The 71115-nt window shown below is 44.2% G+C and overlaps 2 protein-coding genes across 10 annotated transcripts in view; both read right to left on the bottom strand.

The window, feature by feature from the left end:
• The window catches only part of Ergic3 (ERGIC and golgi 3), a 13806-nt gene extending 8944 nt beyond the window's left edge, over nt 1-4862 (bottom strand). The window contains exons 1-7 of the mRNA XM_076851748.1: nt 4710-4862; nt 4503-4573; nt 4296-4383; nt 3966-4085; nt 1536-1629; nt 271-436; nt 71-128 (exon numbers count right to left, since the gene is read on the bottom strand). Of these exons, the coding sequence (XP_076707863.1) occupies nt 71-128; nt 271-436; nt 1536-1629; nt 3966-4085; nt 4296-4383; nt 4503-4573; nt 4710-4797 (685 nt within the window). The 5' untranslated portion in view covers nt 4798-4862. The remainder of the gene's footprint in view (nt 1-70; nt 129-270; nt 437-1535; nt 1630-3965; nt 4086-4295; nt 4384-4502; nt 4574-4709) is intronic.
• An 11877-nt stretch (nt 4863-16739) lies between these two features.
• Cep250 (centrosomal protein 250) lies at nt 16740-66779 on the bottom strand. 9 transcript variants are annotated; one of them, XM_076851750.1, is made up of 35 exons: nt 66693-66779; nt 66419-66573; nt 65930-66025; nt 57160-57467; nt 55967-56023; nt 54963-55045; nt 54597-54762; nt 53785-53891; nt 53316-53567; nt 51244-51340; nt 48830-48937; nt 48157-48318; nt 47448-47626; nt 46969-47151; nt 45037-45181; nt 44084-44230; nt 42759-42989; nt 41631-41824; nt 41281-41408; nt 40900-41069; nt 39844-40011; nt 39318-39452; nt 36330-36473; nt 33988-34121; nt 32500-32638; nt 31259-31601; nt 30651-30772; nt 29619-29739; nt 28467-28588; nt 25470-28067; nt 22245-22358; nt 21907-22062; nt 21302-21403; nt 20378-20440; nt 16740-18968 (listed from the first exon to the last, which is right to left on the bottom strand). In XM_076851750.1, the coding sequence occupies exons 4-35, from the start codon at nt 57343-57345 to the stop codon at nt 18705-18707; spliced, it is 7320 nt and encodes a 2439-aa protein (XP_076707865.1). In that variant the 5' UTR covers nt 57346-57467; nt 65930-66025; nt 66419-66573; nt 66693-66779; the 3' UTR covers nt 16740-18704. The 9 variants fall into 9 exon arrangements, with proteins under 9 accessions (XP_076707865.1, XP_076707864.1, XP_076707870.1 ...); XM_076851749.1 differs by having other exon boundaries at nt 57160-57449; XM_076851755.1 differs by having other exon boundaries at nt 48836-48937; nt 57160-57449.
• Nucleotides 66780-71115: the final 4336 nt, after the last annotated feature.

Here is a 71115-nt window from a genome sequence, read left to right as displayed (position 1 = left end):
GCACTTCCAACACACCAAAAGGGTGTCCAGGGTCTAAAGCCTCCCCAGCCGGTGATGTAAGATCACTCACCATGTACATGGGACTGCTGGAAGCTCTTCCCAGGGGCAAAGTGGAAGTTTCCGGCAACCTGTAGGGGATATTTTCTCTCATTCTCCAGTTGTGTTCTCCCTTTGCCTGCTGAGGACCTGCATGGGCCCCTGCTTCATGGAGCAACTTTCCCAGCACAGCTAAGCCCAGCTACCCTGCCGTGTCTTGATCCCTCCTGGTACCTTATTGACTTCTAAGAAGCCATACACCTGGCAGCCTTCATTCTTCTGCTCCTGCATCTTCTGGCTGAAGCCCTCTCGTCGGCACTGCTCAATAGTGTCTGGGTTCTTAAAGGCCCAGCCTCGACGTCTATATGCCTCCCGCACATCTTCACAGGTGTTACAGCACCTATAGGAGATAGGGCGTAGGGTGAAGAACGTGACCAGTGCTGGCCCCTAAGCAGGTCTGCCTGCTGTGAAGCTTTTGCTAGCCTCAACGCTGGTCACTGAACATCCTCCAATGTTTCCTCACTGGCAACAGGTGTTAAAAATACATGCTCCTATTCTGTTTGGGATGATGAACTGTTGTGGAACGAATGGATGGTGGTGAGGGCTGCACAACACTGTGAATGTTCTCAAGAGCAATGAGCTATACACTTAGAAATGGTTAAAATGGCAAATTTTGTGTCACATGTATTTTACCACAATGGGTAAAAAAATGTTGTAGTGCTGTAGACTGAATTCAAGGGCCTCGTGCATGCAAGGCACTGAGCTATATCCACAGTCTCCCACTGAAAATAACTTTGAAGTACACATTCCAAGATGGGTGCAGTGGTACATGCCTGTGATTTCAGCAACTTGGAAGGCTGATATAGGAGGATCACAAGTTCCAAGCCAGCTTCAGCAATTTAGTGAGGCCCTAAACAACTTAGTGAGACTCTGCCTCAAAATAAAAATAAAAATGGATGGGGTACGTAGCTCAGTTGTAGAGCACCTCTGGGTTCAATCCTCAGTACCAAAAAAAAAAGCCATATATTTCTAGGTTTCACCCTAGAATAGCTGAGTCAGTCTTTCCAGGGTCAGGACCTGGGAAGCCCCACAGCAGTTCCCATATACTGAGGTCTTCTACCTCAATGCTTTATATACAATATATACTTAATCTTTAACACCCTCTTATCAGGAGGGTGTTATTATTATCCTTCTTTACATAGAAAGGTGACATGGTTTAGCCAGAGGCCACAGGGATGGAAGCCAGGTAGCTGGCTTCAAGAGAACACCTATGAACTACTTCTCTAAGCTGAGAAGTAGTTCTCTTCAGCTTCATCTCTAGGTCTGCAGTTTCCAGGGAGGGCCTGCTAACAGAGCATTAGTTACTTGAGGAATGCACCCCGTCTCCTTCTAGACTCTTGGTTCGACCACCCACCTGCTACAGTCTGACCATGGCTGAGACTGATTAACAGACAGCACCTGATGGGAAGCCTGTTCTCCACCCCCAGAGTCCTGCTCACTTGATGTCTTCTGACTCAGCACCATAGCAGCTCTCACAGCGATCGGGGTCCAGGGAATCCGGGTCAAACACCATCATCTCAACTTTCCCGAGCTCTATGGGGAGGGCAGAGGCAGAAGCATCAGCTGAAGGAAAACAAGGTGACATCTATAGCCCTAGTTCCTGCATGGGTCCTTTGGCTAGAGGGATGATAATAATTCAAGTTAAAAAAGGATCTAAGGGCCAGGGCTGTAGCACAGTGGCAGAGTGCTTGTCTAGCATGTGTGAAACACCGGGTTTGATCCTAAGCACTACAAAAAAATAAACAAATAAAATAAAGGCATGCTGTCCATCTACAACTACAAATTTTTTTTTTTGGAAAGGATCTGATATTTACATAGTACAGACATTTGGATCAGACATTAAACATTTCTTTTTTAAAATATTTATTTTTCATTGTAGTTGGACATAATACCTTTAATTTACTTATATATTTATTTATTTATTTATTTTTATGTGATGCTGAGGATCAAACCCAGGGCCTCACATGTGCTAGATGAGCACTCTACCACTGAGCTACAACCCCAGCCTCAACATTAAACATTTCTATACACATATTAAGTCTTTTAATAAAAATAATAAATAGTAAGAACATGAGGTAGGCACAGTGGCTGACACTTGTAATCCCAGCGGCTTGGGAGGCTGAAGCAGGAGGATCATGAGTTCAAAGCCAGCCGTAGCAACTGAGGCCCTAAGCAACTCAGTGAGACCCTGTCTCTAAATAAAATACAAAAAAGGACTGGGGGGCTGGGGTTGTGGCTCAGTGGTATAGTGCCTAGCATATGTGAGGCCCTGGGTTCAATCCTCAGCACCACATAAAAATAAATAAACAAAATAAAGGCATTGTGTCCATCTACAACTTAAAAAAAAAAAAAGAAAAAAAAAAAAAGGACTGGGGATGTGGCTCAGTGGTTAAGTGCTCCCAGGTTCAATCCCCTGTACTAAAAAGAAAACATTAAAAGTAAATACTAGGGCTGGGGATGTGGCTCAAGCGGTAGCGCGCTCGCCTGGCATGCGTGCGGCCCGGGTTCGATCCTCAGCACCACATACAAACAAAGATGTTGTGTCCGCCGAAAACTAAAAAATAAATATTAAAAAATTCTCTCTCTCTCTCTCTAAAAAAAAAAAAAAAAGTAAATACTAAAAGGTAACTGCGTACAGGGTCACTGCACTTTACATACATTATCTCATTTCATTCCCATAATGATTCTATGAAGATGGAACTGAGGCTGGCCAACAACACTTATTTAGGGAGGCCTCTTTGATAAAGGAAAGGAAGCTAAAAGTGAGCACCTATTCTGTATAAGGCATTTTACACATATTATAGGTGTCCCTTATGTACGATGGCGTTATGATTCAATATACTGTTATAAGTTGAAAACATGGTAACTTGAAAATGCATTTCGATATCTGATGTTCTACAGCACATCAAAGCTTAGCCTAGCCTACATAAAACATGCTCAGAATGCTTATATTAGCCTACAGTTCGGCAAAATCATCTAATGCAATGTCTTTTTTGTAATAAAGTATTAACTATCTCAAGTTAATTCACTGAATGCTGTACTGAAAATGAAAAACAGAATGTTTGCATGGGGACACTTTTGTACCACCAGAAAGTCAAAAAAAATCTTAAGTTGAACTATCACAAGTTGGGAACCAACTGTACTTTATTTGATCTTTTAATTCCATGTGATGGGTACTACTTTTTATCACCACTTTGTAACTGAGGCTTACATTCTTCAAGAAACAAGTTAGATCTAAACCCAGCAATATGACTGAAAAACCTAAACTCTTTTTTGTTTTCATTGTTTTGGGTACTGGGGATTGCATCCAGGGGCACTCTACCACTGAGCTACATCCTCAGTCCTTTTAATTTTTGGGACAAAGTCTTGCAAAATTACTGAGATTGGCCTTAAACTTGAACTTGCAATCTTCCTGCCTCAGCCTTCTGAATCACTGGGATTACAGGTCTGAACCCCCATGACCACACCCAGGCAGAACCTAGACTCCTAACCAAGCCACAGGCATTCCAAAGAGGGAAGAACATTAAGGACTGAATTCAGCTAATGGGATAGGGAAGCAAACACTCAAGAGAAGCTCAGGTTTATCTAAAGGAGTTCCACCATGACAACTGTATATAACACCCATCCTCAAGCGTCTGTTACTCAAACTACAATAAGCAGAGAATGATAGCCAGGTAAATTACCCTACTCAACTAGCTAGAGGTTAGAAGCCTGGATTTCAATTCACTGACTCTTAATAGCTAAGGGACCTTAAGCCAGCCAGTTGACTTCTCCAGATATTAGTTGTTTAATATGTCACTGCCTGCCATATTTTTGGGGCTTGGGTATGTCTAGTACTGGGATCTGAGACCCAGTACCCCCCTGGTTACCATGCCGCTCAGCCTCTGAGCTCACGGGAATGCCATCCTTGTCTAGTCTTTGCTTGAAGAGGTTGTGCTCCACATCTAGCTGCTGTTCCCCAGCCACATCCATGGCATCGATGCTCAAATCTGAAAACAGATAGTCAAATTAAGGTACTAAGACCTCAATGGAGTGGAGGTCTGGGTTTGGGGGAAAACAGCCTGTCTTAGGGCAGAAATGGATTAGGAGAAGGAGGCTGTCCTGGGGTCCAGTACAAAATTAAGGCTGGAAGTGTGAATCTGGAAGCCCACCCTGAAAGCCCTGGGACTTGCAACCCTCACCTATGGTGAGATACTTACAGGCACAAGGCATGTGTGGGAAAAGTACATCGATGTTGATCTTCAGTTTATCTCCCCGTGACTTGTCCACGTAGAGCTCAGGATGCACCTGGGGCAAGCGCTATCTCAGTTAGATTTGGCCCCACGACTTTCCTTCCTCACGCCCACCTATAGAGGTCCGACCCCTCGGAAGCAAAGCCCCGCCCACTATTAGGCCCCGCCCATTACCTCAGTGGTGAGGTAATACTGCAGCTCCGACAGGAATAGTAGCAGCATGAGAAGGCCACTGACGATGGTCACTGCAGGGCGAGGAGTGAGGGTCAGAACGGCCTCTGTGCCACTCCCTCAGACTCAAGCAGGCCGGTCTGAGTCCAGGAGCCAAGGCCAAGCTCCAGGACACCCCCTCCCCGCAACCTTGGCCCTGCTGCCGCCTACCCGTGGCGCCCCCGCAGGTCTTGACCCGGAAGTCCTCCAGAGTCTTGGGGTAGGCATCGAACTGCTTCAGCTTCCCCAGCGCCTCCATGGGGACCGGTCGGAAAGGGGACGCCAGCCGGCCCGCCTCTGCAGCCTCCTGCTTCCGGCCCGGAGCCGGAGCCACGCCTCCTCGCTTCCTTACGCAGGCGCAGCAAATGTTCATGCTGACCCCACCCCTCGCCCGCGTTCTGACAGATCGTCCCTCCCACTTATGCCGCCACGCCCCCTCGCGCCGGAGCAGCGATGGAGAGACCACGTGTAGGGTCCGAGAGGGACTAGGAGGAGTTGTCTGCGGGCTAGAAACAGCACTTGCCGCCCTAACTTGCCTTGTGCCGAAATGCGCCGAGTGTTTCCCCTCGAGTGGTGTGGCGCTCAACTCCCGCTTCCTATTGCAGCTCGTACAGTAATACCGCCTTAATGACTAATGCGTAAAATGCGCCTCGCTTTTTCTTAGGTCAAACTACTTTTTTTTTTTCCCCCTTATGTGATTCTGGGGATTAAACCGAGGCACTTACGGACGCTAGGCAAGCGCTGTACCATTGAACTACTTCCCAGCCCTCGTAGTTTTTTTGTTTTTGTTTTTTCGGTACCAGGGATTGAACCCATGGGGCGTTTAACCACAGAGCCACTTCCCCAGTCCTTTTTGTTTTATATTGTTTTGAGGCAGGGTCTCGCTAAGTTGCTGAGTTTGGCTTTGAATTTGGGATCTTCCCGCTTCAGCCTCCCGGAGTCACCGGGATTACTGGCATGTGCCACTATCCCTGGCTGTTGTTTTTGACACAGGGTATCACTGTGGCCCAGGTTGGCTTGGAATTCCTGGACTCAAGCAATTCTCCTGGCTCAGTAATTGGGTGTCTTGGTTCATTTTCTGTTGCTATAATAAAATACCTGGATAATTTATAAAGGAAAGAGGTTTTTTTCGGCTCATGGTTCTAAGAGAAGGGAAGTCAAAGATTATGCAGTTGCATCCAGTGAAGGTCTTGTGTTGTTTCATAGCATGGTAGAAGTTGGAATAGAGAAGGCATGTGCACAAGAGAAAATAAGGGATTGAACTCCCACAATAACTAACCCATTCCTGTTCCTGAGAGAAAAGCACTATTCCATTCATGAGGGCTGTGTTCCCGTGGCCCAAACACCTCCCATTAGGTTCACCATCCAACACTGTAGCACTGAGGAATTAAGGTTCCAACACATATGGAGGATATGGTGGGACCATTCATTGAGATAGGGACATTTTGGGAATGGATTGGTTTATAGGGAAAATCTCGAGTTTGGCCTCAGACTTGTTCAGGTGAGATGATTTTGAGACATCTAAGTGGAAGTCCACTGAAAGAAGAGACATTACTGGATGTGGTGGTGCACACCTGTAATCCCAGTGACAGGAGGTTGAGGCAGGAGGATCATAAGGTTGACAAGTTTGGTAACTTAACGAGACCCTGTCTTAAAACAAAAAATAAAAAGGACTGGGGATGTAGCTCTGTGATAAAGCATTCCTGAGTTCAATCCCCCATGCCAAAAAACAAAGAAAAAGAAAAGAAGAGACACATGGGCTGAAGGTATGACTCAGTGGTAGAACACTTGCACTTGCCTAGCCCTGAGTTCAATCCCCAGCACCATCAAAGAGAGAGAGAGAGAGAGAGAGAGAGAGAGACATGGTCATTTCTCTCCCTGTGTGTCTTATACTCAATGTAATATGCATTAGAGAGAAGATAGGGTGGTAACTTTTTCTAGGCAGGTTATAGGAAGGAGGTCACAATGTGTACTTTGACGACACTGAGAGATAATCCTTCCTTCTGTGTGATGCATTTGGGACACCAACTTATGCTATTTCTCTGTTCTGGCATTTTCCATCTCAGGTCCCATCGGAGTTCTCTTTGGGGTGAGCAAATGGATGGGGAGGTAGGACATGAGCGGTTGGAAAGAGGTGGAGGATGGAGGGCCGGGGAATTGTGGTGGCCAACAGGTCAGAGAAATGCAAGTGCTATCTGTAGTCTCAGTTCCACATCCCTCCAGGTGACAGAAGCCAGTCTACTGCTTGCCATGTGAGCCATTTCCTGGGCCAGACATGAAGCACTGTTGGAAGATTTTTGTCCTGTGGGTCTTCTGGGTGTTCATCTTGTGGCTGGTGATCTCCTACCTGGATCTGACAGCTGAATCATCATCCCAGGAGAAACGGATGTACCTGATACCATGGCATTGCAACTGCTCTTGGTTTAAATTCAGGAAGTGTGGCTGCCTATTTGGGAACCTCAGCTGCTCCTCCTGTCACCACACAGTCAGAGAATGGAACTGGTTTGAAGCATGTCATGAAAAGACCACAGGGTATCTGACAAAGACAAAAGTTCTCTGATGGCTATTAGTGGTCGGCACTGGGTCCTGACTTATCCCCTTTCCTTCCAGGCCTAGCTTATCTCTTTCTGGCCCAAACCCCTGCCCTCAGCCTGATTTAATGCATTTCCCTCCTTTCAGCCTCAATCCCTGATTTCTGGCTGCAGGTCTCACCTACTCAAGCCTGTTTCCTTCCATGATATCTGGCCCAGGCTGATACCAATTTCCTCCTTCTGCTATTATCAGGGCATAATCTCAGTGAGCAAGCTTGGAAAAGTATGAAAGATGCTATAGAAAGTGATTCCCAGACCCTTGTTTACATTTTGATTTCTGTTGGATCTGTGCTTTGTGGAGGACTCACAGATCCCACTGGGCTCTGGTCTCAGCAACACTGACCAACACTGCATGGTCTTCAGATGGGTGCTGAGGAAAGGGCAGCAAGCAGGGTGACAGGTCTATCCTAGGTTCTGTCAGTTTACACTTTCTTTCCCAGGATGAACCAGGCTCCTGTGCAGGACCTTGAGGCAGATATGGGGAACCAAATCATAGGACCTTTCATCTGTCCCAGCAATGCCAGTGACCAGGGTTCCTGGAAGCAGCTGCTGTAACTTTCTGAACTATCTGGGACTTCAAATGCTGTGACCAACAAGGTATACAGATAGTCTGTGTGGTGGTGAAGAGAAGTCACTTCAGGGGAAGGCAGAAGGATTCTGGAGAAAGTCTCTTCTGGCTTACTGTGGGCACCTGCAGGACTTTCCCAAGTCTCAGGAGCTTTCTGAAACTACCACCTCCATTTTGGAAGATGGTCTGGTTCCCTAGGGGAGTGGGAGATAATTGAAGTAAAGAGACAGGGAATCAGAAGGTTGTGGCTATGGGTTGCTCAGGCCAGCCCTCACCCTTCTCTCTCAGATAAAAGAGGGCAACTGGCTGGAAAACCAGTCAGTATCCAATGCTGGAGGCTCATGGCTCTGTTCTGGCCTTGTGTACCTGTGCCTAGACATGAAATTCTTATACTTTTCTCACCTAAAATTTCCGTTCCCCATTCCCTTCAGCATAGAGTCTAAAGTTTTCTGTCTGATATTCAAGGTTCTGCATAGTCTACCTACCTCCTTGTCTCTTTTCTCCCACATTGGGCTTCTTGGGTTCCCCCAAATACAGTAGCTACCTAGGCTACCCCATAGGCTGTTCCTTCTGCCTGAAATTTGAATCCTCTCGTCCTCCAGTGTCCTGGGAAGCAGCTAAGCTAGTTGATGGTCTATTTGGGGCTTCAGGGTGATTTTTTTTTTTTTTTAATACCTGCTAGATTTGTTTTTCTCTTAGTTGTCCATAGACTTTTATTTATTTATATGCAGTGCTGAAAATTGAACCCAGTGCCTCACACATGCTAGACAAGAATTCTACCACTGAGCCACAACCCCAGCCCCCAGGGGGCCTTTTTTTTTTTTTTTTTTTTTTTTTAAAGAGAGTGAGAGGGGGGGGAGAGAGAGAGAGAGAGAGAGAGAGAGAGAGAGAATTTTTTTTTTTTAATATTTATTTTTTAGTTATCGGCAGACACAACATCTTTGTACGTGGTGCTGAGAAACGAACCTGGGCCGCACGCATGCCAGGCGAGCACACTACCACTTGAGTCACATCCCCAGCCCCCAGGGGGACTTTTTGATATTGTTTATTTTACATGTCTAGAATCTATCTTCCCTGGAGTAAGTGAGCTTCATTCTCCTTCCTGTTCTCCAAAGATCCTGCACTCTATATGTTGAATGAGGGGAGGTGGGGTAAGGACAGAATCTGGCTGCTGACACATACATCCCTATCTTATCCATCAGCCCTCCCTGTTTGGATTTGAATCAGAACAGCAAAGAAAGCCATCCTGTTGCTGAAAGAATAACAAGCAGACCAGTGGCCCCCAAGAGATCCCATCTATGCAGAGTACAGAAGCAGAAATGGAAGTTGCCAGCCAGAAAGGGTGTGCTATACAAGCTCACCATTCATATGTGGCTCCCAGCTGAGACCACACAGGTCCTATTCCTTTGGAACTGAATGCTGGGGAGTCTTTAGATTGCAGCAGCAGCATCAAGACTGCAGAAACTTACAGGGGGTAAAGAACAAGAGGAAATTGTATGGAGATCAGTCTGGTACTGAATAAAATTCTAGCCTGATTCTGTTTCTGGCAGCACAGTGCCTGGGAAGGAAGAACCAGATCTCAGGGGCCATGTTTATGGTAATTGCTCAGTCTGATCCACTGGATTGTACAGGAGGTGTAAATTTAGACCCAACTCCATGCAGAGTGTGTGAGGAATGCTCTTTCATCATTAGGTTAAACAGGCCAGCCTCCTTGCTTCACCCATGTGAGGGGGCAAGGTATTTTTCTAGCCCAGCTTTTTAGTGAAGGTTCAGAATTTTGAGGTTCTCAGTTCATTTAGGGGTCTCAGTTCCAATTCTCTGTCTTCCCTGGACTTAAGACCCTCTGCCCACATAAACATTGTTTTAGTCAGCTTTTTTTTCATCACTGTGACCAAAAGACCTGACACAAATGATTTCGAGAAGGAAAAGTTTATTTTGGCTATGGTTTCAGAGGTTCAGTCCAGTTCAGCCAACTCCATAACTCTGGGCCTGAGGAGAGGCAGAATATCATGGCAGAAAGGCAGGGAGGAGGGAAGCAGCTCAGAACATATCAACCGAGAAGCAGAGAAAGAGCTCCACTCACCAAAGACAAGATATAAACCCCCAAAGGCATACCCTATCTGCCTACAGTTACCACCCAGCTAATCCATAACAGTGGATTAATCCACCAATTAGGTTACACCTGTCATGATCTATGTGTATCACCTCTGAAAACTCTTGCATGAGTTTTTGGGGGGCACTTAATATCTAAACCATAACAAGCATTAAAAATTCTAAACTATTGGGCTGTATTTCTGTTCTCTGAAGTTCTTGTACTTTCCTTACTTGAAATTTCTGTTCCCCAATGCCTTCAGCACAGCATCTAAAGTTTTCTGCCTGGAAGTCGCCTGTCAGCTAGGTATGCAGGCAAGCTCACTGTCTACACATGATGCTCAGTTAATGCTCTACAGGTCCTAATCCTTTGGGCCCAAATGCTGGGGAGTTTTAAGATTGCAGCAAATCTTTTCTCAAAATGATCAAACACATTGAATTAATCAGTTTCATTATTTTCAGAGGAGGAGATTATTTCCTACTGGAACTGAAAAAAAAATACCCATATGGAAAAGATGAAATTGGTCCCTACCACATATCACATACAAAAATTTAACCCCAAATGGATTAAGGACTTAACTGTCAAAGAAAAAAAAGAAAAATAGCCAGGCAATGGTGGTAATTCCAGTTACTCAGGAGGTTGAGTCAGGAGAATCTCAAGGGAAAAAAACCTTGGAAACTAGTAGAAAATATAGGTAAATATCTTATAGATCTTGGGGTAAGAAAAGATTGATTAAACATGAGACAAAAAGGATTGACTATAAAATAAAAGACTGATAAATTTGACTAAATTAAATGTACAAACTTTTGTTCATCCAGACCTCTGAAAGTTTAAAAAAAGCCCTAAAAACTCAGAAAAGAGAGTACTGGGATTGTCGCTCAGTGGCAGCGTACTTGCCTGGCATGTGTGAAGCACTGGGTTCGAATCTCAACACCACACATAAATAAATAAAGGTTTATCAACAACTAAAGAAAGAAAAATAAAGGTTTAAAAAAATTCAGAAAAGATAATCATTGTACATATAACTGAGAAGTCAGTATCAATACTATTTGACAAATTCGTAAATAAGGACAAAAGCAGGGGCTGGGGTTGTGTCTCAGCGGTAGAGCACTCACCTAACATGTGCGAGGTGCTGGGTTCGAGCCTCAGCACCACATAAAAATAAATAAATAAAAATAAAGGTATGGGCTGGGGATGTGGCTCAAGTGGCAGTGCGCTCGCCTGGCATGCGTGCAGCCTGGGTTCGGATCCTCAGCACCACATACAAACAAAGATGTTGTATAAGCCAAAAACTAAAAAATATTAAAAAATTCTCTCTCTCTCTCTCACTCTTTCTTTAAAAAATAAATAAATAAAGGTATGTGACCAACTATAACAAAAAAAAAATTTATAACAAAACAAAAACAATCATTAAAGAATGAGCAAAAGACAAACTGACATGTGACATCTTGAGAGAGGAAAAAACACATGGCCAATAAACATTTGATCACCAACATTTTTGGTGGTCAGGGAAATTAATATCAAGACTACAAATTAGATACCATTTTTCATTTTAATTTTCAATAGTTAAAATATTTAAAAGTCTAACTATATTAAATAAGGTAGAAAATGTTATTCATTGATAAAATGGTAAAAAAAAACAACTAAAAAAAGTGACTATTAAAAAGAAATTCTATTTCTTGCTAACTTACATTTTTATAACAAGACATACATTAGAATGCTCTTTGCAACACTCTACAGTAACAAAAAAACCTCCCAGGGTTGACTTTTTATTTTCTTTTTGAGAGCTATGTAAACACATGCAAAAAATCTGTTTTAATTGCATCATTCAGAAAGACTATTTTTGCTGATTTTTCAAAAAGTTTTTATTTATTTTTTAAATATATTATTTAGTTGAGAATGTATACAATGCCTGTATTTTTATGTGGTGCTGAGGATTAACTCAGTGCTAGGCCAGCGCTCTACCACTGAGCCACAACCATAGGCCCAAAAAGGTTTTTTTTTTTTTAATTTATGTATAATAATTGTACATATTTATAGAATACAATGTGATATTTTGATACATATATAGTATAATGATCAAATCAGGATAATAAGCATATTCATCATCTCTAATGTTTATTATTTCTTTGTGGTGAGAACATTAAAAAATTCTCTCAGGCTGGGGTTGTAGCTCAGTTGGAAGAGTGCTTGCCTCACATACACAAGAACCTGGATTCAGGGCTGGGGATGTGGCTCAAGTGGTAGCGCGCTTGCCTGGCATGTGCGGGGTGCTGGGTTCGATCCTCAGTACCACATAAAATAAAATAAAGATGTTGTATCCAAAAAAAAATTTTAAAAAAAACCTGGATTCAATCCTCAGTACCACCAAAAAAAAAAAAAAAAAAAAAAAAAAAAAAAAATCCTCTCTTCCAGTTACTTCGAAGATACACAATTTCTTTTTCTTTTGTTTTGTTTTCTTTTTTTTTTTTTGGTAGCAGGGATTGAATCCAGGGGCACTTAACCACTGAGATATATCGTCAGCCCTTTTTATTTTATATTTTGAAAAATTTGAGACAGGATCTCACTAAGTTGCTCAGGGCCTCTCTATTTTGCTGAGGCTGGCTTGGAACCTGCAATCCTCCTTCCTCAGCCTCCAGAGCCACTGAGATTACAGGTGCAATTAAAATTAAATTCCTTGTCCTTCGGGCTTTGAGCTGAAGGCCAAAGTAAAGTAGGAGGATTTGATCATGATCCTACATAGAAGAGGTCACAATGCATTCTCTGTGATGAGGTCCCTAATATTGCTGGGCTGGCAGGGAAGACCCCCTTGAGCATCAATATCCTCAGGGAGGCCACAAGACATAGAAATGTCATGTCTCTCTCATTCTCTCATTCATGCTCTGGTAGCTCTCTTTAGTGATTAGCAGGTGGGTAGGGAAGCCAAAATCAAGTGTTGGGTGGTGTGATATGGAAGATTTGGCAATGGGATGAAACTATCAGCATGAATGACACCAGGGATGTCTTTGGCCCCAGGCCCTCCTCTTTTCCTGTGCCAGGTATCAGAGCCAATCTGTTGTCTGCTAGGGACTACCATTGGAACCAGAAATGAAGGTTCGATACTGGACTCTGTGTCTGACAGCTCTCTTTATGCTTTCATTGTGGATGATGGCTTCCTTCCTGAACCAGAAGGTCAGCCTAGATGTTATGGACAACTTACATTTAAGGATCTGCCGCTGTTCCAGAAATATTTCCAGAAAGTGCAGCTGCTTATCTAAAGTCCGTGAGTGCTCTGCCTGCCTCTACATACCTGGAGAGTCTGACTGGTTTGACAGACACTTTGAAAAGGGAATAGAGCCCCTGATGTCAGAAAATTTCATGTCCTATGATGCTCTGGGATTGTGGCTGGTCAGTGCATACTCTTGGTCTCTTTCACATCCGCCCCGCAACTGGGGCTCTGGTCATCTGTGCCTCATGGCATAGACTCATAACTTTTTTCTACAGGTAGCTGGAGCCTGGACTAAGCCCCTAAATTCCCCCTTTCTATGCTCTAGGGACTTCAGAGAGTCAGGTCACAGAAGAATGTTAAGAGTATGCAGTTAACTAATGTTTTTCCTGCACATTCCTTGGACCATTTGAAGTCTGGATGCCAGACCTGTGCAGTGGTAGGAAACTCAAGGTCCTTAATAGGTTCTGGTCTTGGCTTCAGGATTAACCAACATGATGTGGTACTCAGGTAGGTACAGGGTAAGAGGTGGAAACCTGAAAGGCTAAGCCAAACCCTCTTCCTTCTCCAAATAACCATCCTGCCCCTTTTTTCCAGGATGAACAAAGCCCCTGTCCAAGGCTTTGAGACGGATGTGGGGAATACCACCACCTTGCGTATTATGCAGCCTGAGATTGCCAGCGCTGAGAGCCCCGAACCCCAGCTGCTGCTTCCATTGAATTCATCTGGTCTGAGATGGATGATGACTGTGCTACGTGACTATAAACACTCCTGGAAGCCAAGAAACCCTGGGTATGTCAGAAGGGATGGCCATTGTATTGTAGTGACGGGAACTTCAAAAAGATCCTTGTTGAATGTTGGGGTCCCCCAAGGCCTACTTGATCTTGGGGGCTGCTGTGTCAAATGACTGACCTAATCCTTTTTTAGATTTCGGATAGTCCATTTCACTGATGTAACCAAAGACAAGGTGAGCGACCCAGGAAGGAAAAGGGAGAGAAGGAGGAACATGGGTGGCCATTGACAGACTTCAGGTCAGCACTCTCTTCTACCTTCCTCAGGTTCTGATTATCAGCATCTCCTTCCTTAAGTATATCCAGGAAAATTGGCTGGAAAACTATGGTCAGTATCCATCGTTGGGGTTTGTGGCTCTGATGTATGCCTTGCATACCTGTGACCAGGTAAGACATCTTCTGGAACTAAGATCTTCATTCCTCTGTTTAACCTTAAGTTTTCTGCCTGGTTTTCAAGAAAGACCATGCATGATCTGACCTATGGCTTCCTCTGTCCCAAACTCCCACACTGGGCTTTTTGGGGTCCCCTAATGACACCACCTGCATTATGCCTTCTCACATGCCTGGAATGTCCTTCTGTATCTGGAGGGAATCCTCTCTTTCCTCAACATGTTGGGAAAAAGCTAGCTGATACTTACTCTTTTCTGGGCTCCAGGGTTACTCTGAGTATTCAGAGTTTATCCTCCTGGATGAGTGAACTCCTTCCTCCTCCCAGCCCCAAGAGGTGGCCGCACACTGGGTGTTGAGTGTGTTTGCTGAAGGAGTGGCAAGTGTGCATGGGGGAAGGACAGGATCCAGCCTGTTACCCATGGGCATCTCCTGTTTTATCCCATCTCCCAGGTGTCCTTGTTTGGCTTTGGAGTAGACCATCACAATAGATGGACCCACTACTGGGATGATAAATATCTGTGCTATGACATCATGAGAAAGTTCCCCAAAGAAAACGATGTCATCATTAAGTTGCAGTGTGAGGGGAAGGTTGCTGTCTACAGATGAGATGGCTCTGCTGAAGCCCCAGGAAGCAGACAGGTAGCCAAAGAGACCTTGGAGTGTCAGAGAGGGACTTAACTTCAAGTGGATACAATGGAGATCACTCTGCTACTCAATAAAACCCTAGTTTATTTCTCTCACTGAATTCCTAGTGTCATTAAAGGGGTATGTTCTATAACTGATTCTCAACAGCAAATGTATCATCATGTGACTCATACTATATATTATCAAAAACCAAAATCAATGAAAACCAGATAAATCTGAAAACAAATCAATAGAATCTAACTGTGTATCAAATTGATAAAATAACCACCAGAAAAAGGACTATTTCAAGTTCCCTTACAGGGCATCCTTTACAGGATATTAAAGGATAAAAAGAACTATAAAAAAATTATTGCTTTGCTATCTGCCATGTGATAATGTAATGAGACAGGCACCTTCAAACAAGGACTGTCACCAGACACCTGATACATAGACACCTTGATCTCAGATTTCCCAGTCTCTAGAATTAAAAGATCTAGTCAGATGAAGTGGAATACACCTGTAATCCCAGAGCCTGGGGAGACTGAGACAGGAAGATTGTTAAGTTTAAAGCCAGCCTCAGCAAATAGAATATAAAAAGTCTGGGGATGTGACTCAGTGGTTAAGTGCTCTTGGGTTCAATCCCCAGTACAGAAACAAAAAACAATAAACAAACAAAAACCCCCAAAACTAACCCCCTTAGGTTTTACTCAAGTATCTGTGAGTAAAATCATGTGCTATAGGAACTTAAATATCTGAGGCAATTCTATGGTCAGTCAAAAGTTGAGAAGTTGTACTTTGGTAGGACTCTCTAGAAATTTCTCTAAGATCCAGATAAAAACTAGGGAACAAAGGGGAATTTTGGAATGTTGTCACTGTCCTCTTCATGACCTACCCTCTCCATTGAGGGTGTTAATTTACTTCTCTTATAGAAAACTTAGCTATACTTCAAAACAAAACAAAACAAAACAAAACACCTTAAACTTCACTCAAAATTTAATATATCATTGGTATTATTTTTTGAAACCATAGAATAAATGTCATAAGTTAAATAAATATAACTAGGAACCAAATACAGAACCAGTTAGGTAAAATAAAAACCCTATGACGTTAAATTCAAACTGGAAATATCATTAGGAACTCAATTTCTAGATTAATTAATTAACTTATTTATATATTTATTTTTAATGCTGGGATTGAGCCCAAGGCTTATATGCTCTACCACTGAGCTGTATCCCCAATCCTTTTATTTTTTATTCTAAGACTTTTCTCTCCCCCTGTCCACCTCCTGCTTGACAATCCTCAATGGGAATTGATGGTGGCCTTCTCAGAAAGATGTACATACCAGCTTCAGTTCCTGTTCTTGCCCTTTCTTATTGCTGTCCCCATCACACTTGGCTGCCAAGCCCTCTTTCCTAAACTGGGCCTTTGGTGAATGTCAAGGTGAAGAGTCTTAGGACAAAACAGATATGCAAGAACTCACATGTGATTTGGGTGATGAGCCCCTGATATAACTGGGCTAGCATGAAGGACTCTATTGGGCATCAACCCAGGGCAGACACAGGATACGTTAAATGCCACCTCACCCATCTCTCCTTAGTCTCCAGGCAAAGCACCCTTCAGGACTTAACAGGTGGACAGACAGGCAAGAGGTAGTGTTGGAAGGAGGTGTTTGTGGAAGGCTGAGGAGAGATGAAGGCCAACAGTGCAGTGGGATGTGGAACTCTGTGACCACAGCTCCCCGCTGTTCCCAGTGCCTGCCACTTACTATTTGCTTTGTCCAAAGAGAAAAAAAGAATGCGGTCTTTAATGAGGGTTTTGAGGTTTGGTAGATACCTCGGTGCTTACCCCGTGGCTGATGTTAAAAAAAAAAAAAAATTTTTTTTTAGTTGGACACAATACCTTTATTATTTTTAAAAATATTTTTTAGTTGTTGATGGACCTTTATTTTTTATGTGGTGCTAAGAATTGAACCCAGTACGTCACACATGCTAGGCAAGCATGCTACTACTGAGCCACAACCCCAGCCTAATACCTTTATTTTATTTATTTTTATGTAGTGCTGAGGATCAAACCTAGGGCCTTGCACGTGCTAGGTGAGTGCTCTACCACTGAGCCACAATTCCAGCCCCTCCCCGCCCCATAATCCTGCTTAAGAAAAAAAAAATACTTTTTTAGTTATAAGTGGACAACAATATCTTTATTTTTAATTTTATGTGCTGCTGCTCAACATGGCAGGCTTGGTCAGCACTTCAGATGGGTCCTAAAGCCTCTGAGGAATTGGAGGCCACCTTGTCTCCAGAGGCTGGTGAAGGGTCTTCAGTCCTGGACTCTGGGCTGCACCCTCTCCTTGACCTCTTTCTCTTTTGGGTCTCCCTCTCCAATGGGGTACAGTACATTCTATATTGGGACCTTGGGATGAGTGGTCAGTAATTTGTGCTCTTCTCCACAGGTATCAAACTTGATTTCAGAAAAGAAAGAACTATCCTAGTGGATCCCTAGGCCACAGCCAGACCCTGACACCCTTCTAAGCCAATCCTGTGCTGTGGTGGGAACGTGAGGATCTCAAGTATTTGGGATAACCAAGGATGAAGGGGCAGGAAGGTGAATGTGGGGAGCTGTGCTTGGCTATGTCCTGTCTCTGCAGAAGGAACCAGGTGTCCCACTTCTGGACTGTGTGAATGATGTAGGCAACTGAACCTTCCTGCACTTAATGCAGTTGCCAACAATAGGTCTTGTGCCTGTGAGCTGGGTTTAGTCTAGGCTGTGTCCATCAGGCTCAGTCCATGTGACAAGTTCTGCCATAGTCCATCCTCTGAACTGGCTTGATGCATAGTTAGAGGAAGGGGACCAGAGTCAGTTCCAGTTGATATGCCCAGGAAGGTACACCTCACAGCCATTCATGCAGATAACCATGTGTCATGGGGAACAAGGCCAGATGGAGCTTCTCAGCTCTAGAGAATCTGACTGTAGCCACATATCAACCCAGTGTTTTTGAAACCCAGAACTTATTTTATATTAAAAACATTTGGTGGTTCCTCATTGCCCAAGAGTTGGAAGTGGAAGCCCTCTATAATCTACCCTCCTGCAACCTTGGCCCCCACCCCCTGCTATAGCTAGATCAGTCTTCTCACTGATGAACTTAGCAGCACCCCATCTCCTGATCTTTCCTGAAGGGCCAGTTCATGCCTCCCTCCCTCAGTCCCCATGTACTTCTAGTCAGTACATAGAGCTGCCTCTGACTTGTTTCAAGTATTAGTCTGTTCTCATCAATTGGACTCCAGGCTCTGTGTGGACAGGGACTTTGTCTTGTGTATATAACCCTGATCAGAGAGCATGACATGCAGGAAGTTCATGTTACTTGCAGGAATTAGCAAATTCTTCCCAAATTCCCTTGATGTGCAGCTGCTGCCCAGTTACACAAGTGGAGATAGCAGCAGAGGACTAATGCAGAGCCTGGGTTTATTGTTGAAGGGAAAGGCAAGAGAGAAGGTGAGGTGTTGGGAAAATAAATTGCAGACAACAGGGAAACAAAACCTCCCTGAAGTTAATGCACAGAATGCTCACAACATGGACAAGAACACCCACACACTGTCGTCATTGTTGAAGACCTAATGTGGGCTATTCTGGTTTCTTCTGGCTGTAAGCCAGTAGCTGCCCCTTGGCCAGGACAAGGCACTCCTTGGGTGAGTCTAAGTTATCAGGCAAATGTGATCTGCCTCATTCCCACATAAGCTGGGGCCCTCTCCAGCCTTGTGGTTCTCTGTCTTCTTCCTGGGAATGCCAGGTAATCTGGGACAGCCAGGCTGGATAACAGAGAAGACCTTTCCTTTGGCAAACCTATAGCCACTATGGTCATCTGTCCATATGCCATCAAGCTGGCCTGTATCCTGCTCTAGCTGTGGCTGCTACCTGGGGGTGGTGTGGGTAGTGCTGGGGCTGGGGTATAGCAGGACTGGCCCTGGAGATGTCAGACTTTGGGTCAGGGACTCATCCAGCTTGCGGGTCTCAGCCTCTAGGACAGTAGCTTCAGGGGCCTGTGCCACAGCAAGAAGAGAGTGGGACAAGCTGTGGTGTAGGCCTGCTAGCTCACGGCTGGTCTGCACAGAGCGGGCGATGTAGTCCTGCCTCTGCTTCCGTTCCAAAGCCAGCTGGGCTCGTAGCACGGCCACCTGGTGGGCAGGAAAACCAAGAGGGAGAGCAGTTGAGGGCCCCGCAGTTGTCCACCTTGTCTGCTCTGAGCTCTTGTGGCTCTTGGCCTAGCATTCATTTACACACATGAACCTCAGAATCAGGCTTTAGGGTGTCTGGGACAAGGACTCAGAGAATTCACTAATTCACAACCCTGACTGCCCCAATGATGCAAATAGGGAGCTTCAAAACAACAAAACTGTTCACCAGCTTTACTGAATTTAAATCAGCTTTACTGACTTTAAATGTATATTTTGATGAGTCTGATAATGACATACCTATATGTAACTACTATCCAAAGACACAAAACATTTTCACACTGCAGAATGTCCCATTGTGTCCCTTTGGAAGGTTTTCTTTTCCTTTTTTGGTACTGGGGTTGATCTCATGGGCACTTTACCACTGAGCTATACATCCCCCAGCCCTTTTTATTTATTTTTTAAAATTTTTATTTATTTATTTTGCAATCCTCCGGCCTAAGCCTCTTGAGTTGCTGGGATTATAGGTGTGCACCAGGCCTTTTGGAATATTTTTAAAAATATTCTGACTTAATTAGATTGGATGGGGCCAGGTATTGGTAATTTTTCAAAGCTCCCCAGGTGATCCTAATGTGCAGCCATGGTTGAGAATCACTGGCTAATCCTTTCATTTTTTCAGATGGGTCTAATGAGACAAGCAAGGAGGTGAAGCTACAGGGATCTCAGGGTGGTACAGGACTAGGGTGAGACCTAGGGTGCAAATCTAAAGAGGTGCTCCAGGTCAAAAGTGAGTGCCCCCTTAAATACTACAACCCAGAAGTACCTCCTATCTCACTCTGCCAGGGCCCTGTCTCAGTATTGCTTTGTATAAGTTCAACAGAATTCCAAGAAACAGCTGGAGTCTAGCTACAGAGTCAGGCCCTACCAGTAGTAACTACTGATTTCTGATACAGGCCAGAAATCAAAATTCCATACTTCTTATTACTCCTCGGCATTGAGAGAAAGTGAGCCTTGGCTTGACCTATGCACAAGGTTCCTCTTCCTGGAGTGCTGGCAATAGTCCAGCCTGTAAGGGTGCAGCTAAGGTACAGGGGGCCAGCCTAGTTTTCCACACTCTATGCTGTTTTAGAATCTTTGCTCCTCAGGCCTCTTTTTTTCCCTCTTTCTTTCCAAATATGAAAATGGAGATTGGTCTGGAACATGCTCTTTGTTCTATTCCCACCCTAAGTACATGGCAGGTGGAGTTGGGGCAGGGCTTCTCTTGCCTCCCAGGGAGACTGAAGTTCTCTGAAGGCTGGAACTACTTCCCCTCTCCCTGTTGGAGGTACTCAAAAGGCCAAGCACACAGTAGACACTGATACCTATTGTCATTTAAGTGTGTGACTTACAAAACGGATTCTTCTAGAACATACCTCTTTCTGCAGGTCAGCTATATACTTGGCATCTGAGGAACTGCTCTGTCCTCTTCTTCCATCCTAAGGAAACACACCAATCTGGTTGGAATGGACCTTTCCACTCTGGGGTTTCTACAGGTATTCTTTGGCTACCTCATCACAGTCTTGGGACATGAGCAAGGGCTGTGGGCCAGAAGTGCCTAAACCTAACCCTAGAACTCTATGGGGTACCATATCCCAGGGCAAGGAGAGGCCCAGGCAGGCCCACAGCAGCATAAGGGACAATGCTCACAGAGACCTGATGTTAGAAAGGCTTGGAACTTTTATTTAATAAAAGTATGCCAAACATCTGCTCTGTGCCCAGACCTTTGCTGTGAACTAAGGATGAAAAGGAGACAGACATAGTGCCCAGAGCTGGGAGAGCTAGAGATGCTCACCAGAAACAGTCCCTCCTTGCCAGGCTGCAATACCTCAACTAAAGAGTGATAATTTAGGGAGAATCTTTTCCAAATACCTTATCCAAAAAAGTGACTCTGTTCCTAGTAAATACCATGGATCTTAACCTTGTACTGCAAGGAGGTCTAAGAGAGCTGTGTTCAAGCATCCAGGCACATTGGGGGTTGGGAAATACCATACAACATCCTGTGCCAGTGTGACTATAGCCCTGCTCCCACTGAGCCTGGGGTACTGGTCTGGGAGTAGGCATATCTGAGGCTCCTCAGAATTCAGGATCACTACACTTGCCTCCCCCAACCTACTGGTGTTGGGCCTCCTTCTAAGGCAAGGAGAGCCTGAGCTGTGCCAAGTTCGGCAGAACCCGTCAGGAGGGGCTCTCTGAATTGGCTGGAGTGGCCACCTTCCCACCTGAGGGTGCCTGGGATATGCAATGTAGAGGGCCAAGTTTGTGGTGGCTGAGGGTGCAGGTGAAGAAAATAGGTGCACCTTCTGTGTGGGTGATGAGACTGCGGCGTCACTGATCTCCAGGGCCCCTGCCCGAGATGTGCGCATGGAATCCCTTTTCAGCTTCCTCCGTTCTCGCTCCACCTGCCAAGATGTGAATGTCAGACCAGGTCTTGGCTTGGGGCCAGAGTATGTGCAGGGGCCCATAGCAGCATAAAGGACAATGCTCACAGAGACCTGATGTCCTGATGAGTGTAAAAGGACAGCAACCATGGGTAGTGAGACTCCTGAGCTGGGAAAAGCATGTGCTAGGGCAGCCCTGAGTGCAAAGAAGTGCTCCTGAGGCAGAAGGAGGAGGCTACTTCTCAGGCCTTTGGCTCAAAGGTCAGCAAACTTTTTCTGTGGCAAGTATTTTAGGCTTTGTGGGCCGTTCTACTTCTGTCACAACTATTCAGCTCCTCTGATGTAGTGGACAAGGCCACAAACAATGCATGGCTGTGTCCCAATAAAACTATTTCAGAAGCAGGTGGTTGGCTGGGTTGGGCTCACAGGGTTTACCAACCCTTGCTTTGGGAGCTGCATGAGAAGTAGAGATGCATGTGTACCCAACCACAGAGGAGGAGCTGAGGACGGCAGAAGTCCCTGACCTGCTCCAAGGTGGTCCGCAGCTGGACGTTGTGGCGCTGCAGCCTGCTCCGATCAATTTCCAGTCGGGCCACCGCTTGCTGAAGGTTTTCAAGCCTTTGTCTCCATGACTGTTGCTGCTCCATTCCAGAATTAGGCTCAGCCTCCATTCCTGAGGCCTGTGGGGAAGGCTTGTGAATCTCACCTGGGCAGCCCCACAAATAGTTGGGGGAACAGACTGAGAGCAAATGTACCAATTAAGCAGGTCTGGGCTTAAAGAGACCCAATTTGTAAGGAAGAGGAACAAGCCTGACAGAAGCTCCCTCTTTTGACCATTAGTTCCCACCAGCCCTCAGCTTACCTCTCCGGGCTGTTCACTCTGCTCTGCTCTGCACTCCTGCTCCACTCTGCTGGTTGAGTGTGGGCTGTGTAGTCGCTCCTCCTCCAGAGCCTGTCTGGTAAGGTCCAGCTCTGCCTGGGATATGGAGGTATAAGATAAAAATCACACCACGCTTATCTCATATCCAGACTCACCACAGTCTCTATCTTCATAAAACCCGTTTGACTTCTTCACCAGGGTATAGTTTTAGTTTTCCTGGAGCCTCTGAGTGATTCTAGTCTAGACTCCTCATTTTCCAGATGAAGAAACAGAGTGAAGAAGGATCTTCCCAAGGATTCCTGGAGAGCCTGCACGTGAGCTAGGACCAGAGCTGCCATCTTATTTCAGGTCTCCCATGAAACTAAGCAACAACTTGGGGCACTGATGTGTTCTAGAAACAGCAAGGACTCCTGGAGTCATATAGAGCTGGATGTGATGTCACTAGTTCTTGGTTGTATGACTCAGGTCAAGATTTGAGATCATTCCAAGCCCAAATTCCTCATATATAAAATGACTATATGCTCTATAAAACAAGGATCACACCCTTGAGGTTAAATCCCTTTGGATGAATGGGGAAACTGGAAACCTAATACTAGATAGTTTCTCAGCACCTGGTGTTTCATAAAAAACAGTCAAGAAAAAAGATTCATAAGAGGGAATGAGCATACATGCGTGGTGGCACAGGCTGTAAGTGAGAGAGGAAGAGCTGACCCTGATGTCAATAACCTCAGCACTAAGAGTCAGACTGTCAGATCTAACCCCCTTTGGCCAGTTACCAGTCGTATGACTTTGGACAAGTTAGCTACCATTTCTCAACTCTAAAAAGAGCTAAAAGTTCCACCTTTTCAGGGTAGTGAAAGAGATACAGTGCACTATTGCTGGGCATGGTGATGTGTAATCCCAATGACTTAGGAGGCTGAGGCAAGATAACTGCCAAGTTCTAGGCCAGCTTCAGCAACTTGGCAAGATCTTGCTTCCAAATAAAAAGGGCCAGGGTGTAGCTCAGTGGTAGAGCATCCTTGGGTTCAAACCTCAATATAAAAGGAAGGAAGGGGGCTGGGGTTGTGGCTCAGTGGTAGAGCACCTGCCGAGCACGTGTGAGGAACTGGGTTTGATCCTTAGCACCACATAAAAATAAATAGAGGGCTGGGGATGTGGCTCAAGTGGTAGCACGCTCGCCTGGCATGCGTGCGGCCTGGGTTCGATTCTCAGCACCATGTACAAAGATGTTGTGTCTGCCGATAACTAAAAAAATAAATATTTAAAAAAAAATAATAAAAATAAATAGATAAAAGTAGTCCGTCCATCTACAACTAAAAAAATATAATTAAAAAAAAAAGGAAGGAAGTGTTATATATTTCAACGAAGTGTTATATCTAAAAATGTCTTTGAGTGTTTAGAAGGGGGATAGATAAAAGTACCTTGACCTAAGTAATGCACTAAGTGAATAATACTCAGTATCCCAAGAGCATGGCTAGCAAGTACCCTCAGGCCCAGTTACGTGCTGGGCCTGTGAGAATGGACCTGCAAATAGGAAAGAAGTTTTACTGAGTTTTTTCTTCCCAAGCACTCGGTAGGTATTGTCTTACTCCATACTATCATTCCTTATTTATTTATTTTTTTAAAATTCCCTATCTTGTTAATAAGAAATCCCAGAGTCAGGGAAGTGAAGACACTTACCCAGGGCCACACAGTCAATGAATTTGAGCAGTATTTCACCTATATTGCAGGAACTTGACTCCAAAGTTCATAAATATAATTCCCTATATATTGCCCTTTTACAAGAACAGAATTTTGTGAGTTCCCAGAAGGCAAGTTCTTGTGGGACTGTGTGTTTGAGATGAGTAAGGGGGATCCTATGGGGATTAGTTAAGGAATGAAGATGTAGACTCAATTTCCATGAAAAAAATGGACTGAATTTCTCTTGACAAAAGCAACAATGTTCCTCTGTAGTCAGCTGTCAACCTAGCTTTCCTGAAAAACTGTTCACTCTGTGCAGGTTTTGTGCTCAGTGTTAGGGGTATAAAGATGACTTAAAGCATGACATTTAAACCTGAGGTTAAGTGTTATGCTTCACAAATCCTATTTGAAACCCACTTCCTTTGTCACTTAACATTATACCTACCAGAGCCCACTTGTTCCTAACTGCAGATGACTCCAAATTCTCCATCCCTAACCCAGTCTCAGTCTCAACTTCAGACCACTTCACTGAGCCGCCCTCTGGACAGCTCCCCTTGCATATCCCACAGGTCTTCCTCGTTCCACTCCTCTTCCTCATACCTGCTTTTTTTCATCTTAGTGGGAAGAAACCCTAGTGTTGCTTTTGACTTTTTTTTCTGTCCTTTCTTACTCCTCCCACCTCTTGGTCAGTCAATTGCAGAACACCTGTGAGCACCTGTTTCTACTCACACCATCTTAGGTCTCCACCATTCCCCTGGACCTCTACTAATCTCCTAGCTGGTCTCCCCAGATCTGCTGTTACTGCACACGGCAGCCTGAGAGATTGTCCTGAACTGTATTTCTGATGGTGTCATTTTCCTGCTCTTCAGGTGCTTCCCATTACTAACCCAGGGCCTTAGCGTCTTGCTTACAGGTCATACTTCTAAGACCTGAATGCTGTGGTCTCTGCTGTCCTCTCTTCTCTTGCCAACAGCCCCTCTAACTTCCAGACAACCTGAACCTCCTACACCTCCGAGTTCTTTCTCCTTTTTCCTCTTCCTTAGAAAGCCCCCGTCCCCACCAGTGCTTGGCTAGCTCCTGACTGGTCCCTTCAGATATTTTTTTTTAGTTGTTGAGGACTTTCATTTTTATTTATTTATTTAGATGCGACACTGAGAATCGAACCCAGTGCCTCACACATGCCAGGCAAGCGCTCCACACTGAGCCATAACCCCAGCTGCAGATCTCATCCACTTTTAGCAGGAAGCCTTTTGGGACATACTTGAAGGAAAGGTTGGGCATCCCTCCAGCCTGCCTGGAACAAGAGTGCCCTCATTAGGCACGAAGCACACTGCAGCACAGCTCTTTATTTACTAGTCCCGCTCCAAAAGCAGAGACTGTGTGTCTCACAGACTAGCTCATGTTGAGGTACTCATGATCTCAGCTTCTTATACTTTCTGAGTGCCACAAGGCCCAGGGTGGCAAGCAGCCCTCTAGCTCAGACAGACGGGTTCTGTCTCTGACCCTTACTTCCCCTGAGGCACTTACCTGCAATCTCTGCTGTTGTGATTCCCGCTCCAGGACAGAGGCTTGTAGAAACATGGCTACCTCCTGCAGACTGTTGACACTGGCCTTGCTCTGGGCCAGGGACATCGCCAAGTCCTGGGCCTTCTCCCTCCACTCGATCTCCCTGGCCTCTGTCTGCCTCAGGACCATCTGCAGTCGCTCCAAGTCCTGCTGCAGCACAGGTGGTAAAGAATTCAATTTTGGAGATGGCTCTTCCACTGAGGAGGCTTTGTGGAGACGGGGAGAGGCCTCCAGATTCATTCTTTGCTGGGCTTCTCTCAGTTCCTGAATCTCCTCTTCCTTTTGGGCTAGAATCAGCTTTAGTTCCTTTAGATTCTCACGCAGGCTCCACATCTCTTCTTCTTGCCCAAGACTCTGCTTCTCTTGGATCCTATTCTCTCGATTGCTTTGTGCCAAAGACTTCTCCAACAGCTGCCCCTGTTCCTTCTGCTGTCTTAGCTCTTCATCCCTCTGGGCAAGTGCCTGCTGAAGTTGCTTCACATCCTCCTGGTGTTGAAGATCCTGGTCTTGAATCTCGCCTTCTCGAATCCTCAGGGCCTTTTCCAGCTGCTGGGCATGTGTCTGACAGGTGCCCAGTGCAGCTTGCAAGGTGGCAGTGCTGGCCTCCAGACCACGGTTCAATTCTGCCTGCTCAAGGAGATGTTGTTCTTTTTCCTTCAGGGCAGCCTGGGCCTTGCTCAGGGCCTCCTGCAGAGCCTCTGCCTGGCCCAGTGCAGCGGCTTCCTGATCCCTGGAAGACTGGCTTTCTGCCAGCAGAGCCTCCAGCTCCTGGTCTCGCTCCTTGAGTGTGGCCTCTGCCTGCAGCCAACTGTCCTGCAGAGCTCTGGCCTCTGCCTCGTGCTCCTGTGCCTGCTCAGCACACTGTTGTTGAAGGGCCAGCAGAGCCTTCTCCTGCTCCAGAGACTCGGCCCTCAGGTCTCCTAAAACCTCCTCCAGTGCCTGAACCTGCCGTCCCTCCACTGCCAGCTCTTCCTGGAGCCTTCTCACCTGCTCCCTGTGCTCTTCCAGCTCTCCTTGGCACTCCTTCAGTGTCACATGGGCCTGCTCCAGAGCAGCCTGGAGGACACTTGCCTTCTCCTCCTCCTGGGCCAGGGCCTGCCGCTGATCTTGCCGCAGGGCCTCGAGATCTTGGTCCCTTTGGGCCAGGGCTCTTTGGACCTCTTCCAGCTGACCCTGAAGTGCCTGCTCTTTAAGCTCCCCTTGTTCCTTGGTTTCCTGAAGGTGCTGCTGCAGGATTACTATCTCCTGCTCTCGCTGGGTCAGGAGCAGGCTGGTGTCACCCACCTTCCTGTGCAGGCCCTGGAGCTGCTGCTCCAGCTGGTCCTTATGCTCCTGAAGTTCCTGGATATGCTCCAGCTGGCATTCCACCTCCTTCTCCTTATCACGCAGGATCAGCTTCATGTGCTCCAGGCTCCCACGCTGTGCTTTACTAGGGCTCTTCCCTTCCTCTGCCCGTTCCTGCATCAGCTGCCTCTGGGAGGCCAGCTCCTGGCCACGCTCTCTCAAGGACAGCTTGATCTGTTCCAGGTCCTCCTCTAGGATCTTGGTCTGCAGCATTCTCTGGTCTTCCAGAACCTGAATTCTCTCCTTCTGCAACATCAGCTCCTGGTCCCTTTTCTCAAGGTCCTGAGTGAGAAGCTCTTTCTGCCTCTGTAGCTCTTCTATTTGTTGGTGCTGGGACTTCACTTCCTCGTCCCTTTCCTGTAGCTCTCTTGCCAGAAAGGTGCTGTGGCTCTCCAGCTCCTGTATCTGACTGCTTTGTGCCTGCAGCTCCTGACTTCTTTCTTCCAGGTCCAGAGTCAGGTGGGTCAGAGCCACCCTCTGTGTTTCTCTCTGGCCCTCCAGTTCCTCAATCACCTTCTGCTGGCCCTCCACTTTGTGATGACTTTCCTCTAGCTCCAGAGCCAGGCATTCCAGAGTCATCAACTGCTTTTTCAGATCCTGAATCTGTCCTCTCTGGGACTCAATCACTTGGGCTTTCTTCTCAAGTTCCAGAAGTTGATGCTCCAAAATGTTCCTCTGAGTCTCCCGATCCTTCTCGAGCTCTTTGATTTGCTCCCTCTGCACAGTCAGCTTCTGTTCTCGCTCCTGTACAGCCATGGGCAGGTGCTCTAAGACAGACCTACACTTCTCCAGCTCCTGAATCTGTTCTTGTTGCAGATCCACCTCTTGGTTCCTCTTCTTCAGGTCTAGAGACAGCAGTTCTAGAGCTGCCTTCTGCATTTCCCGCTGCTTCTCCAGTTCCTGGATTTCTTCCTGCAAAGTCTCTACCTCTCCTTCTCTTTCAGATAGAGTCTGGGCCAGCAGAGCCAAATTCTCCTGCAAAGCCTTCCCTTGGGCCAACTTCAGCTCGCCCTGCTCTTGTAGAGCCTGGGCTCTCTCCCGCTCACTCTCCACCTCTTCGTTTTTCAGTTTCAGTGCAGAGCGAGCCGTTCTTAGGTCTTCTTCTAGGACCCCAGCAGCACTTGCCTGAGCCCTGGCTTCTGTGACACATGCTTGCAGATGTTCAACCTGGGTTGTTAAGTTCTCTTTGGCTGCCTGAAGTAACTCTCGCTCACTCTGGAAAACAAGAGGCAAAACCACTTTAGGCACTGGACTTTCCCTTCCTTATTTTGTGGCATCAGCAATGACAAAGACTTGGGAAAAATAAACAATTACACTTAAGCTGATCCTGTAAAAGGAATCCCTACCATCTACCAGGACTCTGCTTGGTGCAGAGTCATCCCAGACCCTGGTCCTTCAAGGAAAGGGACAAAAATCTCAACCTAAATTCAGAGAAGGTAATTAGAGGAGGATTCATTATGACCTTAACAATGGCCTCCAGGGACTTGAGGACAACCAGAGGAACTGAGAGACTTGCTAAAAGGAAGCTGGGCACATTACCATAGGTGAAGGAGAGCGACAGCTACAGCTGTGGGCCCTGAGTACCACTCAGTGGCCCAATCAGTACCACTTTACCTGGGCTTCCATTCTCTGTAGCTCTGCTTGCCGGAGGCGACTCTGTAAGGATGCCACAGTTTCATGCAGCTCCCTTAGCTCAGATTCTAGGGTGCTGTGTTTTCCTTCCCACTTGAATTTCTCTTTGGGAAAAGCAGAGATACTGAAGTTAGGTCCATGGTTGGGGTGGGAGTCTACAGGAGTATAGAGGCAGATGGATGGGGAACATATTCAAAGGGGAAGAAGGCCAGGAGAGAATTACATTCAGCATCCTAAGACATCACCCATCTGCCAGCTGCTCCCATCTATCTAGGCTCCCTGAGGCTCCCAGACTTCTGTCTGTGTCTGCTGCCAGTCCTAGCATTGCCTGTCAATCATCCCAACACATCTTTATCCTGATCACAGAGATCCTTAAGCCTAGATTCCAGGGAGGGTTGAGCTAGCAACATCAGAGGTTCCTTCCACACCCCAATCACCTGATTTTGTAGAAGATCCTAGGGACCTAGGTGGCTCTGCTGGCTGCCCCTCACTTCTGCAGGGTGTCCTGGAACCCATCTCTATTTGTGTGGATCTCTAAGAGCCCTCAAATGGCCTCAAAAAGGCAAAACCCATCATCTAAGTTTCCTTTTCTACAGAAAAACCTTGAGCCTCAAGAGCCTTCTCTCTCCTCTCTAAGCGGTCATCACCCTTTCCAACCCTTAGCTGTGATACGGGTATTTCCCCGAGATTTCCTCTCCTTGTTTTCTCCCAAATAAGTCCTTATCCTTCTGCCCTAAAGTCTAATTTTGAGGACATTGTTGGCAATGAAACAAATAAGTAACATGAATAAATAACAAAAGAAACAGGATTTTATCATATTCTCATAACCTGGCCCTGGATTTCCAGCTTTTTTGTTTTTAAGAACTCTTGCAGAGACAGAAAAATGGAAATCCTGCCAGCTCCTTCTGTCAGTTTCCCAAATCTGTTCTTCCTGATCCCTTCTTCCAGGATGGCCCTCAAAGGCCAAGCAAAGCATACAAATAGTTCAAATGGCTCACTGCCCCTCTGGATGTACCTTAGATATCATCTCCCAGGTGTGGGTAAATAATAGAAAGAGTGGCTGCTAGGCTGTTCCTGCCACTTTTGGTCTTTCTACCTGTCCTCTCTGCCAATCTGCCCACCGACACAGCTCACCTTCCTGGCTCTGGGAGAGCTGTCTCTGAAGGTCCTGAAACTTGGAGTGGATCTGGCTCTTTTCCACCTCAACATCAATTAGACTCTGTGTCAGCTTCTGGGCCTGATCTCTCAGGTCATCCTGGGAAAGGAAGGCAGGGCTGAACTTGAGTCCTTGTTTGCCACAAAGCTGTCCCAGCCAGGGCTCAAATTCTATTCTCACTTCTTCTCTGGGGTGGCCTGCCATCAAGGCCCTATTCTCAAATAGCTTCCACAGAACTCACCTGCATTTTGCTCCCTAAAGTGATGATGGGCTCTACTCCAACTTGCCTCCATCTAATGTCTTTTGAAATAATTGCTCAAGGCCCTATTCCAGGGAACACCTCTACCCTCCCAAATACCTACTTCAAAGTGTTGCCTAAGGGGAACCTCTTCCTTCCTTGGATCCTTTGTGAACCAGAATGGACTGCCCCTTCCAACTAGTTCCACCAGTCCATCATCTGTGTCTATTACTGATTCAATTACTTCGTCAGTTCTGTTTGCTATCAGAATGCAGTTTGGTCCCCTCACTGTGTCATGAGACTTCTTGAGGGCAAAGGTCAGGTATTTCTCCTTTTGATAATCCCAGCTCAGAGTGGCTGGCATGTAAGTGGCCACCAATTTGCATGGATGCTCCTATAAAAGGCAACCTCAAATCTTGGTGGTCCCTTCCTCAACGAGTTTCTCTTGGAGGGCTTGGTCTAAGAATAAATTCCTGGCTGAGAGGAAAATGATGTGAACCAAAGCATACATGTATAGTTTTATAGTTTTACAGGGCTCCTTTACACCCCCACTCCTTTAATCTTCACAACAACCCCTGGGGCAGACATTAGCGGTCCTCCTTTGCAAGTGAAAACAAGGCCCAGGAAACCTAAATGCTTTAGTCACCGGTTGCCAGGAGGCAAGTGATAGGGAGGAGCTCATTCCAACTTGACCTCAGGAATAAAACAAGCCAAACAGCTACTTGAGTCTTTGCCTCAGTCTTCTGAAGGAAGGAGGGCAGAGAATACACACCCGGGCCTGCTGAGTCTTCCACAGGTCTTGGTGAAGCTTGTGGAGAGCAGATTCTACAGCCTCAGCCGAAAGAGCAGTCAGGAGGGACCCTCTCTTAAAAAGGCTCCTGGCTCCATTTTGGCCTGAAGAAATGGAAGAAAATCTCCTTACCTGGCTGCTGTCATGAAAACAAATAGTCTTCCTTCCCAGATGTGGCCTTGGCCTTCCTGCTAGTCCCTCCTCTCATCAAAGAAGCCCCCCCTTGGTATTGGTAGTTGATTCATCACATACTTTCTGCTTTTCTAAGCACTAGGCACCATGGTGGGTACCAGGTAGTTAGCTATCATTTTTTATGCACCCTGTGGGCTATTTACACCTGTAACCACGTTAACTCCTTAGAAAAATCCTGAGGTAGGTGCTTTTAATATCCTCACTTTAAAGTCAGAATTTAGGGACTTGCCCAACAACACATAGTTAGCAAAATGGTAGAGCTGGAGTTCAAACTCACATAGAGTGAATTCTAGAGTGGTGATCTTAACTTTGATGTAATATTGCCTGAGGAACTGCATTCCCCTCCTTTCTCCCCAGGGAGCTAGGCCTGGCTTCTGCGGTAAGGACTAAGAGCTCACCTGGCTCTGGGCCCCACAGGGTGGGAGCAGAGTCTCCCCCACCCTTCAGCTCTGGCCTGTTCTCACATAGAGACCCCAGAGCCTTCTGCAGAACAGAGTAGAGGCTGGCCAGCTGGGCCTGGGCATGGTTCCCAGGCTGCTGCTCAGCAGCCAGCACCTCCAATTGGCTTTCTGTGTTACGCAGTTGCAGCTGAAGTTCGTCAGCCTTGGCTTCTTGGGCCCACAAGGAAGCTCGAAGCTGTTGCTCTGTGATCCGAGAGGCCTCCAGCTCCTCCAGCAGTTGAGCTTCCTGAGCCACAAAATCAGCCTCCTTTTCCTTCACCTCCTGCCTCAGTAATTCCACCTGCCAGGGAGGAAGCCACTCACTATGAGCAGGGGTGGATACCCTCTCCTCAGACCTTCTAAGCCTGACCCTGCTCGATCCCTTGTAAATCTCAATCAGGACAGAGGATTTCAGCTGGCTCAGCTCTAAAGCAGGTAGGGAGGGCTCTGAAGTGAGTGCCTATGTCTGACACTTACAGGCTAACAACTCCTGACACATAGGCCCAATCTATACTAATGGGCTTTGGCCCTGGTTTCCCAGGCTGATGTGCCAGCTCCCTATGATATCTTCCCTGAGATCCTGACAACTAGCCTAAGACCACTCATAACAACGGCTACCATTTACTGCATGCTCACCGTGTTCCTGACGCTTTATGTATTTCCATCACGGCTGAGAATTACCATCCCTGTTTATGGATGAAGGGACTGATGCTCACACAACCAGGAAGCAGCAGAACCAGCAGTCAGACTCAGGACTAACAGGCAGACCTGTCTAGCTAGCTCTTACTCCCACTCTTCTTCTCCCAATCCTCTCTCCTCTGAACCCAGGTCATGGGTCCCGCTGTGAGCGGAGATCCTGCTGCTGCTACCTGACCTGGAGTGTTTCTTGCCGCTCAGTTCCCTCTGCTGTGTCTTGCCACCCAGACCAAGCATACTTGGAAATGTCTGTGTGTCCACTAGGCCCACCTGGGCTCTGCCCCTCTGGTCACTATGATCCAGGCTGTCAGGTTCCCTGCAGAGGCCATTCTCATTGGTCAGGTTCCCAAGTCTCCACCCTGCCCATTCCTGGCTTTCCCCTCCTGCCAGGGCTACTGAAGATCCAGTCTGACCCCTGTGTAAGAGGACTGTGAGCACTCATCCCAACACTTCAGGAACAGGCCTCCCCTAGGAAGCAGGGTTATAACCACAGTGGGGAGTACCTGAGCACTGAGTTCCTTTTGCCTTTCTTGAGCCTCTTGCATGTCACGATGCAGGGAGTTCAGCTCTTGCTGTCGAACAGAGTCAGCTTCTTGTAAAACAAGGAGTTTTTGTTCCTTTTCCACCAGTGACAGAGTCAGGCTAAGAAGAAAAGGGTCACAGGGCTGACACACTCTCAAGGAGAAGAAACTACCTTCTTACCGTACTGTTCTAAACATAGCATAAATAATTAAAATAGAAATACTAATGATAATGAGTATAGTGTCACAATACATGCTACCATTTACTGAGCACCTACTAAGTGTCACTTCATGCATGACACCTCATTTCAACTTCACAGGTTATTCTATGCTACATTCTACATGTACCTATGCATGTACTTTAAATTCAACATGACTAATCTTCATCCCCTATGTACCTTCAACTCCCCACTCATCTCCTACCATGTTTCCTAGCTCAGAAATGGTACCTTCATCCTCAGTGTCCCAACATAGAAACCACGACCACAGCAGAACTCTCCTTTCATCCTGCCCACATCCAATCTGTGACTATATATAATTGATTCTAACTCTATATCCCTTAAACCTCTTCCTCCCTTCCCTTCTCCTCTACCTGCCTCAGCTCAGCATCAGTATCTCTCATCTGGACACCTATACCAGCCTCCTGACTTGTCTTCTACCTGATACTGTCATCACCAAAAGATCTGTCCTTTCTCAAACTCCTGCAGCACTGAGAATGTATGCCGCTCTCCATTCTGTCACCTGCTATTTCATGCCATTAACTGTCTCTTCTAATACCTCATAAGCTGAATTATGTCAACTTCCCTGCTTGAAATCTTCCAGTGGTTTCCTACTAGATATAATCTACGAATTCCCTGCCATGGCCTTCAGCTTCCTGAATGATAAGGACTTATCCAGCTCTCCTTGTTCACTATGCTCGTTACACCATACTCTGAGTTGCACCAAACATTTTAAGTTTTCATCTGCTCAGGGTCTCTGAGCATAATTTCTATTCCTACTGTATAGAACTTGCCTTTATCCTTTGGCACAGATAGCTCCATTTCATCCTTCAGTGCTTGATTTAATAGACACTGTTGCCTTCATTAACAACTTTCTACAGTGGATCTCCCCTCTCTCACTTCCATTTCAACACCGTATTTCTTTCCTCTACACTGTATGTCATAATCTGCACTAATGTGTTTGGAGAATTATTTGATTAAAGTCTTCCCCATAAAACTATAAATTCTATTGGGTCAGGGGCCACAATGTCTTGTTTATTACTATATCCCCCACTCTGAAAGTATCTGATGCATAATGGATGCTATTTACTAAATTAATTAAGTGTAAGCTTTGAAGACAGAGACCATGTCCTTTCCACATGTACCTGTATCCTCCAGAACTGGAGACATGAAGATGAGGTGACCTGCGCAAAGAACTGTCAGAACTGTCAACCAGAAAAGCAAAAAACACCTCCATGGCTGTCTAGCCTACCTGGCTTTCTCCCTCTCCAGTTCCTTCTGAATTCGGCTACTCTCCTGGGCCTCTCTCAGCTTCTCCTGAACCTCCTGCTCCTCTAGTCTGTAGGAGTCATCCTGGGCCACCAGCTGAGACCTCAAGTCCTCCACCTGAAAGATTAAGGGGATGTGGACCAGATGACGGGGCAGGGGAACAATGGGAGGATGCTTCTAGTAGAGCTTTAGAGTCCTGCAAGAACCACACTCAGTGGCTCATCTCTAAAGCTCTGGAGGTTCTTCCCACCAATTCCTAAGCTATTCTCAGCCACCCCCTTCCCAGTATCATTCAGACCGGCCATCTGTCTCCCAGGCTCACAAATGCTGCACACAGGCAGATATAAATAAAATCTTAGCTAAAGAGCAAAAGCAAAATTATGGGAAAGTGTGTAGTGATTACATTTTTTTTAAACAAAAAAAAAAATCAGAACATCATCTGATATAGGATTCTGATAAGAAAAATCAGACTGAATAAGAAAAGTAATCCCAAAACGGGATGGATTCAAACTAAAAAGGTTCTTCTCAGCAAAAGAAACAATCAGATAAGTAAAGTGCCTACAGCTTGGGAGCGAATTTTTACCACTCGAATATCAGATAGAGCATTAATCTCTAGGATAATAAAGAACTCAAAAAGCTAAACACCAAAAAATCCAAATAGCCAAATCAATAAATGGGACAAGAAACTGAACAAACACCTCTCAGAAGATGATATAAATCAATCAACAAATATATGAAAAAATGTTCCACAGTTCTAGCAATTAGAGAAATGCAAATCAAAACTACTCTAAGATTTCATCTCGCTCCAGTCAAAATGGCAAAAGCGCTCAGCAGTAGAGCGCTTGCCTAGTACGTGTGAGGCCCTGGGTTTGATCCTCAGCACCACATAAAAACAAACAAAGTAAAGGTATTATGTCCATCTACACCTAAAAAAAAACAAAAACAAAAACAGAACACAAACAACAATAAGTGTTGGTGAGGAGGTGGGTAAAAAGACACTTTCATACATTGCTGGTGAGACTGCAAATTAGTGCAGCCAATTATGGAAAACAGTATGGAGATTCCTTGGAAAGCTGGGAATGGAATCACCATTTGACTCAGCTATCCCTCTCCTCAGTCCATACCCAAAGGACTTTAGCATACTACAGGGACACAGCCACATCAATGTTTATAGCAGCACAATTCACAATAGCTAAACTGTGGTACCAACCTAGATGCCCCTCAAAAGATGAATGGATAAAAAAAAAATGTGGTATATATATACACAATGGAATATTACTCAGCAATAAAACAGAATAAAATCATGGCATTTGCAGGTAAATGGATGGAGTTGGAGAACATAATGAAGTTAGCCAATCCCAAAAAACCAAAAGCCAAATGTTTTCTCTGATATAAAGAGAATGATTCATAGTGGGGTTGGGAGGGGGAGCATGGGAGGATTAGATGAACTCTAGAGGGCAATGGGGTGGGAGGGGAAGGGAGGGGGCATGGGGATAAAAAAGATGGTAGAATGAGATGGAGATCATCACCACAAGTACATGTTTAAAGGCACGAATGGTGTTGACTCTACTGTGTACAACCAGAGACATGAAAAATTGTGTTCTATATGTGTAATATGAATTGAAATGCATTCTGCTGTCATATATAACAAATTAGAATAAAAAGGAAAAGAATTCTAAAAAAATTAAGATATCATAATAATGTAACTATAGATATTTTTTGTGTAACTCATCTTTTGAAAGTCTCTAAAATAAATATATTTAAAAATAAAAAATAAAAAAATACATAGAATTGAACAAAAAAAAAAAAAAAAAAAAGAAAGAAAGAAAAGCAACCTGATATATAACATCATTGGATTCAGGATGAGAATGGGAAGAACAATCAGAACTGAGTCGGCCTGAGAAAAACCTAGCTTTGTTTAGATCACTTCAAAGAAAGAGTTACAGTGGTTACTCAGCATCCTAGAATTAATAGACACCAAAATTTGCAGATGTTCAAGTCCCTTATATAAATTTTACCATGTTTTTGAATATAATCTAGGCACACCCTCTCATAACATTTAAATCATCTTTAGATGACTTATCATCCCTAATACAATGTAAATAGTTGTTATACTCTGTTTAGAGAAAGAGGTCTGTGCACATGTGATACAGATGCAATTTTTTCCCAAACATGTGGAACCCATGGATATGGAAGGCCACTTGTACTACCCCAGGCCACCGAGAGACACATGCTTAGCTCTGAGCACCCTTCAACTATGCACTTGTACTGTGACCTATCCCTGTGCTCCTGAGCTCTGGCAGCAGGATGGAGAAGAGCAGGGACCTGCTTCTGTAGGTCTAGTTTGTCCTGCAGCAGGGTGCTACCCTCCTCCTGGAGGGCAGCAAGGTCATCTCTGTGCTGCTGTGCTGCCTCCTTCAGCTCCGACTGAGCCTCACGGAGCTGGGACTGCAGCATCCCAGTGGTCTCCTGCAGAGGAAGAAGACATCAGGGAGTGTGACGTATACTTGAGCCTTTGTCCTGAAACCTGCATTGGATACATACGGATGTTTTGTTTTTTTCTATTGGGTTGATAAAAGCTAAGGCAGATCCATGTCATTCCAGCAATGCATGTCTTTCCCACCTCAACTCCTTGCCTCCTATTTGCTCTCCTACTTCATACTGTGCACAGGGTCACCCAGGTTTCTGAGTCAGGGGCCCCGAGTTGGTAGTGGTTCATCACCCAGACACCATACCAACAGCCTCCTGACTATCCCCCTACTTCACTTGATGCCTCTATCTCCTACACACACATACACACACATAAACACACACACACACACACGCACGCATACACACATGTACACACACACACTCTCTCTTCATTCTCTTTCTCCACTTGACTCAATGAAGAATTGTATCTAGAGCTGACAATATAGCTCGATGGGTGAATGCTTGCCTAGCATGTTCAAGACCCTGGGTTCAATCCCCAACACTGCAAAAGAAAAAAGGAAAAAAAAATATGTACACACTCATACACACACATATAAAATCATGTTCCATAACTGCTTTCTAATTGACATCCAACAGTTTCCTACTGCCTTTAAATGAAATCTAAGCTTCTACTCTGGCTGAGATAGGGTTCCTGCCTACTTCTCCACTTGCCCCTGAGGACATCACATTGAAGCTACGCTGCTTTCTGTCCTTGAACTTCCCAAGCCCTTTTCTGTCTGTCCTAGGGCCCTTCAGAAAGCTAAATCCTCTGAAGTATTCTCCAAATGTCTGGCTTCTTTCTTTTCTCTTTTTCTTTTTAAAGCCTTTACTGAGATAAAATTCACCTACTATTCAATTCACTTGTAAAAAGTATACCATTTCAACACCTGTAATCCCAGTGGCTGGGGAGGCTGAGACAGGAGGACTGCAAGTTCAAAGCCAGCCTCAGCACTGGCAAGGCACTAAGTAACTCAGTGACACTCTATCTCTAAATAAAATACAAAATAGGGTTGGGGATGTGGCTCAGTGAGTGGTCAAGTGCCCCTGAATTCAATCCCTGGTACCAAAAATAACAACAACAACAACAAAAACAAACAAACAAAAAATATCCACACACATAACAAAAAGTATACCATTTCAGAAATTCAATATCATGTTCAACTGCTTGAATGGGATCCTAATTAGACATATTATACATTTGTACCCCATGTATGTATAAATGTATAATAAATCAAAATACACTCTACTGACATGTAAATCTAAAAAGAACAACAACAAAAAGTATGCCATTTCAGTGTTTTTGTTTATTTTGGTGCTGAGGATTGAACCCAAGAGCATTTTACCTTTTTTATTCTGAGATAGGGTCTAAGTTATTGAGGCTGGACTTGAACTTGTGATTCTCCTGCTTCAGCCTCCTGAGAAGGTGGGATTACAGGTATGCACCACTATGCCCAGCCAATTTGGTAGTTTTTAGTATATTCAGAATTCTGAACTATCACCACGATTAAGTGCAGAACATTTTCATCACCCCATTAACAGTCACTCCCCATTTGCCACCCTGACCCGACCACTAATCTGCATTCTGTCTCTGTAGATTTGACTGCTCTGGACATTTAATATTAATGGAAACATAATGTGGCCTCTTGTATCTGGCTTCTGTCACTTGGCATGTTTTTTGAGGTTCTTCTGTGTTATACCATATATCTAACTTCTTTTTTTGGGGTATACTTGGGACTTAACTTGGGATTTAACACAGGGGCACTTTACCATGAGTCACATTCCCAGACCTTTTTAGTTTTTGTTTTTGAGACAGAGTCTCATTAAATTGCTTAGGGCTTTGCTAAAATGCTAAGGCTAGCATCGAACTTAGGGTCCTCCTGCCTCGCCTCCCAAGTGGCTGGGATTACAGGCATACGCCACCATGCCCTGTTGGCTAGCTTGCTTTTTTTTTTTTGATGGGGGGCAGGGGTACCAAGGATTGAACTCAGTGGCACTTGACATTGAGTCACATCCCAAGCCCTATTTTGTATTTTATTTAGAGACAGGGTCTCACTGAGTTGGCTGGCTTTGAACTCGTAATCCTCCTACCCAAGCCTCCCGAGCCTCTGGGATGACAGGTGTGCACCACTGCGCCTGGCTTGGCTAGCTTCTTTTAAACCTTCAAGTCTTAGCTCAAATGTCATTTTCTTCTTCTTCTTTTTTTTTAATATTTATTTTTTAGGTATAGTTGGACACAATGCCTTTATTTTATTTATTTATTTTTATGTGGTGCTAAGGATGGAACCCAGGGCCTCACATGTGCTAGGTGAGCAATCTTCTGCTGAGCTACAACCCCAGCCCTTCAAATGTCATTTTCTTTTTCTTTTTTTAATATTTATTTTTTAGTTATAGTTGGACACAACACCTTTATTTTAATGTGGTGCTAAGGATCAAACCCAGGGCCTTGCACGTGTTAGGCGAATGCCCTACCACTGAGCCACACCCCAGCCCTCAAATGTGATTTTCTTAGTGAGGTCTCTCCTGCCCACCTTGTCCTAAGTGGCCTCCTTTGAACCACTCTCAATTACATCATTCTTTTTATTTCTATTGGAACACTTATTACAAACTAATTATAAAACAATCATATCATTTATTTTGTGTCTGCTCATTTCACATCTGTCCCTGCCACCACAGTGTAAGTTTCTTGTGGGCAGGGACCAGGTCTATCAAATTGACCACTGAGCTACCCCTTTATGTACTTGTCACATGTCAGCCCACAGCCTAGTACTTGGTGCATAAGAAGTGCTAAAGTACTATTAGTTGTTGAATGGGTGAATGATCGCCTAAGACCAACCTCCATACCTGCTCTCTTAACTGCTGAACCTTCATGTCCTGCCTCAGCCGTTCCAGTTGTTGGCTGGCATCTGCCAGCTCCTTCTGGGTCCGTAGCAGTGTCTCAAGGAGGGACACTCTCTCCTTCTCTGTTTCCAGCTGCATCTGTGGAGAAGCAGAAAGGGCAAGGGTTATCATGCTCGCCCAGGAGGCCAAAAGCACAGCCCAGCTGCTGCTCTAGGGCCCCTCTAGCAAATGGGGTGGGGGCTGATGGCAAAGGAAGGTCTGAGCCCACTGACTGAGAACCAGGAAGTGCGAAGGTAGCCACTGGTTTGCAAGCTGACAGGATGTGGTAAATGTCAGCCCTCCTTCAGGAAGTACGACATTCTGAAGCCCTGCAACTAACAGTATAGAAAACCCCGCTCGCTGGCAACTAAGTGGGTACTACATTCTCTTCTGGAAGCCCTTCTATAGCTTGCTTTAAGGACAGGAAAAGAAAATAGTTGGGGTCACAAATGGTAATGGATGTGCCACTCCAGTTGTCCTAGCTTCCCACCTGGCAGAGGGCACTCTCTGCCTGGGTCCGTTCCTCTTCCCTCTGTGCCTGGATGGCTTCAGTTTCTGTTTGTTTCTCCCTCAGCCTTATTTCCAGCTCCATTCTTTCTCTCTCTAGGCTCTCCAGGGCCTTATTCAGCTCCTTCTGAAGCCGGAAGTGCTCTTTCTCCTGGCCATGCAAAGGAAATGCTGTTAGAACCGAATGGGTGGGGAGAGGAGGCAAAAGAACTGGTTTGAAAGTAGAATCTCTCTACTACTAGCTACGTGAGCCCGATACCCCACTAAGCCTGTTTCCTCATCTTAAAGTAATGCTTAATAATCTGCCTTATCTGTCTCACTAAATTTTTGCAGTCAAATGAGATTTATTAAAAAAAAAATCAAATAAGGTGAGAAACGATGTGGGGAAAGGTGTCATGGCTAGGGAAGGTAAGTATCAAGAAAACAATGCTGGTGTGACATGAGGATAGGGCACAGGTCAGGTGAGGGATCACAGTAGGGGGAAGGTCCAGGGTAAGAAGAGTTTGTGAGGTGAGGAGAGATCTCAAGGTTGTGGCAACATTGTGCACTGCCCCACTATGTCCCCTGCCAGCCTTGTGTGGCCAAGATTCCGAGTCCTGCAGGTGCAGTAGGCAATACTAGCAGGCTACTGATGCTGTGCAGGCTGTGGGCAGTCTATGATTTCTAGGAGTGCACCTGGCAGGTTTGTCTTGAATGAGTTCAGAGAGTAGGTAAGAGCCAGGTAAGTGACCACTTCTTTCATCAAAAGCTGCTAAATACAGTGGCCCTATGCTCAGCATGCTGGTGAGCCCACCCAAGTTAGGAGGCTGGCTTTGAACTCATGATCCTCCCACCTCAGCCTCCCAACTTGCTGGGATTATAGGCACGTTCCACCGCGCCCAGCTATTAACTCATTTAATACCTAGAAGTTATTTATACCATGCTGTCCAAACCATTCTTGTAAGCAGTAACACCTGGACCAAGAGTCAGCAGGTGGTGTACATTCACAGAAGGGAAATCACATCTGCCTCTCCCAACCCCAGCCACATTCACCACCTACCCATTTCTCCTGAAGCTGTTTGACCTCCTCCTCATGGGCCACCTTCTGCTGCTCCAGGGCCATCTGCCCATCTTGCTCAGCCTGGGCCAACTTTCTGGCTGCTCTCTCCCGCTCCTGCTCTGCTTGGCTCCGTTCAGTTTCCAGTTCTAGCTTCAAGCACCTCACTTCCCCTAGGATTCCAGAAAGAGGATCAGCTCTCTGAGTCTCTGCCCTTGCTCCTTTTACCTAATAATATTCTTCTGCTCCCCATGAATCTTATGAGCAACTCCCATCTCAGAGGCCCTGTGCTGGCTGGAGAAAAGCTTTAATAGCATCCCACTGCATTCCTGACTTTCAGCATCCCCATGGATAGAGTACGCCCAATTCCATTTGGGTTCTCACCTTGGACTACTTCCTTGGCTTGAGTGACAGTTTGAATCTGGACCTCTAGCTGTCCCTTGGTGACCTCTATCACAGAATTTTGTTGTTGGGCCTCAAACAGATTGTTCTCCAGCTTTTCCTTGGCCGAGCTGTGAAGTTTAGGAAACAGGAACAGATCTTACCCATCAATGCCCTTACCTTTCCTTAAAAGGAGTGGAGTTCTAAGTACTGACTACCTGGAGAAGTTAGTGGGGGCAATTATAAATTCATAATTCATTTGGAAGTCATATACTTAGAGCACAGAAGTTAGCTTGGCTACCCTTTGCCTTGTGAAGCTCTCTAAGCTTGGCTGAACTGGATCAAAGCCTTACCTAAGCCCCATAAGTTGTTCAACAAGGTCCTGGCGGTCTCTCTCCACAGCCTGCAGCCGCACCTCTAGAGCAGCCTTCTCTCTTACTAGAGACTCTTTCTCCTGGACTGCCCTGGCAAGCACTTCTTCCTGTCGCTTTGCTTCCTGATGCAGCTGTTCAAACTGAACTGTAGTTGCCTCCTGCTGGTAAAGTGCCTGAGGGGAAGAAATTGGTGAGATATAGAGTAGAGGCAAAATTCCCCTGGTCTGCTAATACCAGGTTAGGGCCATTGGCGCTTCAGAGATTCTGGGCCCAGCACTGTAAATCTGAATGTTGCTCACTTAATAACACTGGCATTTATCTATTTCCCTGAGCAACCCAGAGAGCCCCAGCCTGAAAGGATGCTCTTCTATGAGCAAGACTCTCTGCTGGGGACAGAAGACCTGCACGTAAGAACTTTTAGTTTTCAGAAATAAGATGCATATAATACCAGGAAGAAAGTGACCAGTGACCTGAAGAAGGGATTCTGAAATGGAAGATTATGTATAATTATTATGAGAGGCTTGGTGAAGGAAAAAGATGACCTTTGGGCCAGGTCATTCATTTGTTCAAGAAATAAATGTACTGATTAGCCTTGTTATGTGTTCAGTGCTGAACTAATAGCCAAAGGAATACAATAATAAGACACAGCCTTGCCTGACGGACATGGAAACAGATAACTGTATAATGAATGGTGCAGATGTTGAAATAAGCATGAGGTGTTGGCACAGTATATAGGAGAAGCATCTAATTCAAACTGGTGGGTAGGAAGAAGTAAGGAATCAGCAGATTCTTGTAGGAATTACTTTAAAAAATAGGAAGATAGACCACAAACAAGTAACACTGGTCATTTCTAGGAAATAAGACTTTCCCTGAGTCATTTTCATCATGTTTTATTTTTTACAATGAGTAGTATCTTAATTAATGGTGTTCACTGTATAACCGTCTTCTCACCTCATTTATTTATTTATTTATTTATTTATTTTATTTATTTTTTAGTTTTCTGCAGACATAACATCTTTGTTTGTATGTGGTGCTGAGGATCGAACCCGGGCCGCACGCCAGGCGGGCGCGCTACCGCTTGAGCCACTTCCCCAGCCCCATTCTCACCTCATTTAATTTCTCTTTAATTTCTTCCTTTTCTTCTTGGATGCTCCTGAGCTCTGCCTGCAGCTCAGCTCCAGTCTCTGTAGCTTTCTGCAGCTGAGCCTCCAGGTGAGTTTTCTTTTCCCACAGTGCTTCCTTGCTCCTCTCTACCTCTGCCAGGTCCACCTGCAAAGCACTTCTTGCCTGCTCTGCCACCTCTACTCTGCTGCACACAGACTGGTTGTCATGCTCCAACTACTGGCCAAAAAGGAAAGGGGGTACAGGTCATCAAAGACAAGTGGTTAAAGTTTCCCTAACGGGTCTCAAGTGCTGAAAACCAAAATCTAAGTGAGATGTGAATCTATTCTCCAAAAATGAAGATGCGGGGGGAAATCCATTCATTTGATCTGCTTGTATTTTAAGTACAGGATAGGCTGGATGCTGGGGATGGAGATTAAAAAAAGGCAAAATTCCGTTCTCAAATAATTCAGAATAATAGAACAGAATATTTCTGGAGCTCAAGAGAACAGGGGGAGGGGCTGGGGATGTGGCTCAAGTGGTAGCACGGTCGCCTGGCATGCATGCGGTCCGGGTTCGATTCTTAGTACCACATACAAACAAAGATGTTGTGTCCGCTGATAACTAAAAAATAAATATTAAAAAAAAAAAAATTCTATCTCTCTCTCTCCTCTCTCACTCTCTCTTAAAAAAAAAAAAAAAAAGAAAACAGGGGGAGTAAGTACGGTCCTTTGCTAAAATTATAGGTTAAATTTATAACCTATAGAGATTTTGGAGGACTTAGGCTCTTTGGTGGATTATTTTCTGGTGATTGCCAGTATTTCACCTAACAAGATTAAAAACCTGGTCTTACTTCCAAAGGACATCAATCCCTTCCCAGTTCTGATGACTCTCCCTAAAGCCTATACAAAGGTGATTCTGCTAGAAGTGTGAGACAGGAGCATTTCTAATTCTCAAATCTAATCCTTTGCTCTCCAGTGTACAGTAAATGTTCCTTTTGTTCATTTCAGAACTGTTTGATGCCAGGCATGGGTGCACATCTATAATCCCAGCTACTAGGGAGGCTGAGGCAGGAGGATCTCAAGTTTGAGGTCAGTCTCAGCAATTTATCAAGAATCTGTCTCAAAATAAAAAAGGCTGGGGGTATAGATCTGTGGTAGAGTGCCCCAGTACCAGAAAAAAAAAAAAAAAGAAAAGAAAAAAGAAACAAAACTACATTTGGGAGCTAATCCCTTAAGGAATCTGCCCTAATATGGGCATCAGCTTTGCTTGTCACTGGCGTCTCAGTCAGGTTCCAGCCCTGCATGGAGATCAGACAAATCTCTGCTCACCTGGAGAAGCTGTTGGTTCAGTCCAACTTTATCTAAGGCCAAAGCCTCATTTAAGGCACTGAGCTTGACAGTTGCAGCCCGAAGATCGGCAACCTCTGCCTTCAAGCTGTTCTCAGAACTTGAAAGCTCTGCAATGGATTGTTCTGCCTACAAATCAAAGAGGGTTAAAGCGTTTCCCATTCCTAGTTTTCTTAAAACTGTAAACAGTTCACATTCCCAACACCTGCTGCTTTTGGTGCAAATATCAGTTATTACTCCATCCCTTCCCCTACATTCTAAACAAGTTTTCCCTTTGCCCATTTATTCCTTCATTGAGGAATAAGACAGGAGCTCACAGCATAGAGGCACAGACATAATGAACAAGCACAATTGTGAGGACACTATAGAAATATAGACCCAAAGTGCTCCAGGAAACTCAAAGAAGTCATTCATTCAATTTGGAAGAGTCAAAAGTGCTTGGTAGAGGAGTTAACAATTAAGTTGGGTATTGAGAGATGAGGAACAGTTCCTGGTTAAAGGGAAAGGAAAGAAGCAGTCCAGGCAGAGGAAAAAGCATATGCAGAGTACCAGAGTCAAGAAGGAACATAACAAAACTGAGAATGCAACTAATGCTACATGGAGCAAAGGACAACAGGGGTTAGGGTGGGTTTGGAGTGGACAGGGAGGCTAGACACTAGACACACAGTTTGAGGCAGATGGCAAAAGTCTTTGAATGCAGCTCCAGAGCTGGGAAGCCACTGAATGGTTTTAAGAGACTGACATAATCATCATCTAATTCCAACATAGAGGGTACATTCAGAGGGAGAGAACCCAGAAGCAGGCTAGGAATGGAGGAAAGAAACCCAAGGGTCACAGCTTAAAGGGCAAAGAGAATGAGGCGGCTACATGCCCTTTTTCTGGGAACCCAACTTCCTAAGCCATCCACCCAGTAAGTAAAGAGGAGGCCTACACACCCTGGCCAGTGCTGCTGCCATTTCCGCTTGCTCTTGCCTCAGTAACTCCCCTTCCAGGCGACTTGACTCCAAAGCTTCCCGAAGTGTGATTAGCTCACTGAGTGATTCTGACTGCTTGGCTTCTAAGCCCACCAGTGTTTCCTGACTGAGAAACGAAGAAGATGGGGCTAGAGTAAGTCTTTGGAAGTGGTCACCCAAAAGGTAACATGAATATAATTACATTTTCTATGCAAAAGAATGAGAAAAGTCTCCAAAAACTGATAAGAAATTATCTCTAATATGCTAAGTGAAAAAAGTCAGATGAAGAACAGTACACATGTGCATTTTTTTGTGGGGAGGGTACTAGGGGTTGAACTCAGGGGCACTCAACCACTGAGCCACATCCCCAGTCCTATTTTGTATTCTATTTAAAGACAGGGTCTCACTGAGTTGCTTAAGTGCCTTGCCAATGCTGAGGCTGGCTTTGAACTTGCAATCCTCCTGCTCAGCCTCCCAAGCCGCTGGGATTACAGGTGTGCACCATTGTGCCTGGCACATGTGCATTTTTAATATAATATATATATGCAAAATGTATACATTTCTTTTTTTTTTTTTTTTTTTAAATATTTATTTTTTAGTTCTCGGCTGACACAACATCTTTGTTGGTATGTGGTGCTGAAGATCGAACCCGGGCCGCACGCATGCCAGGCGAGCGCGCTACCGCTTGAGCCACGTCCCCAGCCCATGTATACATTTCTTTATGCAAAAAAAGTGAGAGAAAGAAGAATCTATATTTATGTTTGCATGAAGTCAGCATGGGAAAGATAAACAAGAAATTAATTTAAATAGTTTAGAGGAGGAAGGGAAACAACAGGATGTAGAAAGCAAAGATGGAAGTAAGACTTCATGTGTCCATCTTTTGTGAATCTTTTAAAATTCCTTTTGAATCATATAACTATGTCATCAAGTCAGGTAAGATAAGTTTTAAAAATATAACTATTTGCAGATTGTCTGCCTTCTACTTGGTGCAGGGGAGATCCTTCCTAGGACAAGGCATGACCCTTTTGGCAGTCTTTCAAGTTTCTCCTCTTCATGCCCACTAGTTGCAACGAACTAAGGTACAGAAAAGGAGGTGAATATACCAAGGGTGAAGAAAAGATAACCCTGCTACCAGTTATTCAAGACCTACTGTATGCCAGGCTCTATGCTGACATTTTCTAAAACACATCTTTCTATTAATTCTTCAAGGTAAATAGTCTTATCCCCATTTTACAAATAATCTGCCCATGGCAGATCCAGAATCTAAACCAAGCTTTCATTCAGCTCTAAAGTCCCTGTTCCTTGTGCAACATCATATAAGAGAATTCATAGATTTAATATTGACTCTCAAATTCCTTTCTTGAAAGTAAAGTTTATTTCCCGTTACTTCCCTGTCTCATCTGTTAGCATCCCAGCCTACTCTGAACATGCCACGAACATTCTTGCTTCCTTTTCTTTGCTATTCTGTTCCTTTAGCCTCTCTCCTATTCACTATCAAAATAGGTCAAGGTCCCACTCAAACCATCTCCTACTCCTTAAAGCTCTTCCTGGTTCTCAATAATTAACTATTATTCTTATGCTACGAAAGGAACAGGCTCGAAGGCCTATTTAGCTTATACTTCATCTACTCTCATTTCACAGTTGTTTACTTGTGTCTTCTCCATTATTGCAAGTTTCTTGAGATGAGGTTATCTGTTATTCATTTATATATTCCTCACAGTGCCTCATCTCTATGGATGCTCAACAAAGTCTGGATGAACTTTGTGTATTCATCTTTCTGCAAAGGAAAGTAGTAAGCTAATCTTACCCATTCTGTGCCAGGCTTCTAGACAGTCCACTTTCTAAAATAGAGGAGCAGGTGGGGGAGTGTGGAACTAAAGGAAAGCCAGAGAGGACGAGACTGGTCACACTTACAGACGCTCCCTCTCCCGAACAGCCAAGTGCAACTCTTCCTGCTGCTCCTCCTTCTCCCCCTGGGCAGAGTCACCCTGCAGCTGCAGCTCCATATTTGCCCTTCGGAGCCGCCAAGCTTCCTGTTCCAGCACCTCTAGTTGCTGCTGCAGCTCTTCCCTGGCCTTCTGCAGGAGCTCTCGCTCCCTGGAATAAAGAGACCAGAAATGAGCAGATCTTGGGACCCAAAATCCTTGCTGGAAGCAGACATCACAAGGTCAAAGGAGAACATTCCATCTTTCCTTTTGAGCAGGAAACTGTTTTTTAATCATTTCAAAACACAAAAACCCAAACGCTTGTTAAATAGAACACAAAGCAAAGCAGCCCTGGATCTCAGGGATGACAGGAGGAGCTGACCAAAGATATAATGGGTACTGGTAAATGGGTGTGGATGAGGACAGAGACCAGACATGGGAGTAGGGATGAACAGCCCATCTGCTCACTTGCTGAGAGTGTCCACCTCGCCCTGGAGGCCCACAGTCTGCCCTGCCAGAGCATCCCGCTCCCCAGAGAGCTTCTGCAGCCGCTGCCTCAGGGCTTTGCCCTCTTCCTCCCACTGATCGTGCTGCTGCTTCAAGAAGCTCATTGCTTCCTGGCAGCCTGAAAGCTGCTGCCTTAGGTCCTGTGGAGGGACAGCAGTAGAAACGAGATGATAAGCAAGAGGGCAAGGGCAAAGGAGGGATTTCAGAAGTCTGAAAGTCCAATTGGACATGAGGTTAGGCATTGGTACAAGGGCAAGCCGGGAATAGAGATGTGACTGGTTGAAAAGTCAGAGGACAAGGGGTTATTTGCTTTTAGAGCTCTAGAGTGTTAAGAGTTCATCATCTTCAAAAGTACAGTGGTGGCATGGGAGGATGGCAAGTGTGCCTAGGTCCCTCAGATTGGAGGAACTCATACCCATACCCTACCAGAGCTCTTTTCATAGTAATAAACACTGTTGTACAATGTGGAGTTCCACAGGCATGGAGAATCAGCCTGTTACCCACAGTATAACTGGGCAGACATGGAGAAATTCTAAGGAGCACTTTGGGGTGTTGAATAGATACCTCATGACTGGTCCTCTGAAAGGGATAGTCCACGCTAGGGAGGTACTTGGGGCATCTGTCAGTTTAGCTGCCACGTTATTGACTGAGGAACACTAGGGAGCCTCACCTGCACAGCCTGGTGTTTCCGAGTCAGCACTGAACGCACCAGAGTAAGAGCTTTGTCTGGATCCTGGGAATCAAAGTGGGAGGAGAAGCCACTAGAGTCCAATTTCAAGGAGCTCTCATGACCAGAGCCTTGGCTAGTGTTGTCCCCTTCTTCCACCAAGGCCTGAAAACCAACACAACACTGTAACCACCCTATTGACTGAAGCCTAGAGTCCATGCAGGAGCTTAGCTCACACTACAGCCAGAAGAATCTGAGGTTTTCCTTCTCGGGTCCTTTCCCTGAGGGTTAGAGTAGGTATCTGAGAGAAAAAAGGATCATTTCTTCAACACTCCACTTGTGGTCACTAAGACTAGCAACAAGGCCAGAACATTCTCTGAGATAATAATAAATAAGGGAACAAAGGAAGAGGCTACTGAAGTGACAAAAGACCAGAATCTATTCTCTGGCTTGAGAACTGCAGCTGGTGACAGGAAAGAGGTCCTGTCCCACCACATAGTGCCAGGGTATGAATGCTTACCTATCCCTTAAGGATCTCATCTTCAAATACAGAGCATTCATCCCATAAGACCCTAAGTCCAAACCTCAAGAGACTGGAAATCTAGGCATGTGAGAGGACACGGAAGACTGGGGAGAGGAATGAAGCATTACCTAGGTACCATGACAGCAGGCTTACCAGTACCTGTGTTATCTCCTTGATCACCAGTTGTAAAGACAACTTCTCCTCTTGGGCATTCCTACTAAGAGATGCCTCATGTTCCATTAATTCTGTGTGATTTGACTCCTGCATAAAGAATAGAATAGAGGGCTGGGGCTGTAGCTCCGTGGTAGAGTGCTTGCCTTGCACGTGTGAGGCCCTGGGTTTGATTCTCAGTACCACATAAAAATAAATAAACAAATAAATAAAATTAAAGATATTGTGTCCATCTACAACTAAAAAAATTAAAATAAAAAATATAAAAAAGAATAGAACCTAAGAGCCAAACTCTCAAAAAATAATTTGTAATTACAGACCCCAAATCAACCAAAGTCTTTTTCTGCTCATTCTGTCAACCCTACTTTTCCAAGAAGTCCGAAGACAATGCAATGTGATGATAAAAAGTTCAGATAAAGTGATTAAAAGCTCCAAATTAGCCTGCCTAGGTTAGGGTTCTTGCTCAATCACTTACTAGGTTGGTAACTTTCGGCAATTCCTTCTTTGAACTTTTCTCTTAAAAATAGGAATAATTAACAGCAACTATTTCATAAGTTTTTTTGGAGTCTTAAATTAAAGCTGCACATAAATTCTACAACATCGTGCTGATACAAAGCAAACACTCAATAGATGTCAGCTATTATTGGATGGGGGATGGCCACTGCCTCCAAATAGTAGATCGATGCCTGAGAACCATAGCTATAAACCAGCTCTAGCCCCAAAGTTAGTAATAATCTTGAAGACTCAAGATTTCCTCTTTTCCTATTGCACTTATGTTAGGCTTGAAAACACAGACCTGTAGTGATGTTTTATTTAGCCAAAATTTGAATCAACATGTATAAAGGGAGAGACTTTGCAAAAAGTCTGAAGTTCTGGCTTCTCTCAAAAAAGTTAAAAATGAGCCACACCTAGCCACCATTCCTAGATGGTAATTATTTATTGAAGTTGAACAATGGATACCTCCTCAAGATGAGTCATTTATTTGGGGTCTTTCATTCCTTGCCACTCCTCACTGTTTCCTTAGTACTGAACTCAAGTTTCCCCTGCTTTATTGAAAACTAACCAAGATAGCATTGGAAAACAAGAAGTATTGCAACTCATCCACTTCATTCACTTACTTTTAAGCCCCATGGATGTCTGAACTGGCAAATTCTTGACAAAAAGAAATCAAGAGGGCTGGGGTTATGGCTCAGCAGTAGAGGGCTTGCCTAGCATGTGAGACTGGGTTCGAGTCTCAACACCTCATATAAATAAATAAAATAAAATAAAGGTCCATTGACAACTAAAAAAAATATTAAAAAAAAAAAAAAAAAAAGAAATCAAGAAAACACAAACAAGTCCAGCTCCCAGGTGACCCCAATCTGGATGAAAAAATTAGGGGTGTGAATGTAGACAGGGGTTCAGGAGCTGCTTAAAATCAGAAATCTGAAAATTCATAGAAATAAAGGAAAATATGGAATCAAGCCAGAGGTTCTAACATGCAACTTTAAAGAACTTCTTTAGGGCTGGGGATGTGGCTCAAGCAGTAGCGCGCTCGCCTGGCGTGCATGCGGCCTGGGTTCAATCCTCAGCACCACATACAACAAAGATGTTGTGTCCGCCGAAAACTAAAAAATAAATATTAAAATTCTCTCTCTCTTAAAAAAAAAAAAAAAAAAAGAAAAAAGAACTTCTTTAGTAACATCCCTGCCACATGTTAAGTCAGTAATCAAAGCTTTGCTCCTTTAATAAGACAGACCATTCAATGGGGCTGGGATTGTGGCTCAGTGGTAGATCGCTTGCCTGATATGTATGAGGCACTGGGTTTGATTCTCAGCACCACGTATAAGAAAATGAATAAAATAAAGGTCTATCAACAACTAAAAAAATATTTTTTAAAAAAAGACAGACCATTCAAGTAGTTCTAGCTGTGAGCCAAACTTCCTACCCTATGATATCTAACCACTGATGTTGGTTTTGCCCTGGAAAACATTAAATGTATCAATCTTTTTTCCCCAATGTCAGACTTCCATGTGTGAAGACAGACACCCTGACTTCTTCAAGTCCTTTTGTTCCCGGCTAAAAATTGCCATATTCCTCATTTATTTCCCAGGTAACCTGCTAATTTGACATTGTGTCTCTTAAAGTATATGCTACTTCTTTCTGAAAAGAACACATGGCATCCATATGCCATTATAATTTTCCCAGGAAAACAGCTGAGATAGTGAACAGTTAATAATATTTATTGAATGAATAAATTCATGGGTTTATTATCAGATTCAATCAAAATCTATTTTTTTGGCTTTGGAGAACTTCATTAAGAAACATTTAGTGGTATCCTATACTACCTGTTTATAAAGGAGGAAGGAACCTACAAGCCCACTCCCAATTCTTTTCCAGAACAAAGGATTATGTACCAGGATCTCCATTGTCTCTCTCAGAGCCTTTAGCATTTTTTCATAATCTTCATTTTGCTTCTGAGAATGGGCCAGCAAAGCAGAGAGCTCGGTCACTCTAAAGGGAAGAGCACAGCACTGTCACTTAGGCATCCCATGGAGAAGGTAAAGCTACTATGCAACACACCCCAGCCCCAAAAGACACTTCCACTGCAGCCCCCCAGAATCCCTTGGGCACTCCCTGAATACCATGTGAAGCTACTAACTTTGAACTGGGAACAGGAAGCCAAAAGCCACTCAAACACATGCAGGGATTTACCACATATCAAGGCTGGAACTCGTGTTTGGGGGCCAAGAGCTGAAGGAAAGCCCTGGCCCAGGCCCTTCCAGGCCTCGCTTGATCTTGAAGTCAAGCACCCTGAAGCCAATAAGAATATCAAAATTGACACATGGGATAGTCCCAAGTCCCTCCAGCCCAAGGTTCTGACTCTGATAGGGAAAAAGGAGGGGTGATTCAGATAGAATATGGTCAATCTCCCTGATATTACTCTAAAGTCAGTGACATCTTTATTGCTTAATACTATATCATGGAGCTTAGTGCCTGGCATCATGTGGGTGGCTAAACAAGTATTTCTTTCTCTTTTTTTGCCAGGGGGTGGGGATGGGATGTACGGGATGGAACTCAGGGGCACTTAACCATTGAGCTACATCCCCAACCATTATTTTGTATTTTACTTAGAGGTCTCATTGAGTTGCTTAGTGCCTTGCTAAATTGCTGAGGCTGGCTTTGAACTAGTGATCCTTCTGCCTCAGTCTCCCAAGCTGCTGGAACTATAGGGATGAGCCACTGCACCAGTCCATAAGTATTTCTTAAGTGAATATTATTCAGGGGTTTAAATATTTTTATAAAAAAATCTTAATAATTATATCATGTACCAATTCTAAGAGTCCAACTCACCATATGGTCATTCGTTTAATTATTGTATCATTCAACAAACATTTATTTAGTGTCTACTATATGGAGATAAGTGCAAAGCACTAGAGACATAAAATTAACTCACATGGTCATTGTCTTTGTGCTTCTCAGTGTCTCCAAAAGCAAAAACCAAACAAAATAATCCTGCATTTTGTATATTTATACATATCATCAATGGGTGGAGAGACAATCCTAAGTATGGGATATAAACTTTGCTTCAAATTTCAATGGGACTCTCTGCTTTTGTCTTTGCCCTTCTTATCATCATTTAAAAATCCGATTTCATGCCCAGCATGGTGGCACACGCCTGTAATCCCGCCTGCTAGGGAGGCTGAGGCAGGAGGATTGAGAGTTCAAAGCTAGCCTTAGCAAAAAGCGAGGTACTAGGCAACTCAGTGAGATCCTGCGTAAAAATAAAGTACAAAAAATAGGGCTGGGGATGTGTCTCAGTGATAGAATGCCCTTGAATTCAATACTCAATACCAAAAAAATAAAAATCCTATTTCATTATAAACCCAGAATTAAAATACTCGTGTTATTGTGGTAAAGCACTTGCCTAACACACACAAAGGCCGTTGGTTCAATCCCTAGGCACCGCAAAAATAAAAAATCAGCAAGAAACTAAATAATTAATGGAATACAATGAGATCAATGCTGTAACAAGCAGGCCAAAAGACCACAGGGACAAAGTAACATAACAGCCTACTAAATTCGCAGAAGGTTTTGTAGAAGAGGTGACATGTGATCTATGCTTTAGAGGATAAAGCAGAGGGGAAGGGAGGGTGGCATTCCAGGCCAAGGTCAACATATACAAAGGCAGAGAAACATGGAAGAACTGGTAATTCTGGGTATGGCAAATAGTTTGGTATTGATAGAAGACAGAGTCACAGCTAGCTATACAAATCTACACGAGAAAAACTGAGCTACAAGGTAATCTGAAGGCAGAGGTCAGTGAAAGCCCCAACTATGGCACTGGGTTTCAAACTAGACTATCCCAGGACATCTATTTTCCCTCTCATGGTAGGAACACTCTTGATTTCTCTCCTGCCTTTCCATAACTCTCTCATGAGTCAGTTTTCCCTCAGGGAGCCTTTCCTGGGACCTCAGGCCATCTCACCGGTCCTGAAGTTCAGCTTTCTCCAGATCCCCTTGGCTCTTGAGTTGTATTAACTCCTGGCTCTTCTCATGGGCTTCCTTCTCTAGCTCCTGGGTCTTGGCTAGTAGGAGCAGCAACTGGGATGGCTCACTCCTGTCCGCTCTCCCAGATCCACTGGATTCCCGAAACTGTGTTCCCACGGTCAAGCGCAGACAACAGGTCAGCAAGGACCCCGAAAGCCTCGCGTGTTCAGCCTTTAGCTCTGTCAGATCTCTGAGTACAAGCAAGGAAAAGAGCAGACTCCAATAGGAACCAAGGGAACTTGGAGGTCAGGCCCAATAAGCCTGAGGGGCAGGTATGTGAAAAAAATCACCTGAAATGAACAATAGCACCCCCCCATCTCCACCTGATTCCCCTTCTACAGCAGCCCACTGCCTTAAGTTCAGAATCAATAGGGGCAAACCTCCTCCCTTCCTATTCCCACACTGACCTGTCAGTTGCTGACTTCATTTCCAGGAAGTGGCGTCGGAAGGTCACTACCTCCCGCCATAGATTGAGAAGGCGACCATGTTCCCCCTTCAGATAGCCCTTGAAGAACTGTGTGTTCAGAAACCTGGGTCATACCCAAGGGCAGAGGACTATCTTTTGCCAGTATAAGAGTCTTGAATTACTCCTGACTACTAGGGTGAAAGAAGGGACTTTAAGGACAAACGACATTGGATGGTAAGCAGTCTTTCCGTCAGCTAGATTAGAAAAGGAGATGCAGTGGCTGCTTAGATGGGGGCTATTATCATAAACTTATAAGGAGAAGTAAATGATCTAACATATGTCAGTCACCTTGCATAGAGCAAGGGCTCAAGAAACATTGGTTTCCTTTAGCTGGAACCTGAAAATTCTTCAGGATCTATAACTGTCTTTTCTTTTCTATGCAACTTAGTAACCACCTTCATGGCATCTAGCTATGCAGATCTCCAGCTGAAGGGGACCAGTAAACCTTCAGATCCATTTGAAATCAAAGCTAGTCACTTCTGCAAGAAGAGAGTGCTTTGAGTGTCATGCCACCAGCAAGACCTAGACTAGGCAGGTAATGCAGAACTAAGAAAGCCTAACAGAGCACAGCTGCTAGCACAGGCCTGGCTAGCATGGGCAAAGCTGTCTGCATGGGTAAGGATAGTCAGAGGCTTTAACGACAACAGTGCAGTTTCCATCCATTTTCTGAAGTTAATCCTTTCCAACACTGACCAGGGCAGCACTCAGAATGCACAGCCCTCTTCTCTCAGTTCTGCTCTCTGTCCTTCCTACCTCCTGCTCCATCCGCCACTGGCTCTCCTTCCTTATTAGCTCATCCCGGGCCCGACTCCAGTCCACTGTCAATTTTTCCATGTCTTCCCGAAGGGCTTTATTCACCACGTCAGCTTTTTCCATGTGCAGTCGAAGCTGAGTATTCACTTCTGCTAGACTCTCACACCTGCACTGGGGAGGGGGAAGAGCAAATGCAAAATAAAGGCCTGTGCCAACCCTTAGACCTCTTGAGAGTGAGATGACAATGACTGGAATTTTCCATTGCCAGGATGGTTCTAATCCATATTAGCCCTCAGGACAGTTTTTTCATCAGACTTCTCTACCCACTGGTCAAACACTCAGGTCAGAAAATATGGGGTCCATCACCTCTGTTGCTCCTCATCCAATCGGATTAGCAGCTGTTCCAGGTTTGGCTCTTCCACACTTTCCCAAGGCGGAGGAATCGGCCCCTTTGCCAGACAGAAACAAGCCTTATTCACTTCCAAAGAGAACATCACTCAAGCCAATTCCCTGAGGCCTCTTTCCATAGCAGCACACTTTCTTTTTATTCTTTCTCCCGTGACAGCAATTTCCTTTCTTTTCTCAATCACTATGTCCTGGAAGCAAATCCACTGCATCCCTCTTTCCAAAAATGAACCAATAACCTCTTCTGAAAGATGGCATTTGGTTTTAAAAAGAACTTTGAACCTAAGAAGCATAAGATTATTGTTCACTAATGGCCTTGATTTTTACTATAATAATTTTTGGACCTTGTAAAGTCACTTAACTTCTTGGTGCTACAGTGTCTTCAGCTACAAAATGAAAGTAATATCACTCTTCTCAGAAAGTTCTTTTGTAGACTAAGTGACATAATTATACCATAATCTTTGCCCTACCTGCAAAGAAGGTACTCAATATGTTTTGGTTCTTTCCTTCCTGCAACAGAACTTTTCTGAGGGGAATGTGATCAGGTGCCTGAGGGAGCTGGAACTAAGACAAATGGGTCTTTCAAAGCCAATTCTGCCCAGCCAAGATACAAATAGATCCCTCTAGCGTAGACATGCGTTATAGGTCTTAGAAGAACACCTCTCCTACTACAGAGAAACAATGACACCTGCTGGATGAAGGATCCATTTCCTCCCTTTAGTTTCACTCGCCCACTGGGCTAAGTCCCCTGATATTGCATTGGTCCTTAGAAAACCAAGGGATGGATTCTCATAGACCAGCCATAGCAAGGTCCAAGGAAGATTGCTGTTGACAGAACTTTCAGAGGCTGAAGAGAGACTTCTAGCATACACCCCTTATCATATCCCGGCCACCCTCAGAAAATAAAGCCTAACAAGTACATTTACTAAGGGCTCAAGGGGAACATGGAACTCAGCCTCACTTACTCCAGTGGCTTCCAGTCGCTTCTCCAGTTCTTGGCACCAGCTCCGGTACTGCAAAACCTAAGGCAAAGACAGCACACTCTAGGCAATGGACACAGCTGGTACAAAAAGCCCAAACCAAAGTTCCCTCATAATTTGGGCAACCTGCAGTGAACAAGAGAACTGGGTGGTGATGGTGGGATAAGGCAATGACATCTTAAAGTTTCTATTTGTCTATTTGGATATAAAAAGAATATTTTCAATATGCCTCTTACATCAGAAAAACAAAACCATAATCTTAGGGTCAGATCTCAGCTCTAGACAAGAATAAGCCTGGACAACTAATTTTTTTTTTTTTTTTTTGTGTGTGTGTGTGTGTGTGTGGTGCTGGGGATAGAACCCAGGGCCTTGTATATGCGAGGCAAGCACTCTACCAACTGAGCTATATATCCCCAGCTGCTGGGCAACTAATTTATTTATTTATTTTTTTAGTTGTAGATAGATAAACACAATACCTTTATTTTATTTATTTATCTTTATGTGGAGCTGAGGATTGAACCCAGGGCCTCACACATGCTAGGCAAGTGCTCTACCACTGAGGAACAACCCCAGCCCCTGGGTAACTAATTTAACCCTTGTAAATGCCACCTTTTTTGTCTCCTGGTACTGGGGATTGAACCCAGGGGTGATCTACTACTGAGTTACACCTCCAGCTCTTTTATTTTTCATTTTGAGATATGACCTTGTTAAGTTGCCTAAGCTGGCCTCAAACTTGTGATATTCCTAACTCATCCTCCCAACTAGCTGGGATTACAGGTATGAACCACCATGCCCAGCTTCCTTAGAAAGTCATTTATTTATGTATTTATTGTACCAGGGATTGAACCCAGGAGTGCTTAACCACTGAGCCACATCCCCATTCCTATTTTATATTTTATTTAGAGACAGGGTCTCACTCAGTTTCTTAGTGCCTTTTCTGCTGCTGAACTGCCTCAGCCTCCCAAGCTGCTGGGATTACAGGCATGTGCCACTGTGTGAAATTCATTTTTAAAAGAGACACAATCCAGACCCTGTCAAGTAGTAGTGAGGATCAAAGAAACTATATGTGAAAGCTGAACAATGCAGATCTTCAGCTCACCAAGCTAGGTGTGAACCACCACCACCCCCCACCCACCCCCGGACCTGGCTCTGCCTCTTCCAGCTGCTACCCTGCTCACCTTGGCCTGCAGCTTCCTCACAAGGGCAGCTTGCTTTTGCTGTGCCTCCTGGAAGCTCTTCAATTTCCGCCAGGAGACTACCTGGTTCTCCGCCATCTGCTGCTGAAGAGCCAGCACTTGCTCCTCCAGCACCAGCTGTAGAGACTGGGGCTTCATGTCATTCAACCTGGTGCTTCCTGTCTCCATGGGGGCATCAGACAGCAAGTCCACAGGTCCCTATGCATCCAGAGGCTGTTTGCTCCCTGCAGAGTTCTCTAACCATTGCTGTACCACTTCTACTTCTTCTTGAGCTGGAGACCAAAGCACAACTGAAATTGAAAGAACAGTCCAGATGACCCAAATTTATTCAACAAACTTGTATTAAATATGGCAAAACTTGGTTGGACAAAGTAAACAGGTTCCTCTACTACAGGACTCCTCAGAACCTCTAACATAATAAGATAGATCCAGGAAAAATGGTAAGCACTTATAATCCCAGCTACTTGGGAGGCTGAGGTGGGAGGATTGTTTGAGCCCAGGAGTTCAAGGCCAGTTTGGCCAACATAGCAAGACTCCATTAAAAAAAAAAAAAATTTAAGACAGACCCTAATCTCTAAGATGGGGTTCTGATGAGGATCATTCCCCAAATTTAATGGATCATGAGACAAGCTCACAGGAATACCGTTTCCTGGCATGCCTTTGGAACTCTGACGAAACCAAGGGCTCCTGGTTTACCACTGCATCCCTCATATCTACCATAGCCATGAAGACATTTGTTGAAGGAATTACTGAATGTGCTGTTACTTTGGCAAGGGAAACAGACACATATAATTACAACAAAATGAAGCATATGCAACAAGAGTGCAGGTTAACATGGAGGGGAAAAAAAAAAGGCATTTCACCTAGCTTGGGGCTGTGAATTATGTGAATCATCATCATTCAGGTCAGTTGCTTTAGTGCTTTACATGCATTATGTCATTGTGTCTACGTAAGAATCCTGAAATCTTCCGAGACCTTCCTACCTCCCTTTACCATATGTGCTATTCTAGCTTTTTATACATGGATGAAGAAACGGGGGCTTAGAAAGATCAAGCAACTTGTACCAGGTCACACAGCTGATTCCCTGACAAAGAAAAGGGATTGCTGATGTTTCAGGTAAGGGATCCAAAGAGAAAGAGAAGGGTGGGTTGGGTGAGACGGTGCATGCCTATTATCCCAGCAAATCAGGAGGCTGAGGCAGGAGGATCACAAGTTCAAGTCCAGCCTAGACAATTTAGTAAGACCCTATCTCAAAAAAATGCAGGGGATGTGCTGAGAAAGCAGCTTGGTGGTAAAGCACCATGGGTTCAAACTCCAATAATGAAGAGAGAGAGAGAAAAAACAAACAAACAACAACAAAAAAGTTGCACCAGGATAGTAAACCATTCTCATCTACCTGGGCTAAAATAGGGCAATGGGCCACCTGCAGGCAGAGGCAGCCAGCCTAACAGTGACCTTTGGATATACCCAAGAGAAGGGGAGGCATTGTAGCAAAGAAAAATTATGGGGGGCTATGACCTCAGGCGTGCCACTTCCCTTTCAGTCCCCTTGTCCAAAAATGAGGGCATCCAGCTCTATGACCTCTGAATTTCTTAAGTCTCTAAAACTGACAATTATTCTACAACCTGTGTAGGAGAGATCAGGGAGTTCCTTCATGTTATTAACCCTAAGACTCCCATCAGCAGGGTTAAGGAGTATCTGTGTTTCCAGCAAATGAAAATCTAGCATTTACATACACTAGAAGTTTTAGGAGCCTCAAATGCTTTCATGCATCAAACTGCAAATCTTTTACATTGTGGCTCAAATGCCACCTCCTATCATATGCTCCCAGAAGGAAGTTACCACTTTCATAGCTATACACACACTCACTCACTCTCTCAAATACATATATATTCTAGAATATATATTCTTTTTTTTTTTTTTAGAGAAAGGGAGAGAGAGAGAGAGGAGAGAGAGAGAGAGAGAGAGAGAGAGAGAGAGAGAGAGAGAGAGAATTTTTTAATATTTTATTATTTTTCAGTTCTTGGCAGACACAACATCTTTGTTTGTATGTGGTGCTGAGGATCGAACCCAGGCCGTACGCATGCCAGGCGAGCGCGCTACCGCTTGAGCCACATCCCCAGCCCCTAGAATATATATTCTAATGTTCAGATTAATTACATTTTATCTTCATTATTTGTCCACCTTCTAATCTGTGAGTCCCTCAAAGGCAGAAGTTGTCTAAATCATTTTAGTTGTCTGTAATAATAAAGAAATATGTGAGGGGCTAGGGATATAGCTCAGTCAGTAGAGTGCTCGTCTTGCATGCATAAGGCCCTGGGTTCAATCCTCACGCATCACAAAAAAAAAGAAAGAAAGAAACATGTAAGAATATATCACAGATCTCCAACAGATCTAAACTATAGGCCAGATATTGCAGATCAGTGGGTTTGCTGGCTCTTTTCAATCACTGTGTGTGAACCACACAATGATTTTTTTTTTTTTTTTTTTTTTTAGTGGTGGCACTAAGGATTAAAATCAGGGTCTCTAGTGATAGCTAGGCTATCACTTTACTCTTTTTATTTTGTTTTTTGAGACAAGGTCTTGCTAAATTGTTGAGGCTGGTCTTGAACTTGTGATCCTCCTGCTTCAGCCACCCAAGTAGCTTGGATATCAGGTGTCACCACCCTGCCCGGCTACATACAATGATTTTTAAAAATTCAAGTTAGGTTTCAACATTTATAATTAGGGGAATACACACTAAAAACTGTTATTACTGGGCTAGGGTTGTAGCTCAGTGGTGGAGCACTTGCCTTGCATGTATAAGGCACTGGGTTTGATTCGTAGTACCACATAAAAAATAAATTAATTAAAAGTATTGTGTCTATTACTAAAAATATTAGAAAAACAAAAATCCTTATTTCTGGCTCTTTTGGAAAATTAGAGTACAACGACCTTTGAGCCATATTCCAAAAATGAAATGACCCAAGTTGCAGTTGAATAGTGCCTGTCCCCTTTGGATAGGGCATATACTTTCTGGTTCACCAAAGTTCCTCTGTCCCATGACTATTCTCTCCCTCACACTGACAACAGATTTCAGTTCTCATTTATCACTGTACTCGTGCTATTGTTTTTCTTAGAGTTATAGAGAAAAACTCAGTTTACTAATTTATCCTGAACAACTGAAGTCACCTGAGTCTTCAGAACCTTTCCTAGGCAGTAAAGAATAAAATAATGAGGGCTGGGATATAACTTAGTGGCAAAGCACCTGCCTTGCATTTGCAAAGCCCTGGGTTTAATTAATCCCCAGTTCAAAAAAAAAAAAAAAAAAAAGACAAAAGTAGAAATAAATAAAGTAATGATAGTAGAGTGGCACCAGTGAAGGTCTGGTGGTATCAATAACCCAGACCGAAGTAATTCAGCCTTCCCCAAATTACAAACATCTTCCTTTTCTGCCCTTCCTTTCCACTAGGGCTGCAAAACCAACTAACCACTGCACCAGGAAGTGCTGGCTCTTCAGAGTTGATGGAGTGAAATCCCTCTCTGCTGGGTGGAGGCAGACCTTCCAGAAAACTGCTCGCTTACCCCAGGATTTCTGCCAACACTCTACCAACAATAAGAACAGATCTGAGTTGCTTCAAAGGAACTGAAGTGCCTTTTCTCTCCTAATACTTCAAGGGTTGAGCCAGGCTTTTCCACGTGCAGTTTCAGTGGACCAAAGGCTCCCTTGCCCTCCTTTGAATCTCTATCCCAAATTACCAGATTGAACCATAGGAAACTGCTGATATTTGCTCCTTATTTTTTAACCTACAGAAATGGCACTTTCCTGTAGTTCAACCTAATATCTCTATATACAGCCTTGTCACAGTTCCAAGAATTCTCAGTTAATCCTCTTTTAGGATAAGGTTGCCAGTAACATGCAAACATTATTTGGGAAGATAATATCAGTAATTTCAACAAAGAAATACAATAATTTAAAAAATATAAAATTGCAGATAATTAAAAAACTGTAGTGCTATTTAAAAGTTAGTATAACCCTCTCTTTTTACAGACAAGGAAACAGGTTTATAAAGATGAAATAAGTTTATTTTACTCATATTTTGTTTATATGTCCACTTATCTCAAAAAAATGATTGAAAAGTTTAGCAAATATACCATAATAATGTAGATATCACTAACAGCAGAAACTGGATAAATAGAAACCCCGTGTACTATGCAATTTTTCCATAAATCTAAAATTGCTCTAAAAAATAAAGCATACGTGGTGGCGCATGCTTGTAATCCCAGAGGCTGAGACAGGAGATGGCGAGTTCAAAGCCAACCTCAGCAACACTGAGGCGCTAAGAAACTCAGTGATACCCTGTCTCTAAAAAAAAAAAAATACAAAATGCAGCTGGGATATGGCTCAGTGACTGAGGGCCCCTGAGTTCAATCCCTGGAACACCCCCCAAAAAAATAAATAAATAAAGTTCATTTTAAAAAAGGACTTGAAGTGTTATGATTAAATCAAACAAACAAATAAAAGGCCAGGTTTGGTGGCACACACCTGCAACCACAATGATTTGAGAGTATGAAGTAGAAGGATCACATGCTCAAGGCCAGCCTCAGCAACTTAGTGAAGCGCTAAGCAACTAAGTAAGACCCTGTCTCAAAATAAAAAATAAAAAGGGTTTAGGATGTGGCTCAGTGGTAAGGTACCTCTGGATTCAATCCCTGGTACCAAACAAAACATTGTAAATCTGAAATTCACTAAAATCAGAATAAAAAGGAAGAGACAGAAAAATCACATCAGGGAACTTTCTAAAATTGAGACTTAGTTTTGCGCTTCCTTTTATTAACACTTTAGATACACTAGTAGAGCTCAAAAGGAAAGGTAGTTTTCCATGTCCCCTAGAAAAGGAAAAGGTCAGTACCTGGCTAATGGTAACAGATTAGATTGCATTCAAATGAGATAATGAACATCCAGGTAGCCTGTAAACTGTAAGCCACTGAATAGGATTTATTATTACTGCAGGAAAAGGGAACAGATTCACTTTCTTTATGCATTAGTTTATCCCATACTCAGGAATTCCAATAGGAATTCAAGTCTGCCCCTGTTGTACAGAAATAGCAGGACCTACTTCCCGCTTTTGTCAAGAATCAGATTGAGGGCTGGGACTGTGGCTCAGCGGTAACGCACTTGCCTGTTTGTGTGAGGCACTGGGTTCGATTCTCAGCACCACATATAAATAAATAAAATAAAGGTCTATCAACAACTAAAAAAATATATATTTAAAAAAAAAGAATCAGATTGAGAAGGGCAGCAAACTCAAGACCAAGAGCCGCCTGTGGACTTAAGGTAGAAGGTAGCAGAATAATGATATGAATAATGTATTTAGTATGCTCTCATCCAACATATTCTAAAAGGAGTCTTTAAATAAAGTTTAAAAGAGGAACAACTCCACCTAAACTTGGAGTAGAGGTATAAATACTACAAGGACTAAGAACCAGACTGGCATTATTAAATATAATTTGGCATTTATGGCAAAAAAGAAAAAGCACTTAAGGACACATTTTATTTCCTGAGTAAAAACACTATAGAGACATTTTGTGTACAGACACCATTTCTGCTGCTGCTGCTGCTTCTTTTTCTTTTTTCTTTTTTTTTTTTTTGGTACCAGGGACTGAACCCAGGAATGCTTAACCACTGAGCCACATCCCCAGCCATTTTTTGTATCTTATTTAGAGACAGGGTCTGAGTTGCTTAGCGCTGCACTAAGCTACTGAAGCTGGCTTTAAACTCACAATCCTCCTACCTCAGCTTCCTGAGTCGCTGGAATTACAGGTGTGCACCACTGCATCTGGCTCCATTTCTGCTTCTTGTGGAGGTGCGGGGAGTTAGCATGAAACTCCTTATATAAGTCACACATGTGGGATGTTTCTGTGTTCTCTTCTCACTTATGGTCTCTCCCACTCAATCTTTGTTGCTGGCCCTTCTTTATCTCCATGATATCTGAATATTGGGGGCCCAGGGCTCAGGCATCAGGCCTGTTTTCCTATTATTCATTTCCTAGAAAACTGCACCCCAGGCTGGGGATGTGGCTCAAGCAGTAGCGCACTCGCCTGGCATGCATGCGGCCCGGGTTCGATCCTCAGCACCACATACAAACAAAGTTGTTGTGTCCGCTGAAAACTAAAAATAAATACTAAAATTCTCTCTCTCTCTCTCTCTCCTCTCTCTTAAAAAAAAAAGAAAAAGAAAAAGAAAACTGCACCCTGTTTCACAGCTTCAAATAGCACCTACACACTCATAACCCTCAGGGTTACTCTCTGGCCCACACCTTCCTCTGGAACTCTGTCCTGCTATACCATAATCAAACATCTATTTAACTTCTCCAAGTAGATGTCTAGTAGGCATCTATCTCAATTTACTTCAAAAGTAAACTGCTGCTGCTCCAATCTTCCCTACTTTAGTAAATGGCACTGCCATACTTGTAGCTGCTCAAGTCAAAAGCCTTACAGTCAGACTTATTCCACCTGGCCATGCCCTATAACCTCCACATCAGCAAATTCTGCTGTTCATACCAGACCCCTACTGCCACCATCCTGAGCCAAGCCACTCTTTAACCTGGTGTGATGGCTTTGAGACATGCCTACAAACTCTTTGATACTTCTCCCTCAAGAGGTAACGCTTAATTCTCTCCCCTTGAGTGTGGGCTGGACTGAAGTAGAAATGATTTCTGAGTCAAGGTCATACATGGTACTATGGCTCCTTTTTGCTTACTGTCTTTCTCTCTGTCTCTGATCAGTCTCTCTGGGGGAAGCCAACTATTCTGAACTGAGGATACAAAGGCACCTGTGAAGAGGCCCAGAGGTAAGGAACTGGGCCTTCTGCCAAAAGTGCTGTGAGTGAGCCATCTTGAAGCACATCTTCCAGCCCCTGCTGAAGCCTTCAAATCCCTGCAGCTCAAGTTGTCAGTCTGACTGCAGCCTAGAGATCCTAAGCCAGAAACAGCCAGCTAATCCACACTAGGATTTTTAATCCACAAGAAATGTGAGAGACAATAAATGACTGTTATTTTAAACTGTTTACTTTTGGGGTAGGTTATTGCACAGCAACTTATAACTAATACATCTGGATTAGTACAAAAGATTTCTAGATGGTAGCGATGCCTCCTAAATTTTATTATTTCTCAACAGAGTAGTCATAATCCTTTTAAAATATAACAGATGATGCCACTCAGAACTCTCTACCAAAATCCTCACAATGGCCTTCAGGATCATAATTATTTGATCCCAGACCCATATGTTTTAATTCTACTTCCTATTCCTTTCCCCTTTGTTCACAACCCTCCAACCACACTGGTTTCCCTGATGTGCATGCTTGGAACACACCAAGCCCAACCCATTTCTTGGCCTCTTCCCTAGTTATCTTCATGATTTGTATCCTTACCACCTTCACCTAGATCTCTGTTCAAGTGTCACTGCTCAGTAAGTGGTTCCCTAACCATATAAAATACCATCACTCCTCCATACATGCTGGTATTTCTACTCACCTTACTATTTACTTATTTGTCCTTGTCTAATTATTTATTATATAATAACCTACCAGAATGTAAATTCTACCAGTACAAAACATTATTTTATTGGATGCTTGTACTCTCAGCCCCTAAAATAATGCCTGGTATGTAACAGGTGCCCATTACATAATCAACTAACTGATACAACAACATTAGGTAACATGATCTATATTATCCTTCATAATCTTACAAAATGTTGACAATTCTATTGCTACTCTAAAAGCAAAACTCAAAGCTTATACAGTTTGTACAGCACTTTACTTTCACAATAATAACTTGCAATCTTCATTAATTTAAAAAAAAAAAAAAAACTCTCATAGCCATGCAAGGTGATGCACGCTTATCATTCCTGCAGCTTGGGAGGGTGAAACAAGTTCAAAGCCAGCCTCGGCAATTTAGTGAGTCTGTAAGCAACCTAGTGAGATTGTCTCAAAATAAAAAATAAAAAGGGCTGGGGATGTGGATCAGTGGTTACGTGCCCTTGGGTCCAACCCCTGGTACAACACAATTTAGAGATGAGATTATGGTCCTCATTTTATAATCAAGAAAACTAAGGTTCAGTGGGCAGGAGTGATGGCTCATGTGATCCCAGGAACTTGGGAGGTTGAGGCAGGATTGCAAGTTCAAAGTCAGCTTCAGCAACTTAGCAAGACCCTGCGCCCCCCCCCCAAAAATTAAAAGGGCTGGGGATGTAGCTCCGTGGTAAAGCACCCCTGGATTAAATCCCTGGTTTGAGAGAGAGAGAGAGAGAAAAAAAAAAAAAAAAAGGACATAACTGGTCAGTGGCAAAGCAGAGACTGAACACTAATCAGATTTCAAATTGTATGCACTCTCCATTACATTACCTGCCTCCTAACTTGTAGAGTAGGAAGCCATAATTCTAAGGGTCATTTCTTAAAGGGTGTGAAATAATGACATCTATGCCTGCAGCTTTCTGAGGGAAAAAGAGCAATAAAAGGTAGAATATGATGGACAGAATATAGTTATACCAGGACAACCCCAGTTTTATCCTTGGTTTTGTCATGAACTCACTCTATCAATTTGAGAACATGAATTCTTCTTTCAAAGATGTGTCAGTAAAATGGGAATCATAATCCTGGCCTTTGTAACTCAGGGGGCTAATACGAAAATCAATTCAATAGTCATTTACTAAACCCAAAGGCAATGGAGTAAAGTTATCACATGCCCTGGGGACAGTTTCCAGCTCTACTCACTTATTAGTTGTGGGACTCAGGAATATTACTCCATCCGTGAGTGCCTCAGTTTCTTCATGTGCAAAATGTGAAGATACAAAACACACCTCTAGGTCTCTGTGAAGATTAAACAGACCTTTACATGTAATGCATTTAGGAAAATCTGACACTTTGCGACTACTCGGTAAATATTAGCTCTTATCATCATCAAGTGCAAAATTCTTGAATACAGAGACCAAAAAGGCAAAGCATAACGTCCAAAGACCGAGCTCAAAGTGTGAAAAGGCAGAAAAAGCGATTTGTGAAAATGCACAAAAAGCCAGAAAGCGAGGTTAGCTGCGCCTGGCGAAGACGGCTGGGAAAGGCTTCAAAGAACTGCTATTGAGTTGGGTCCCGAAGAACAGAGTTCCAGGGTCGCGCGCCAGGGCGGTGGGTGGGACTGGGCTTTCGGACAGATCACGTGCAAAGCCCGGGGACGCAGGGAGATGGGCGGGAGAGCGCAGTGCGTACCAGCACAGCCCGGGGTTGCCGGCGGTTGGATGCCAAGGTTGGAAGTTCTTTCTGCGCGTACTGGAACCCAGAGTGGTGCCGGCAGCAGGAAGCTGAGACGGGCAGGCCAGGGGCCCTAGGACAAGTTCCAGTCCCTCTCTGGGCCTCGGGTCCTCCTGGGAAACGGGAGGCCGCTGTCCAAACGGGATTCCCGCGGGCGCCCCAGGCGGGCCGGTCCCTGGGCCTCGGACCGTTAACCCGGGCACCTCCCGCCTGCCCCTGAGCCCCACCTCACCGCGATCAGCTCTGGCAGATTCCTGGAGCGCTGCTCAGCAAAGGAGCGGCCGCAGCCGCCGAGAGGCCGGGCCGGGGGCGGGAGCCCTCCGGTCTCGCGCTCAAACCCCGCCCCCAAACTCCCGCCCTTTGGGAGGGCCCGCCCTACAGTGTAGCGCGCCTATAGGCCGACAGCGCCGGGGGCGGATCTCCACCATGTTGGGTACAGGCGTCAGGCCTACTCGAGACATCCAGAAGGAAAGTGGGGGTTATATGGAGACATAGGATCCCTTGCCAGAAATGGAGACAGCCAGAGCTTTTGGATTACAGCAAAGGACATTTCAAGAACAGAAAAATCTTGCCTCAATTATCCCCCTGTTGGCTTCGGCGTTACGTAACGCGCATGCGTAATAAAAAAATTCACTTGGTTCGAGACGCGCCTGCGCATCGCTCTACTTACAAACCCCGTAGAATACCGACTGCGTGAGAAAGGAGCTGTAAAACTTGCAACCCTGGTCTTCCTTCTTGCTTTCGAACCCCGACGGTCCGGGCAGCCCTAGGCAATACAACAGTTGCAGCAGAATGACTTAGTGTTATTTGGAACACTCAGCCCTCTACATACCTTTGCACAGTGTTACCTTTGCCTGAATGGCCTAAATGTGACCAAAGAGCTACATAGAGTTGGTCTCATTTTCTACGTAATCAAGATTCCCCTAATTTTTCCCCCTGTGACTGCGGTGTTATTCTCAAGGCATTTTGTGTATCAAATATCAATGCGCTTTTTTTTTTTTTTTTAAGAGAGAATTTTAGTCTTTTATTTTTTAGTTTTCGGCGGACACAACATCTTTGTATGTGGTGCTGAGGATCGAATCCGGGCCACACGCATGCCAGGCGAGCCGCTACCGCTTGAGCCACATCCCCAGCCTTCAATACACTTTCTTAGAATTAATATTCCCTTTATCTGCCTCTCCCATTAAGTGGTTCTCAATTTTTAGTAGGGATTGAAAACAAAAAAGCTGAGAAACTTCTACCCCTTAAAATTCAGCAAACCAATGGGGGAATCAGGAATCTGCGTTTTAGCGAATACCCCCATGTGATTCCGATGTATTAGGTACACATTTTGGGTAGCACTTCAGGAGATTGTGAGCTCCTTGAGGATAAAGATTATTTTTTGGCCATTTCTGCTTCCAACACACAGCACAAAGCCTGGATGAAATAGATGCTCATTAAGTGTTGAGTGAATTAATGAGTAGCAAAAGTGAAATAGGCAATAGACCTCTGGTTAAGACAAAGAAAACCTGGGAGAACACTGTGTTAGGAGCTACATTTTATTTCACTTGTGTAAGAACTTCTTAATATCTACTTTGCAATAAAGAGAAAGTGGAGTGAAAGGAGATAGGAAAGTGAGGACACTGATTTGGAAAAGCAGTTTCTGGAGAGGGAAGAAGAAACATCTCCAGGTACTGGGCAGAAAAAGATGGAAAGAATCAGTAGTGAGAAGCCACCACAACAAGCCCTGTATAAGAATATTCCCTGCTACACTACTTGGAATGGAGAAAAACAAAACTGCATAAATGTGAAACATACCAAATTTTCTGTACCAGGACTTTTTGCAGTACTTTGCCCTCTATCTAGACCACTTTACCCCCAGCTCTTGGCTCAGCTGGTACCTTCTCCTTTTTCCTCTCTCATTTTAAAAAATATTCCCTAAGTTAAGTCTTCCCTTACCATGCTATCTAAAGTAAAACTTATCCTATATTTTCCATCATAGTTGTCTGTTTCTTACATAGCACTTTCTACTTATTTTATTTGTTTACCTATTATCTTCTCCCCACCTCTGAAATTTAAGCTTAATGAGGTCAAGAGTCCCTGACTTCTTTCTAGGATTCAACACATAATCTGACACTTGGTGGGTGCTAAATTGAATGTTATTCGTTGACTGAATGAATCAAGTCAACCTAAGACTTAAAAAAAATTTTTTTTAAAGAGAGAGAGAGAGAGAGAGAGAGAGAGGTAGAGAGAGAGAGGATTTCAATATTTATTTTGTAGTTTTCGGCGAACACAACATCTTTGTTTGTATGTGGTGCTGAGGATCGAACCCAGGCCGCACGCATGCCAGGTGAGCGCGCTACCGCTTGAGCCACATCCCCAGCCCTTAAAAATTTTAATAACATAAAATCCATCGCAAAAAAATACAATATGTTACAACTATGAGGAGTAAACCTAGGCTTCAGACTACCAAAACATACCAATAAAGGGGTAAATGAACTAGAAGGGGATCAAAATCAAATGGTAATCTTTGATCTTTGTAAAGTGGGATTAATTCATTCCCTTATTTATTCTTTTACCCAGAAACATCTCTTGAACATATAGTATGTTCTATGATTGAATAATGACACGATGTATTATCCGTAAGTTGGAAATTGTACTAAAACATAGTAAAGTGGGACTGGGATTGTGGCTCAGCGGTAGAGTGCTTACCTAGCACATGTGAGGCCCTGGGTTCGATTCTCAGCACCACATAAAAATAAATAAATAAAGGCATTGTGTCCAACTACAACTAAAAAATAAATATTAAAAAAAAAAAAAAAAAGTGGTACAACTAAAGCAGGAAAGTGAAATTGCTGATGCAGGAGAGTAAGTAACATTGCCCTCTAGAGGTTCTCTAGGCATCAGCCTTCATATGTCCTGCCCAGTGCCAGGAACATTTGGGACTCCTAAGTGTTCATACACATCACTTGAATTGTTTGGAGGGTCCCATGAAAAAAGACTTCAGACACAATTAGAGTCTGTCCATTTTAGACCCATCTGATGAATCAGACTGGGGAGGAGTCCTCAAAGGAGGCTGGGTTGGAGAAATAAAGAGAGAGAGAGACAATGGATCATTTGGAAGAAAACCTAACTTGGCCCTTCTAGGTGAACTGGGCTCTTTCCTTTACATCCTAAATTCCATCTCTGGGAATGTGAAACATACCAAACTTTTCTGTACCCGGACTACATACTTTGACCTCTAACTAGACCACTTCCCCCCCATGACACTATATTTTCCTAATTGCCTAACATCTGTTTTAAACTTCTGAAACCTTTATCCATTACTAGAATATAGAGGAATCAAGAGCATAGGGGATAGAGAATTTGTATAGCAATATTTCTGGTTGTGGGTCCTCACCCCTCCTTGGGGAAGATTGGCGGGAATGCTATCTTTAAATACTCCGGTCAAGTGATTGGGGAAAGCGGCTTCCACAAGAATTTAAGGTGCCAAATCCATCACTATTATAGCTGGGGAGCATAGTGACTAGGCCTGCTTCCTGCCTGGGAATCCCAGCAGCAAGAGACAATACAAACCTGCTAGCTGCTTTGGTGGCAGAGCCAGGAGAGTCTGTGGATGTTGCCTACTCTCCCAGAATTTGTCAGTGAGTGTTTTCTGAAGGCCAGATGTGGGCTATAAGAGAGAGCCTACAGAACCACCCTAGGTCCTGTTCAGTAGGGGTAAAGAGCCCCAAGAATAATAATACAGACAAATGAGCACTGGTATCAGAGAAGTCTTTTGCTAAGGGACCTGTAAGGAAAGGAGCTTAGCAGGGAACTACTGAGGAGCCTAAAACCATTTCATGACACTTTGATGATGGATAAAGACAGTAATGGTCATCTGTGAGACCAAAAAAACACAAAGCCTGCTACAATACTCGATTTTTTCTACTTCTTACCCATCTTTCTATGTCAATACCTTGAGTGTCTAAAGTGAGCTGAGGGTGACAGAAGGGGACAATAGAGGGGAAAAAAAAAACCACAATCATTTCTCACTGCAAGTGAAGTTCTTTTTAAAAATTTCTTTAGTTGTAGATGGACACAATACTTTCATTCTGTTTATTTGTTTTTATGTGGGGCTGAGGATCGAACCCAGTGCCTCACACATTCTAGGTGAGTTCTTTACCATTGAGCCACAACCTCAGCCCTGCAAGTAAAGATATAAGCAGAGCTGGAGTCCCAAAAAGAAACAGTCTCTTGCATTAAATTGTGAACAACTTGCTGCTCTCCGTCTATCTGAATCTATTGGAGCATCACTAAACAAATATTAATTGAGCACCTATTACTTGATGAATCATGAGCTAGACATTGTGAGGTACCCAAAGCATAATAACCCATGGGCCCAGTCTAGAGCCTCAGTTCACACACTCTCATGGGAGAAAAGGAAGGAAACAAATATTTCACACACATACAGGGTGGTAAATTCTATAAAGAGGGAGTGGTCTGGTTTTGGAGGGGTGGACACATTAATGAGTTGATTGAAAGGGTAAAAATGTTGAGCAGACAAATGGAATGAGGGCATTCTGATCAGTGTATGTGCAAAGGCACAGTGGTAGGCAAGAGTGTGGGATGTTTGGGACATGCTGGGAGTCTTCTCTGGAAACTCCTTTTGCTCATTTCACCACTTGGTTGTCCCC

This window comes from Callospermophilus lateralis, chromosome 3, assembly GCF_048772815.1.
Source record: "Callospermophilus lateralis isolate mCalLat2 chromosome 3, mCalLat2.hap1, whole genome shotgun sequence".
Classification (NCBI taxonomy): Eukaryota; Metazoa; Chordata; class Mammalia; order Rodentia; family Sciuridae; genus Callospermophilus; species Callospermophilus lateralis.
The sequence above is the reverse complement of the archived record's forward strand: the minus strand, read 5'-3'. Positions and strand labels throughout refer to the sequence as shown.

Bases quoted from the DNA above. Each gene is read 5' to 3' on its own strand.
- Cep250 (XM_076851750.1), bottom strand. From the start codon at position 57,345: ATGGAGACAGGAAGCACCAGGTTGAATGACATGAAGCCCCAGTCTCTA. The intron at 41,409-41,630 runs GTAAGGCTTTGA...TAAACTTCACAG, and splicing joins GAACAACTTATGGGGCTTAG to CTCGGCCAAGGAAAAGCTGG. The intron at 32,639-33,987 runs GTAGGCTAGACA...TTTTCTTCTTAG, and splicing joins CTGGAGAGGGAGAAAGCCAG to CCTGACTCTGTCACTGGTGG.